Source organism: Vombatus ursinus, unplaced genomic scaffold (assembly GCF_900497805.2).
Source record: "Vombatus ursinus unplaced genomic scaffold, bare-nosed wombat genome assembly UNPS02009173.1, whole genome shotgun sequence".
NCBI classification, from domain to species: domain Eukaryota; kingdom Metazoa; phylum Chordata; class Mammalia; order Diprotodontia; family Vombatidae; genus Vombatus; species Vombatus ursinus.
The window spans coordinates 5,089,026-5,148,261 of NW_020948951.1; the positions used below are offsets into that span (position 1 = coordinate 5,089,026).

At 42.3% G+C, this 59,236-nt stretch overlaps 1 protein-coding gene across 2 annotated transcripts; it reads right to left on the reverse strand.

Moving 5' to 3' along the window:
* Window positions 1-482: 482 nt before the first annotated feature.
* On the reverse strand, window positions 483-55,586 carry LOC114034981 (disintegrin and metalloproteinase domain-containing protein 10-like). 2 transcript variants are annotated; one of them, XM_027850855.1, is made up of 16 exons: window positions 55,342-55,586; window positions 52,618-52,768; window positions 50,168-50,286; window positions 44,481-44,639; window positions 42,602-42,693; window positions 30,731-30,856; window positions 28,679-28,771; window positions 22,187-22,355; window positions 21,144-21,304; window positions 19,600-19,771; window positions 18,570-18,714; window positions 12,076-12,259; window positions 6,341-6,440; window positions 4,004-4,224; window positions 1,058-1,154; window positions 483-913 (listed from the first exon to the last, which is right to left on the reverse strand). In XM_027850855.1, the coding sequence occupies exons 1-16, from the start codon at window positions 55,526-55,528 to the stop codon at window positions 777-779; spliced, it is 2,313 nt and encodes a 770-aa protein (XP_027706656.1). In that variant the 5' UTR covers window positions 55,529-55,586; the 3' UTR covers window positions 483-776. The 2 variants fall into 2 exon arrangements, with proteins under 2 accessions (XP_027706656.1, XP_027706655.1); XM_027850854.1 differs by having other exon boundaries at window positions 483-919.
* Between the last annotated feature and the right edge of the window lie 3,650 nt (window positions 55,587-59,236).

Genomic DNA, 59,236 nt, shown 5'->3' on the forward strand with positions numbered 1-59,236 from the left:
GCTCTGACATTCTGTGTTCTAAGGGCCCTCCCGGCTCTGACATTCTGAGTTCTAAGGGCCCTCCTGGCTCTGACATTCTGTGTTCTAAGGACCTTCTGAGCCCTGACATTGTGTGTTCTGATGTCCCTCCCAGTTCTGATATCCCGTGTCTCTTCTAGTTCTGACATTCTCTGTTCTAAGGTCTCTCTCAGCTTTAAATTTAGATTTCTCTTAAGATTGTGAACTTTTCGAGGGCAAGGACTGTCTTTTGCCTCTTTTTGTATCCCTGCCCCTTAGCTCAATCCCAGGAACATAGTAAATGTTTATTTATTGTCTAAATCCTATGAAAGTTGCATGATCAGTGAAGGCTTCAAGGAAGGGTGACTCCAAGGGGCTGGGTGCTGACATACCACCATCCTTGCGTCCTGCTAGCCCAGGTTTATTGCCCTGATGGAATGAAAGGGCAGTTTGGGGACGGCGAAAGGGAAAGAACAGACCTCAGACATACATGGAGAGTTTTATAAAATCCTGGAACTGAACACATCTTTAGAAACCAATGAGTCCAAACCCCTTCGTTTTACAATGAGGAAACTGAGGCTTAGGGAATTTAAGTGATTCACCTAGGAACTCAGATCTCTTAAGTAGCAAAGAAGATACTCGAACCCAGGTAACCCCCCCCAACCCTCTTACTTTTTTCCACTGCACCATATTGCTTTGATTCTAATAGTTACAGATAAACCTTTGTTTCCTTCCTTGATGAGACAGTGCAAGGAGGCCCCATGGGGCGAGGCCCAGGCTCAGTGGCCCACTGTGACCTGCTCAATCCTTGTCTCCTCCAGACAAGTGGTTTCATGGTAGAACTCGGTCCATTCCCAATGGGTCACAGTCAGGTGGAGCTGTGGTTTGTCCAACTCCATGGCCCTGGTCGTCATTTCTGTTCCTTAGAGGACACAGGAAAGGAAAAAAGGATGGAATAATGGGTCAGAAGTTGGGGGTATAAGAGAGCAATTGCCACCCATCTTCATCCTCAAATTGGGTTTCTAAACCAGCCCCATGGGTTTTGGGTTTTTTTTTTCACCTCTCTCACTGTCTATAGTCCTTCCAAAGAAGAACACAGTGAAGGACATCATTGCTGCTACGGTCAGGATGGTCAGCAGAATGGCCCACCAGCGAGTCTGAAGGGAAAACATTCAGATTAAATTTTTTTAAAAAAATCAATACTAATTACTCTTTACATAGTACTTTCAGGTTTGCAAAAGACTTTCCTCACAACCACAACATGAGATGGATACTGCAAGTAATATTATCCCCATTTTGCAGATGAGAAAACTGAGGCCCAAGACATTAGGTGATGTGCCCTTGATCATACATCTAGCAAGTGCCTGAGGTAGGGATTTGAATCCAGGTCTCCTGAGTCCAGGTTCAGCATTAGAGACCTCTGTACTGTGCTTTCTTCCATGTATTGCCTTTGATGTGCAGGACCCTGTACTCCATGCAGGAGATACGAAAAAATGGAAGATGCATTGGCTAATAGGATTTAAGGCAGCAACAATAATAATAGCTAACATTTATATAGCACCTACTATGTGCCAGGCACTATACTAAGTGCTTTACAATTATTATCTCATTGCAACCTCACAAACACCCTGGGAGAGAGGTGCTATTATTATCTCCATTTTACAGGTGAAGAAACTGAGGCAAACAGAGGTTGTGACTTGCCCAGGGTAACATAGCTAGTAAGTAAGTGTCTGAGGCTGGATTTGAACTCAGGTGTTCCTGACTCCAGGCTCAGCACTCTTATCTACTACACCATCTAGTTCCTCTCATCTGGAGACAACAGCCCCTCTTCAGGGTTGAGGCACAAGAGGAGAAGATGACTCCCAGAGTTGGCTAGCAGAAGAAACCATGCTGTTGTGTGCACACCAAGGAGTCCTAGGGTCACGCTGCAGGAGATGCGGGAAGGGTGGCACAGACCAAGTGAAAGTCTAGATCGACAGTGGATGAAGGAGCAACTAGGTAGGCACTGGACCTAAGGAGTGTGCAGACCTCAGAGGAAAGGAGCAGAGTGGTTGAACCTCAGCTGGGGCCCAGACCTCACTAACTGGCAGCTTTGTGGAGAATGTTTTGTGCAACTACCTCTAGGGAGAAAGGAAATGGTGTTCATTCCTCTAATAGAAAGGGGTCTATGACTATAGCTCTTTTAAAAGTGCTCAGTGAGGGGGCAGCTAGGTGGTGCAGTGGATAGAGCGCTGGCCCTGAACTCAGGAGGACCCGAGTTCAAATCCGGCCTCAGACCAAACACTTGACACTTACTAGCTGTGTGACCCTGGGCAAGTCACTTAACCCCAATTGCTTTAAAAAAAAAAAAAAGAAAAAGAAAAAAGTGCTCAGTAGGTCTGTTATGGGTTGACGATCTTAAAAAAAAGATGGAAAGAAAGAAGAAGAGGAACACGTTAAGGGGGAAGGGAAAGTAAGGTTGGGGAAAATCATCTCACATAATTGGGACGCCCAAGTAGATATCTCTACAAACAAAGAATTCTACACTGCTTTATAATGATGGTAGGGAGGGGAGTAGCTGACACTTGAACCAGACTCTCATCTGAACTGGTCAAAAGAGGAAGAATACAGAGAAAGAGAGAGAGGGAAGCAAGAGAGAAAGAGACAGAGACAGAGAGAGATCCATTTCACTCAACAGGGAAATGGGGAGAACAGCAAGAAGGGGAAGAAGGAATTAGAGAGAGGGTAGATAAAATGGGAGAGGTGTCCTCAGCAAAACAGAAAGGAGGATAGTAATAGTGATGCAAAAACAAACGGAAAAAAGGAAAGAAGAGTGTTAAATTTATTTTTTTTAATATTCAGAAGAGAGTATAAGGACATTCAAAAGGGGACACAGAGAACAGAAGCAGGACAACGTTGTACACAATAACAGCAATACTGTTCAGGGAAGAATTGTGAATGACTTAGCTATTCTCAGCAATACAGCAATCTATGACAGTCCCAGAGGACTAATGATAAAGCATACTATCTGCCTCCAGAGAAAGAACTGATATTGATTGAATGCAGACTGAAGCATGCTATTTTTCACTTTCTTTCTTTCTTTCTTTTTTTTTTATTCAAGTCTTCTTGTACACAATGACTAACATGGAAATGTATCTGAGGAAAGGGTAAGGGGAGCGGGGGAGGGAGGGATAGAATTTGGAACTCAAAACTTTAAATACAAATGTTAAAAAATTGGGGGGGGGGGGAGGACACAGACAAGAAGGGCATTGTTGATACTACCATGCTAAATTTGATGTATGCTTGGAAGAGCGAGAGAATGATGACAAGGAAGTTATGATCAGAGAGAAGAATCCCAGAGTTCTGAATCAGGGAGGCAGAACATTTTGAGTGATGGTCAGATCAAGGGTGTGAGTCTGTGTGTGGCTATAGGCACTTAATAAATGCTTATTGACTGACTATCTATAATGAAAATGCAAGGCATGCAAGTTGAAGAGGCAGGTGATCTAGAAGCCTGGGAGTTTGAGGAGATATGCATTGAAGGAAGGCACCATAGGTAAGGGCAGATGTTGGTTGGAAGACAGTGACCCATGAACCTTTTAAGAAAGGAGGGGAAAGGCCTGAGACTTGGTAGATAACTACAGTATGGATATGTGTGGGATGATTTAAAAAAATCCACTTTGTACAAATATGTCGTGATCTTGTTTCTTTTTCTTTAAGAAGGAAAGGAACATTATATAGATATTGTATAGATAATTGTATAAATATCTATTTGTTAAACATCTGCTATGTGCCAGGCCTTGTGTTAAGCATTTTATAAATACTATCTCAAAACAGAAGAAAGAGATTCAAATGGAAAAAGGATTCCCTGAAGATAGCCCTCATCCACAAGCTAGCCCTTCAGATACGTGAAGATGACTACTGTATTTCCCCCAAGTCTTCTCTTCAAATATTGTTATGCTAGAGCAGGGAAGAGATCCTAGGAATGAGGCCAGAAGCAGGTTAGCTGTCTCCTGGGAGCCCTCACCTTCATCCAGGCAGAGGTGTCCTCCAACTCAATGAAGCCCATGATGGTATTCTTCACTCTGGCCATTGGCCCGTCATCATCCACCAGGCGGCAGATGTGAAACTTGTCACAATAGCCCAGGCGGCCCTTGCATGGTGTGCCTGGGGTCAGTGGGACCCGGGTGCCGTTGAACTCGGACTTCAGCAGGGAGGATGTGGTGCTGGCACAGGTGCTGGGCTGGCCTATTGAGGTGGATAAGGAGCAAGGTTGGTTGAAGTTTCGGCTCCCCCTACCCTTTTCCCTCATCGCCACATGTGGGAGCTCTCCATGGTATTGTGGAAAAGGCCCTGGTCCCTGGAATCTGGAGACCTGGGTCTAGTTCTGTCTGGCTCTGATACTGTCTAATTGCTATAACAGCTTAACATATAGCACCTACTATGTGCCAGACACTGTGCTAAGCACTTTACAATTATTATCTCATTTGATTCTCACAACCACTCTGGGAGGGAGATACTATTATTATCTCCATTTTACAGATGAGGAAACTGAGGCAAACAAAGGTTCAGTGACTTGCCTAGGGTTACATAGCTAGTCAGTGTCTGAGGCTAGATTTGAACTCAGGTCTTCCTGTCTCCAAGCCCAGTGTTCTATCCATTATGCCACCTAGCCACCCCTTGTTATATGATCTTGGAAAAATCATTTTCCTTTTTTGGGCTTCAGCATCATTATTATTAGCAACAGCTAGGGGGACCACTGGATAGTGTGCTGAGTCTAGAATCGGGAAGACTTGGGTTCAAATCCAGCCTCAGACACTTACTAGCTGTTTGACCCTGGGCAAGCCACTGAACCTCTGTTTTTCTCAGTTTCCTCATCTGTAAAATAGCAGCTTCCCACCCCTACCCCACCCTGGTGGTTGTGAAGACCAAATACGATAATATCTGTAAAATGCTTAGCACAGTGCCTGGCACATAGTCAGCACTATATAAACGTTAGCTATTATTATTATTATTATTAACAGTAGACCTAAGTGCAGATACCAGCTCATCTGTGTCCTTTCACCCTGTATAATTCCTCATCTTCATAAATTATAGAAGACCTATTCAATGCACTGTAGGCTTACTTTATTTGTTTGTTTGTTTGTTTTAATAAAAACCTTTTGTGAATGCCAGCTCAACATTGAGCCTGTCCAGCCATTATCCCACCCCCTTGTTACATGCCTAGGCCTTTACAGTTATCTCTCTCCTTGGTAGTATCTTTTGCAGCACTTTGCTAATGCATCTTCCTCATATCCTCTATCCCAAGGCTCCCTGAGGCTTACAAAACACCTTTCCCATGACAATTCTGTGAGGTGGATTTTTAAAATGTCATGATTCCCATTTTAAGTTGGGGAAAACAAGGTCCAGAGGACACAAGGAGCCACAGCCATGCAGCTAGTATTGGGGTGCAGTGGGGTAGAATTCAAAATCAGGACTCCTCATTCCAATACCCAGAGCCCTTTCCTCCCTCCCCTCCTACCTTTCTAGGACTTCTGTGATAATGAAGTGCTCCTAAATCTATTCTTATTGGACAAGGCCCTTTCTTTGTATTCATCCTCTGCTACTGGTCCATATTTCCACCTTCTGCACATATGCTTCTAAAATTCAAGCTGGTCTGATGAGTTCTTAGAGAGTGAAATGAAGTGAAATGCATTCCAGAGAAAAGAAGTGACTTGCTCAGGGTAGTAAAAGGCAGAACTGAGATCTGAGACCAGGGCTTCCACTTCTGAATCTTGCACTAAATTTCCTCAAAGGTCTCTTCCAGGTCTAAGTTTCTACCTGGTACGACTCTATCCATCCTCTCTCACAGCCTGATCTCATATCCCTCCCTTTCATGCATCCACTCGGCTTCCGCTTCAGTTCCCAACGGGCTGCAATGGCAAGAGGTCAGTAGGTGACCACGGGGTAGAAGTCCCAAGGTCAGTACACATCTCCCCTCCTCCACTGGCTTCCAGTATTGGCCTCACCCCTAGCTTTCAACCAGTATGGGAAGGAATGGGATCACACATAGAAGGAAGGATGTCTCCTTTGGCCAGTCACGCTACCCAGGGTTCTCTTACCTCTCATAGCTTTCACCTCCATGTCTCTTACAAAGTTTAAAAATAATGATTTTATGAGGAAATCTTTGCTGGTGTTATTGTATGAAGGAGGAGAGAAGATGTGACTGTCATACAACTAGCTAGTAAGTGGTAGAGCCAAGGTTTGGACTCAAGTCCCCATTCTCCAAATCCAATGATCTTCCCTCCCACCCCCAGTGCTCTAGTGGATAGAGCCTATGCCATTTTGCCCAAGATGGGCCTGGGAATTACTGCCCAGCAGGTACCTGGCTTCTGGCAGCAAAGGTGGCACTGCTCCCGTGGGGAGCTGCTGATACATTCACATGGCTCCAAGCCATGGCTGAGGCACAGGGAGCCTCTGCAGCTCTGTGGAGACAGAAGATAATAGGATTGAGAGTCAGTCGAGAACTCAGAGATCTAGTTCATTCTACAGGTGGGGAAAAGGATCCTGGGAGAAAGGAACTGACTTGGCTAAAGTCATACAGCAGCAGAGAAAGGATTCAGACCCACTTTCAAACTCCAGATTATATATCCAGTTCTTTATTTGCCACAATTGAGGTGTTAAACCAAGGGACTTCTTAATTAATGCCAAACCATCAATGCTATAAATGCCAAACTCCTCAGTCTAGCAGAGAACGCCCTTCATTTCTCGAATCTGACCCTCTCTTCTAGCCTACATGAGCCTTGCCTTGCCTACCATATTTGATGATGTTTCCCAAGATCAGAGGTCCTGGTCTTCTCCTGTATCCCCTACCCAGCATTGTCTGCCCATGTTGCACCTTGAGAAGGGATTCAGAAAAGCCTGGTTGAATTGAATTGGACTTGGAGGAGGGGAGCATAGCACAGAGAAGGAACAACAGCCATTGGGACACTATTTCTGACCAGAGCACAAAATCAAAGTCTCAGAGTTGGAAGGGACTTCAGAGGTCAATTGGACATGATTGACCTCTTCACTATACCCGTGGTCACCTCACCCTTGCTTAAATACACCCAATAAGGAAGACCCATCACTTTCTAGACTACCCATTTCACCTCTGGAACCATCTCATTGGGAGGAATGACATCAAGCCTAAATCTTCCTCTTTGTACTTTCCACCCCTAGTCCTGCCTTAATCCCTTTGCGAGTGTGATGATCCTTCATCAGATGCTTAAAGATGACTGTCGTCTGCTTGCCTCCAAGGTAAACCCCTCTAGTTTTTTAGCCTATCTCATAGAACATGAACTTTGAGGACTCCTACCATTCTGGTCATCTTCTTCAGGATGACTGAAAGGTCAAGTGATTTGTCCAGAGTCACACAACCAGTATGTGTCAGATGTTGAACTTAAACCTAGGTTTTCCCGGTTTCCTTCTGTTCAGCATTTAAAGCCCTTCACCACCTGGCCCCAACTTACGTTTCTAAACATATTATATATTATTTCCCTTCATATGCTCTGTAGTCAGCCAAACTGGTCTTCTCATGCACAATATTCCATCTCCTATCTCCCTTCCTTTGAACTGGCTGTCCCCCATGCCTAGAACGCATTCTCTTCTTACACCTGCTTTTAAGAATATCTTCTTCCTTTCAAGAATCACCCTGAGTACCCCCTTCTGCATGAAGACTTTCATCAGCTCCCAACGTCCTTCCTCCCAAAACAATCTTGGATTTGTATATATATAATATGTATATATGTGTGTGTGTATGTTCTGTATATGTTCATTTTTGTCTTTACATACCCAACACTTAGCACAGTAGATGGAATGTTGTATATGAAGAATAGCACTAGATCCCAGAGTACTTATGGAAGAACAAGGTAGGAAGGGGCCAGCTTATAAAGGGATTTAAATGCCAAGCAGGATTTTAGATTTGATCCCAGATATGAGACAGCCTTAAATACTTGTTGACTGACTGTTGGATTGAAGAGAAGGATTCTGAAAAACAGGGAGGAGAAAGGAGTTCGTTCCCGCTACAGGTGACTGTCTGTGTAAAGTGTCATTTGTTGTTCAGTCATATCTGATTCTTCATGATCCCATGGACCACAGCACACTAAGTCCTTCTATCCTATACTATCTCCTGAAGCTTATCCAAGTTCATGTTACTTCCATGACATTATTTTTCCATCTCATCCTCTGCTATCCCCTTTTCCTTTTGCCTTCAATCTTTCCTAACATCAGGGTCTTTTCCAATGAGTCCTGCATTCTCATTTTGTGGCCAAAGTATTTAAGCCTTACTTTAAGTATTTGACCTTCCAGTGAATAGCCTGAATTAATTTCTTTAAGTATTGACTGATTTGATCTTCTTGCTGTCTAAGGACTCTCAGAAGTCTTCTCCAGCACCATAATTTGAAAGCATTAACTTCACAGTACGCAGATTTTCTTATAGTCCATCTCTCATAGCTATACATTGCTACTGGAAAAATCATAATTTTGACTATATGGACCTTTGTCAGCAAGGTGATGTCTCTGCTTTTTAGTATACTGTCCAAATTTGCCATAGCTTTCCTTCCAATGAGTAAGTTATTTTAATTTTATGACTGCAGCTGCTGTCTGCAGTGATCTTTGAGCCCAAGAATATAAAATCTGACACTTCTTCTCCCTCTGTTTTCCATAAAGTGATGAGAGCGACTGCCAAGATCTTAGATTTTTTTTGTGTGTTAAGCTTCAAGCCAGCTCTTACACACTCGTCTTTTACCCTCATCAGGAAGCTTCTTAATCCCTCTTCACTTTCTGCCATCAAAGTGGTATCATCTGCATATCTAAGATTGTTGATATTTTTCCTGGTACCTTAATTCTGGCTTTTGATTTGTCCAGCCTGGCATTCATATGATGTATCTGAGTAAAGTTAAATAACTAAAGTGACAATGTGCAGCCTAGTTATACTCCTTTTCCAATCCTTTTCCTTAAACCAATCAGTTGTTACATGTTAGGTTCTAATTGTTACTTCTTGGCCCCTCAAGAGACAAGTGAGATGATCTGGTATTCCCATCTCTTTGAGAACTTGTCACATTTTGTTGTGATCTACAGTCAAAGGCCAGCAGATGACACAGAGCCTATTATCAAATACTTAACCCAAAATTTACAATAAGGTACTCCATAAAAGAAAAAGAAAAAATTCAGACTTCTTCTCTGGTACAAAGGGAGGGCCAAAAATTTTTACAAGGATTTCCCGATCACGGGATACTATACCCCTAAACCCCATGATGTGTAAGGGATGAGTGTAGATGTTTTTTTTTCCTGGAATTCTCCTGCTTTCTCCATAATCCAGCAAATGTTGGCAATTTGGTCTTCAGTCCCTCTGCCTCTTTGAAAACCAGCCTGTTCTTCTGGTAATTTTTAGTTCCACTTGCCAAAGCCTAGCTTGCAGAATCTTAAGTATAACCTTGGTGGAATGTGAAATAAGTGAAATTTCTTGGTAATTTGAACATTCCTTGGCATTGTCCTTCTTTAGGATTGGGATGTAAACTGATCTTTTCCAATCCAGTGGCTACTGTTGAGTTTTCCAAATTTGGTGGCATATTGAGTGCAGCACTTTAACAGAATCATCTTTTAGGGTTTTAAATAGCTCAGCTGGAATTCCATCACCTCCATTAGTCCTACTGTTAGCAATACTGCCTAAGGCCCACTTGACTTCATTCTCCAGGATGTCTGGTTCTAGATCAGTAACCATACCATAGTGGTTATCAATGATGTTAAGATCTTTCTTGTATAGTTCTTCTATATATTCTTGCCACCTCTTCTTAATCTCTTGTACTTCTGTTAAGTCCCTACCATTTTGTCATTTGTCATGCCCATTTTTGCATAAAAGTTCCCTTGATATCTCTTATTTTCTTGAAGGGAACTTTTGTCTTTCCCATTCTATTGTTTTCTTCTATTTCTTTGCATTGCTCTTTTATGAAAACCTTCTTAGGGGCAGCTAGATGGTGCAGTGGATAGAGCTCTGGCCTTGGAGTCAGAGGGACCTGAGTTCAAATCTGGTCTCAGACACTTGACACTTACTAGCTGTGTGATGCTGGGCAAGTCACTTAACCCTGATTGCCTCACCAAGAAAACAAACAAAAAAAGAAAACCTTCTTATCTTGCCTTGTTATTCTCTGGAATTCTGCATTCAGTTGGGTGTATCTTTCCCTTTCTCCTTTCCCTTTCACTTTCCTTCTTTCTTCAGCTATTTGTAAACTCTCATCAGACAGCCATTTTGCTTTCTTGCTCTTCTTTTTCTTTGGAATGTTTTTTGTCGCTTTCTCCTGTACAATATTTTGAACCTCTATCTATAGTTCTTCAGGCACTCTGTCTACCAGACCTAATCCATTAAATCTATTCATCCCTCAGGTCCCTCTGACTCCAAGGCCAGAGCTCTATCCACTGCACCATCTAGCTGCCCCTAAGAAGGTTTTCATAAAAGAGCAATGCAAAGAAATAGAAGAAAACAATAGAATGGATGAATCCCACTTCACATTCATAAGGGATATTATTTAGGTCATACCTATATGGTCTGATATGGGGCAACTAAGTGGCGTAGTAAATAGAGCACTGGGCTTGGCATTAGGAAGACTCATCTCCCTGAGTTCAAATCCAGCCTTAGACATTTACGAGCTGTGTGACCCAGGGCAAGTCACTTAACCCTGTTTGCCTCAGTTTCCTCATCTGTAAAATGAGATGGAGAAAGAAATGACAAACCATTCCAGTATCTTTGCCAAGAAAACCCTAAATGGAGTCACAGAGAGTGAGAAACGACTGAAATGACAAAACAACAATATAGTTTGATGGTTTCCCCTACTTTCTTCAATTTAAGTCTGAATTTTGTATTAAGAAGCTCATGATCTGAGCCACGGTCAGCTCCAGGTCTTGTTTCAATGGACCGTAAAGAGCTTATTCACCTTTGGCTACAAAGTATATAACCAATCTGATTTCAATATTGACCATCTGGTGATGTCCACATGTAGAGTCACCTTTTGGATTGTTGAAAAAGAGCGTGTGCTATGACCAGCAAGTTATCTTGACAAAACTCTTAGGCTCTGCCCAGCTTTATCTTGCACTCCAAGGCCAAAACTTGCCTGTTACACCAATTTTCTTGATTTCCTACTTTAGCATTCTAATCTCCTCTGATGAATGTAACATCTTTTCTTAATGTCATTTCTAGACTTTGTAAGACTTTATATAATTTCCTTTTCCAGTGGATCACCTTTTGTCAGAACTCTCCGCTATGACCTGTCCATCTTGGATTACTCTGCACAGCATAGCTCATAGTTCATTGGGCTATGCAAGCCCCTCTGCCATGACAAGGTAGTAATGGGATGGCAGAGGTGGGGTGGAGCAGAGAGAAGTAGAGGGCAGGGTCTGTGTAAAGCAGGAGACAAGAAGACAAGACCTAGAAGTAATAGGGTAGCTGCAATGCAGGAGAAGGAAGAAAGTGGAACAAGGGTAGAAAAGTAAGATGGCAGCCAATTGCGGAGGGTCTTAAACCCAGGCAGCTAGGTGACACAGCAGCTAGACAGCTGGGTCTGTGTGATTCTGGGAAAGTCATTTCACCTCTGTTTGTCTTAGTTTCCTCAACTGTGAAATGAGAATACAAGTAGCCCCTCTACCTCCCAGAGATGTTGTGATAATCAGATGAGATATTATCTGTAGAGTGATTAGCACAGTGCCTGGCATGTAGTAGGTGCTTCATAAATGCTTGTTTCCTTCCTTCCAAGTAGAGAAGTTTGTATTTTGTCATTCAGATAACAAGAAGCTACTTAAGGTTTTTGAGCAAAGTAGCGATATGGTGCATTAAGATTATTTTGGCAGGGGCAGCTAGGTGGCGCTGTGGATAGAGCACCAGACCTGAGTTCAAATCTGTTCTCACACCAGACATTTGACATTTACTGACTGTGTGACCCTGAGTAAGTCACTTAACCCCAATTGCCTCGCCAAAAAAAAAAGGTTATTTTGGCAGATATGGTAAGGATAGATCAGAAGAGGGAGAAAATAAAGACAGGAAGACCAGTTAGAAGGCACTCTCTACTACAAAGTTAAGACCAGACTCACCCCATCAAGGCAGATCTGAGCTCCCATGAGACATGGAGTAAAGTTGGCCTTGGCTACAGGGGCAGGACAGTAGGCAGTGTTTCCCAGGCAGGAGCTCTCCAACAGGCACTCGGTCTCTGTTTGGCACAGCTTCCCCGTTGAGAAATATTTGCAATCTGGGCTACAGCAAGGGCCTTGGCTGGGACTAAAAGATGAAATATATGACTTTGTTACCCAGGGCTCAGGTCCAAGCCCTGCTAAAGCCAGCCCTAGAACTGGAGGCCCTGAACAGCGGGGCACCCAATAATACTCCATTACTTCATGTACCACAATTTATTTAGCCAATCCCCAGTGGGTGGGCACCTACTTTGTTTCCAATTCTTTGCTATCTTTTTTTGTTGTTACATTTTAAAGTTCCAAACTGTCTCCCCACCCTGCACTAGAGAAGGCCACCCTTTGATATATACATACATGTATGTGTGTATGTATATATACATATAGACACACATATATACAGATGTATATATATACACATATACGCACATATGTGTATATATGTACGTAAAACCATGCTATGCATATTTTTATTTATCAGTTCTTTCTTTGGAGGTAGATAGCATCTTCCTTCATTGATCCTTTGTAGTTGATTTGAATATAATACTCAGAATAACTTTGTCATTCTTCAAACAATGTTACTGTTACAATAGGTAGTATTCTCTTGGTTCTGCTTATTTCACTTCATTATTTCATGCAAGCCTTTCCATGTTTTTCTAAAATTTCAATCTGCTCATCATTTCTAATAGCACAGTAGTATTCTGTCACAATCATATATCACAACTTATTTAGCCGTTCCCCAATTGATGGGCATCCCCTCAATGTCCAGTTCTTTGCCACCACAAAGAGAGCTGCTCTAAATATTTTAGAACACATAGGCTCTTTTCTGTTTTCCCTAATCACCTTGGGGAAAAGACGTAATAGTAGTATGGCTGGGTCAAAGGTGCACACAGTTTTATAACTCTTTGGGCGTAATTCCATGGAATTCCATAATTCCAGGTTGTTCTTCAAAATGGTTAGATCAGTTCCACCAACAGTGCATTAGCGTCCCAATTTTTCCGTATCCCCTCCAACATTTGTCATTTACTCTTTCTATCATTTTAGCCAATCTGGTAAGTGGGAGATATCTCAAAGTTGTTTTAACTTGCATTTCTCTAATCAATCATGATTTAGAGCGTTTTTTATATGACTATATATAGCTTCATTGAAAAACTGCTTGTTCATATCCTTTGACCATTTATCAATTGAGGAATGACTCATTCTTATGAATTTGACAAAGTTCTCTATATATTTGAGACATAAGATCTTTATCCAAGAAACTGTCCATAAAAATTTCCCCCCAATTTTCTGCTTTCCTTCTAATCTTGGTTACATTGGTTTCATTTGTACAAAATCTTTTTTAATTTAATGTAATCAAAATTATCCATTTACATCTCATGATGCTCTCTATCTCTTATTTACTCACAAATCCTTCTGTTCATAAGTCTGATAGGTAATATGTTTCATGTTCTTCTAACTTACTTATGATATCTCCCTTTATATCTATCTATTTTGATCTTATCTTGAAAAATGATGTAAAATATTGGTCTATACCCCATTTCTGCCAGACTGCTTGCTAGTATTCCCAGCAATTTTTCCCAAATAGTGAATTCTTATTCCACAGACTTGAATCTTTACATTTGTCAAACACAAGGTTACTATAATAATTTACTACTATGCATTGAATGTCTACTCTGTTCCAATGATCTGTCTTTTTATTTCTTAGCCAGTACCAGATAGTTTTGATAATTACAGCCTTATAAGAGTTTAAGATCTGGTACTGCTAACCTCCTTCTTTAACATGTTTCTTTTTCATAAATTCCCTTGATATTCTTGACTTTTTTTTCTTCCAAATGAATTTTGTTCTTATTTTTTCTAGCTCAATAAAATAATTTTTTGGCAATTAATTGGGATGGCATTGAATAAATAGATTAGGTAGAATTGTCATTTTTATTATATTGGCCTTGCCCATCCATGAACAATTAGTATTTCTCTAATTATTTAACTCTGATTTTACTTATATAAAAAGTGTTTTATAATTATATTCATGTAGTTCCTGGATTTGTCTTGGCAGGTATACTCCCAGGTATTTTATGCTGCCTACCATCAATTTAAATGGGGTATCTCTTACTATCTCTTCTTGCAGGGTTTTGTTGGTGATATATAGAAATTCTGATGATTTCTGTGGGTTTATTTTATATCCTGCTACTTTGCTAAAATTATTAAATTTTCAACTAGCTTTTTAGTTATAATTCTTTGCTATCACAAAAAAAGTGCTGCTATGTATATTTTGGTGAATATGGGGAACATCTTCTTTTCAATGGTCTCTTTGAAGTATAAAGCTAGTAATGGAATCTCTGGGTCAAATGGTATAGACATTTTAGTCACTTTATTTCCATAATTCCAAATTGCTTTCCCAAAATAGCTATACAGATTCACAGTTCCACCAACAATACACTAATCTGCCTATCTTCCCACAAATGCTTTAGTACTGATAGTCCAATGATTTTTTAAAATTACCTCTCCTTGATCAGTCTTCCAGGTCAGTTCTCTTTACTATGGCACCCTCCAGCTGCCTTGGTGAGGGTTGTGGTCAGGGCAGGATCAAGAAGCATTTCCTCTACTTGCCAGCTGTTGACCCTTCATCCAGACACTACGGTTTATTGCACTTGCCCACAATGGGCTCCTAGTTGCTGCTCTTTGTCACTCAATCCTATCCCTCCTTCAGGGTCCAGCTCAAATCCCACTCCCCTTTTATACATGAGGAAACTAAGGCTCGGAGAATGTGTCATCCAGGGAGTGAGGATCAGGGCTTTCTCATATTGAGTTCTGGTACTCTGGTCACTTCCCTTTTATGAGCTCCAGGTCCGGGGGCTGGAGCGAGGCTGGGATTAGGCTTCCCCTGAGAAGACCTGAGGGGTCTTCAACCTTGTATTACCCAACAGGGCAATAGGCCCCTGCTCACGGGCCACAGCCCCAGAGGATTCTGGGAGTCAGTGCAAGGGGGCCAGGAAGCACGAAACATTGTCATTTTGAGTTTTATTTTCTAAATACAGCTTTGATAGACGATAAACTGTATGTCTCACAATTTTTCCCCAGTAGCATGTAAACTCCTTGAAGGCGGGGACTCTGCTCTTTGTATTTTCAGCACTAGGACAGCTAGGTACGGGTACACCGCCCATAGCAGACAATTAATTAGACTGGATAATTAGATTAGTAAATTATTCAGAGCCCTGAGAGTTTAAGTGATTTGCCTAGGATCACACAGTACGTGCCACAGGCCAGTTATTGCTGTTCAGTAGTGTCCAACTCTTCATGACCCCATTTGGAGTTTTCTTGGCCAAGACACTGGAGCGGTTTGCCATTTCCTTCTCCAGTTCATTTGACAGATAAGGAAACTGAGGCAAACAGGGTGAAGTGACTTGCCCAGGGTCCCATGGCTACTAAGTGTCTGAGGCCAGATTTGAACTCAGGAAGATGAGTTTTCCTAACCCTAGGTCCAGAGCTCTGTCCATTGCACCACCTAGCTGTCAGAGGCCAGATTTGAACCCACATCTTTTAGTCTTTACCTGATTTAGCATCTGAAGCTCTATATCCATTACTGTTTCTCAAATATATGTAGATATTGTTGTGATTAAGAAAATACAAATTCATTTAAAAGTGTTAATGAGTTCATAGTAGTTTTTTATGTTATCATGTATTTTCTCCACCAACTGATACTAAAAGTACAGCTGTCAGAGAGGCGGTCCATGACATTGTTTGATGTTAAAAAGGGGTGAGAACATTGTACATAGTGATAGCCACACTGTGCGATGACGGACATCAATAGACTTGGCTCTTCTCAGCAATGCAAAGATCTAAGACAACTCCAAAAGACTCACAATGGAAAATGCTATCCACACCCATAGAAAGAACCATGGGGGCAGCTAGGTGGCGCAGTGGATAGAGCACCAGCCCTGAAGTCAGGAGGACCTGAGTTCAAATCCGGCCTCAGACCAAACCCTTGGCACGTACTAGCTGTGTGACCTTGGGCAAGTCACTTAACCCCGATTGCCTCACCAAAAAAAAAAAAAAGAAGGAACTATGGAGTCTGAATGCAGACGGAAGCATACTATTTGCTCTCCTTTTCTTTTGTTGTTTTATTTTATTGCTTCATTCTCATGGTTCCTCCCATTAGTTCCAACTGTTTTTACATCATGACTAATGGGAAAATATGCTTAACATGAATGTATGTGTAGAGCCTATATCAGATTGTACACTGTCTGGGGAAGGGATAAGTGGGAGCGGAGGGGAAATTTAAAACTCAACATCTTGTGGAAGTGAATGTTGAGAACTAAAAATAAATAAATTAACTATTAAAAAAAAAAGGGTCAGGAAAAAGTTGGTAATGGCCAGGTAGGTGGTACATTGGATAGAGTGCTAGTCCTAGAGTCAGGAGGACCTGAGTTCAAATCTAGCCTCAGACTCTTACTAACTGTGTGACTCTGGCCAAGTCACTTTACCTTGATTGCCTCAAAAAAAAAAAAAAAAGATTGGTAACTATGGGTATAATGGCGGGAAAAGCATAGGATTTGGGGTTGAAGGGCTGAATCCTAACTCTGTGACTTCCTAGCTGAGTGAGTTGGAGCAGGTCTCTGGACTTCAGATTTCTCTTCTGGAACATCAAAGTTGTTGGGTTAGATGACCTTTAAATTCACTTGCATGTTGGAATCCTCCTTCATGTGACAAAGGAAAGGAGAGCCCAGAGTCAAAGAGACTCTCAGAATCGTCTGATATGTCAAACCTAAGAGGGAGCTCTGGGCTGAAACTGAGGACAGGGTTCTCTACTCCTCCTTATATATGGGACTTTGGGCAAGTCACTTAACTATGGGGCCTCAGTTTACTCATCTGTAAAACAAGAATGAAGATGATTATTTTTATTCATTTTTCTATAGCATGTTGAGGTTTACAAAGCATTTTCTTCACCAAAACCCCATGAAGGAAATAGCACAAGGATGACTATTTTAAAAGTGAGGAAACTGAGGCTCAGAAAGATTAGATATCAGAGATAGGTTTGCATCTCAGGTCTCTTGACTCTTAATTCCAGCATTTGACTATAAGTTGAGGAGGTAAGACTAAATTAATCCCAAGATCTCTTCCACCTCAGACAGCTCCTATCATTTTGTGAGATCATATAATCTGGGGAAACATATTTAAAATCTCCTTAGTAAAACTGAAAATATTAAGATCATCTTTTCTCTGGTCCAAAAGCCCTTTCTGAACTTGCTCTCCTTGGAAAACTGGGTGCTAGGTAGAAGACAGAAAGGTCTTTCCTAAGGAAACGTGTTAAGGGTGGATACTGCATTTGAGCCACGAGGACCACTGGTCTTCTGGTCCTTGCCTTCCCCATCCCTGGAATGGGTGGCCAATGACTGATGCAAGGGAAGTGCCTTCTATTCCATTCAAAGGGAAGTACCCTCTTCTATTATTTGGGGGAGATTCACCATCTTGCGCTGAAGGAGGACTACCTTTAAATCTTTGAGGGGAATGGTTGGGGAAGGAACTGCATAGGGACTATTATGGGATATTAACCTCAAACTCTATTTTCACATACTATGATCTTTTCCTTGTTCAAGATTCCTATACAAGTTAACTTAAATTAGTTGGGGTTAGAATCATGTCCAAGGCATGGGAGGACTAGCTCAGTTTGGACATTCTTCTCTCTAGGCTAGAAATGCTTGGATATTAGAAAATGTTAATATTTGTCAAGTTCTTAGCACAGTGCTCGGCATATAGTAAGTACTTATATAAATGTTAGCTATTGTTATTATTAGCAACTAGGTGGCACAGCGAATGAATGCCAGGCCTGGAGTTAAGAAGACTCATTTTCCTGAGTTCAAATCTGGCCTCAGACACTTACTAGCCGTGTGAACCTGGGCAAGTCACTTAGCCCTGTTTACCTCAGTTCCTCATCTGTAAAATGGGTTGGAGAAGGAAATGGTAGACTATTCTATTTTCTCTGCCAAAAAAAAACCAAAAACAAAACCCAAAGGGGGTCACAGAGAGTCAGACATGACTGAACAATAATTATTATAATTAGTATTAAATAAAATTGTTTCTGGCAGATTTATGCCTAAAATGCAGAGCACAGTATTAAAGGCTTTTATCTTTAACAAATACAACTCCTGCATATGACAAAAAGTAAAAGTGAAGCCCAGGACTGGGAATGGGGTTGCCCAAGGTCCCCCAGTAATGGTAGAACAGAGATCAGAACGCAGTTCTCTATTCCTCATCTAGGGTTCTTTCCCCTCTGTTTCATTGCCTCCTGGGATGGATGGATGGGTGGATGGGGGTAGAGGGTGAGGCAGGCACATCAGTGTTACTACTCAGCTGTAGAACTGGCAGCTGAGGGGCAGCCATACCCAGGGTGGCCAGGCTCCTACCTGCACTGCACTCCTGCCTTCAGCCGGCAACGGAGCCCCTCTGTCTCACTGGCACTGTGGCAGCAGGGGTCTGTGGCGTTGCCCCCCACATCACACTCCTCTCCAGTGTCCAGCACGTGGTTTCCACAGATGGGCCGGTCAGTTTCTGGGAAACAAAGCAGATGCAGAGTGGGAGGGGTAGAGAATGGTAAGAAAGCAGAGAGTTTGCTCTTTTGGCCTTACCTGCCATACCATTAGGACAAGTAGGTGATACAGTGGGTAGAGTGCTGGGCCTGGAGCCAGGAGGACTTGAGTTCAAATCTAGCCTCAGACACATATTAGCTAAGTGATCCTAGGCAAGTCACTGAACTTCTGCTTGCCTCAGTTTCTTCATGTGTAAAATGGGAATAATAGTAACACAGACCTCCCAGGGTGGTTGTGAGGATCAAATGAGATAATAATTGTAGTCTTTAGCACAGTGCCCGGTAAGTGCTACATAAATGTTAGCTGTAGCTATTATTATACCTCTATTAATTAAGTTCATTTCACAAGATTTAGACCTGACTTTTTTTTTTTTTTTTTTGCTTTTTGGTGAGGCATTTGGGGTTAAGTGACTTGCCCAGGCTCACACAGCTAGTAAATGTTAAGTGTCTGAGGCTGGATTTGAACTCAGGCCCTCCTGACTCTAAGGCCAGAGCTCTATTCACTGCTCCACCTAGCTACCCCTAGACCTGACCTTTGACCACGCCCCACTCAGGGTCTTAGAGACCCCCTAGTATGGGTGCATAAGCAATGAGGACTAACAGAGGAATGCTGGGGAGGAGAGACACGGGCTCAGACAATGTTTTTAGATGGGGCTTTCACCGACCTTGGAATCTTTCCTGACTTCTTTCCTATTAATATGCTCAGTAATAATATAAAGGCCTATTTAAAGACCACCAATCCAGAGGACATCTATAAGTGGCCTCAGACTGAGAGACTGGTGCCCCGATGGGAGCTGGCATCAGCCTCCACTGCCTTCTTGACTCTGCTGAATCCCTGACCTGCTCACCCACAAAGCACTGGTCTTTCTTGGCTCGGAGGGTCTTCCCAATGAAGGCTCTGCTGCAGGGAGAGAACCTGTCGTTGTTGGGCTGGTCACCGTCGGTGGCATGGGCAAACATCAGGAAGTTCCCGTGGGTGGTATCCATGCTGAAGCGGGCACACTGCTGGCTCTCATCATGCTGAAATGGTGGCACACATTTCCACATTTAGTTCAAAAGAACAATTTCACTCATCCTCCTAATCCTCACCATGGCCCCTGCCAATGGGGGTCATCCACCGAGGGCTCCCCTTTCATCTCTTACCACAGATAAGACACACTTCCCAAGCCTATTTTGGGGACAATCCTTGCCCACTTCACCTCAGAGGATTGTTCCCGAGAGAGAAAGGTACTTTGTATAAAAAATGGGCGCCATGATAACGGATTTGATTAGTCATTGCCTGCAATGCCCTCCCCACTCATCTCTGTAATCTAAAAATACTCCAGTATATTTTACCCCAGGGAGGAGAGTCTTATGCAAATGCCCATCCTGGAGCCCCGGGCTACCTACACTAACTTGCTCCTACCTCCTCCATGGAATTTTCCCCAACTTCCCCATTCTACACTGAAATGAGTAAACGCTTGATGCTGATCTCTCCCTTCTCTCAGTTCATCATTGAATTCTAACACTCCCAAACTAGAAAGGGCCTCAGAAAACATTCCAGTTTGTTGTTCAGTCTCACTCTTTGTGACCCCATTTGGGGTTTTCTTGGCAAAGAGACTAGAATGGGCCATGTTCTTTTCCAGTTCATTTTACAGATGAGTAAACTGAAGCAAAGAGGGTTAAGTCACTTGCCCAGGGTCACGCAGCTAGTAAGTGTCCAAGGCCAGATTTGAAACCAGCTCTCCTGGGACCAGATGTCTCTTGAACTGAGGCAGCTAGATGATTCAGTGGACACAGTGCCAGGTGTGAGTTCAAATCTAACCTCAGACAGTTATGAGCTGTATGACCCTAGGAAGGCACTGAACCTCTGTTTGCCTTAGTTTCTCCATCTGTAAAATGAGGATAATAATAGCATCTGCTTCCCTGGATTGTTGAGAAAATATTCATAAAGTGTTTAGTACAGTGTCTGGCACGTAGTAAGCTCTATATGAATATTGACTATTATTATTATTAAGCTGGCATCAACACTGTGAGAGGAGAGAAGGGGAGGGATGATGGTTAGAGCTAACTCTAGCGTACCACTGACTGTACCTCTTCATAGTAAGAGTTACGCTGGGAAAATCCAAGAATCCTAGAATTTTAGAGCTTGAAGTGAGCTTAGGAATAATCAACTGAGTTTGGCCCTTTCATTTTACAGGTGGGAAAACTGAAATCCAGTCAGTGTCTGAGATGGAACTAGACCCTAGCCCTTTTCACTCCTAGTCCAGAAACTGGTTCCTGATGCTAAAGGAAGTTTTTTTTGTTGTTGTTGTTTTATTTTCTCATTTTTCTACTTAGAACCTCTTAAAGAAAAGGAGGGTGGAGGCTTCCCTAGGACCAATCTTTGAGACTGGGATGAAAGTCTCCTCACCTGGGCCCCTAAGCTGTGGCCCAGCTCATGGGCCAGTGTGATGTGGATGAGGCGGGGCGGGAGGTAATGGCCATACTTCTGAATTGTGATCAGCCCTGTGTTCAAAGACCTCAGTGTCCCTTGAAACATCCTGTGCTTCGAGCAAATGCCACCCAGGTCCCCTAGAACAAAGCAGAAAGAAGGTCAGATTCTTCCTTTGTGGTGCCCAGGAAAAATCTGCGGGGAATATGGAAACTCAATATAATCCCAGCCACCCAGGCTTGAAGATTCAGAGCCCTCTCCATCTCCTCCCTTTTCCTCCTACATCCAGGTCAGCATCTCACACTACTGATCCCACCTTCCAAGTGACTTTTCGCCATCATAAGCCTTTATCACCTCTCATCTGAACTATTACAATAACCTAAAAATTGCTGAGCATTAGAATAAGAAGGTCCTTCTATATTATCTATTCCACCCAATTTATAGATGGGGAAACTAAGGTTCACAGAGATGAACTGATTTGCCTACAACCCCACAGCTAGGAAGTGGTAAAACTGGGACTGAACCCAGCTCTTCTGATTATACCACCATTCTTAGAACTGCCTCCCAGCCAATCCCTCTGCCTTTAGTTTTCTCTGCTTTGATCCACACTATGTAGGCAGCCAAATTCATCTTTCTAAAGCCCAACTCTGATCTTTTTATTCCACTGCTCAGAAATGTTCAGTGGCTTTGTGTTATTTGTCTCATCAAGGGCTAACCATTCAAGTTTCATAGGATTGAATGTAAGAAACCCACTTGTTTTATAGATGGAAGAATGAGGTCCATAAATGAGAAATGACCTACCCAAAGCCACCTAGGCAGTAAGTAGCAGTATTGGCTTCAAATCCACATCTTCTAACTCCAAATCCAGTGCTCTTTCCATGAAATTACCCAAATCCCACTACAACCTGCTCCCCGCCCGTGCATTTAACTTCACCTACCACTTCCCCTTTATGTAACACTCTGTTCTATCCAGGCAGTCTCCTTACCATCCCCACTTCCCAGAGTCCCACTGTTCAGCTCACCAGCTTGGCCATTAAAGGCAATTCCAAGGACTCCACTGTAGTCTCTGTCTGTTAAGAGGTAAGATAGGCAGTAACCATCCCAGTTGGACTGAGCATGCAGCATCAGGAGCTTCTCTGGACCAATGAAGGGTGAGTACATGGAGCTGGTGGGGTCATCTTCCTGTACAACCTAGGAACAAAGAAGGCTATTGATGATTCCCTCCTCTAGGGTGTGAACGAAGGTGGTTCTAATCATCAGCATGCCATCCCCAATAGATGAGACGGTTGGACTCAGCCATCTGCACCGGTGATTGTTATCTACTGGCTCTGAGTTCAGTGCTCTGCAGATAGTCTTTCTACCTCATAATAGGGAACTTCAACTTATTTACTGATACTTCCTCAAACCTTCTAACCTTCCAGTTCCTCAACTTACTCATTTCTCATGATCTATTGCTCTGCTCCATCAAAGCCACTTTTATGTCCCACTTTTATGTTAATGAACACTGAAATTCCTTTATTGGGTTATAATCTTTTATCATTCTTTTTTCAATGTTAAATTTTATTTTTTCAATCGATGAAAATCTGCTTTCTCTCTCTTCTACCTCTCCACCCTTCACATTGAGAAAGAAAGAAAAACAAACATGTGTAGTCAAGCAAAATGAATTTCTGCATCGTCCATGTTAAAAAAAGTTTCCCAAAAAAAATATTTCCCTCTGAGCCCATCATCTATTAGGAGGTGGGCAACATGTTTCATCATGATTCCTCTGGCACTGTAGTTGATCACTGTATTTATCAGAGTTCCTAAGTCTTTCCAAGTTGTTTGTCTTTACAATATTGTTGTTTTTATGTAAATTGTTCTACTGGTTCTGCTCACCTCATTCTGTATCAGTTCATAGAAGCTTCCCAGGTTTCTTTGAAACCATTCTCTTTATCATATCTTTTAGCACAAAAGGATTCCATCACATTCCTATACCATAACTTGTTCAACCCTTCTCTAATTGATGAGCACTCCCATTCTTTGCCACCACAAAAACAGCTGTTACCAATATTTCTGTTTGTTTTGTTTAGGGCTAAACCCTTAATAAATGAACGAACGAAACATTTATAAAGCCTTACTATGTGCAAAGCACTGTGCTAAGCCCTGGGAGCACAAAAAAGAAAATTAAGACATCCCCTGTGCTCAAGTTGTTCACATTCTATTAGGAGAGTCAACGAATATGAAAGGTTTTAGCTACAAGTCAGATGGACAGGTCCCATGGTCCTTAGGGTGTGGAAGTAAAGCAGATGCCTCTTCCTCAATGTCATTTCCACTGACAAAATCCTATCAGTGTCTGATACTGAATCACTTGACAGTGCCAAAGTACTTTGATGACAAGAACTTTCTTTTCTGGGTCTTCAGTGCCTGTGGTTATAGTATCTGCAGACAGTTGCTCTATTCATTTTCACAGGGGTTGCTCCTGGGATGATAACTGAGGGTATTGTGCTGGAAGCATTGCTATTCTCGAGGCTCTTGGGTTCAGGGTCCTGGGCTGTCTCCATCAGAGTTGAGAGGTGATGATCAAGGTGGTGCATGGTTTGACTTGTTGCTTCCTGTGCCTTCCTCAGATTGCCTATTTCTCTAGCTGGTCTGGCTTGTCTGCACATTCCCCCTTCTCCCTTCTCTCCCTTCCATCCCATTTCCTTGTTGAGTGAAATGTATTTCTGTACTCAACTCTTGTGTGTGTGTGTGTGTGTGTGTGTGTGTGTGTATTCTTCCTTCCTTTGACCATTTCAAATAAAAGTGAGATTCAAGTCTCACACACTTCCACCACTCATCCCTCCTTATTTTTAGATCAATTCTTGTATACCCTGATTACGTGAGAAAATTTTCCCAATCCTTTTCCTCCCTCCCCCTCAAGTGTATTCCTTTTCTCCTCCCTTTCCATTCTTCTTTTAGGATCATTAAAATATAACAGAGCCACTCCAAGACCTTCTGACCAATTAGACTTTTTTCACGACCCAAGGTTTCGAGGAAACACATGTATCATCTCTGTATATTAGAATGTAAGCGATTTATCTTGCTTAGTCCTGTGAGCGTTTGTTCATGTTTACCTTTTCATGTTTCTCTTGATTCCAGAGTTTGCACTACAAGGTTTTTATGCAGTTCTGGTCTTTTCATCAGGAATGCTTGAAAGTCTTCTAAAGGGCAGCACTTTCCCTTTGCTAAGTGGGGTAGTGGATAGAGTACTGGCCAGGAGTCAGGAAGACCTGAGTTCAAATCCAGCCTCAGACTCTTACTATCTGTGTGATGCTGGGCAAGTCAACCTCTCTCTGTCTCGGTTTCCTCAAGTGAAAATGGAGATAATAGCACCTACCTCTCAAGGGTTGTTGTGAGGATCAAGTGAGATAATATTTGTAAAGTGCTTAGCACAGTACCTGACACATAGGAGCTTGAGAAATGCTTATTCCCTTCCTCTTTTCTTGTAGGATTATATTCCTTTTTCCTAGATAAATTATGCTTGGTTATAAGTCTATATCCTTTGCCTTCTAGAGTATTATATTCCAAGCCCTCAGCTTCTTTATCTTGGTGGCTGTTAAATCATGTGTGTATCTAACTGTGGCTTCTCAGTACTTGAATTCTTTCTTTCTGACCACTTGCAATATTTTTTTTTCCCTTTGACCTGGAAGCACTGGATTTTGGATATAATGTTATCAGTAGTTTTCACTTTGGGATTTCTTTGTTTTTGTTTTGTTTTATGAGGCAATTGGGGTTAAGTGATTTGCCCAGAGTCACACAGCTAGTGAGTGTTATGAGTCTGAGGCTGGATTTGAACTCAGGTCGTCCTGACTCCAGGGCCGGCACTCTATCCACTGCGCCACCTAGCTGCCCCCTGGGATTTCTTTTAGGAGGTGACCAGTGGAGTCATTCTGTTTCTGCTGCCCCTGGCTAACCTCTGCCCCAAGTGTCCATGGACCTCTCTATGCAATTCTGGGCTGTTTTTTTTTTTCTTGGATTTTTTTTTTCTTAGATTTCCAGACCAGACAGGATCTGCTGCATTTTCTAGACCTGTGCAGAGGAGTGTGGGGTAGAAATTGGCTGTACTTCTTTCTTCTCTCTCTCTCTCTCTCTCTCTCTCTCTCTCTCTCTCTCTCTCTCTCATCTCTCTCTCTCTCTCTCCTTTAGAAACACTAGCTCTGTTCTTCATTTTCACCATGACCTTCAATCCTTCTGCCCATCATCTCTTTCCCAGGCTATCGCCCCTACACTCTCTTCCCTTCCCTATCTTGACCTCTAAAGATTGGCTTTTTATCTCATTATTCAACTGAAACTGCTCTCTCCACTGTTACCAATGATCTCTCAATTGCCAAAGCTAAAGCCTTTCCCAATCCTGATCCTCCTTGAACCCTCCGCTGCCTTTGACCCTTGTTAATCGCCTTCTCCTTCTGGCTTCCTTTAAGACTCATCTCAAATCCTACCTTCTGTAGGAAGCCCTTCTTACTCCTGCCCACTGCTAGTACCTTCCCTCTAAGAATATCGTGTGTGTGTGTGTGTGTGTGTGTGTGTTATGTACAAAGTTGTTTGCATTTTGCCTCCCCCATTGTAATGGGAGCTACCTGAGGGCAAGAACCATGTTTTTGCTTTTCTTTGTATATCTAGCACATAGTACAGTGCTTCACACATAGTGGGCACTCAATAAATGCTTGTTGATTGGCTGACAGTTCTTCAAATCTTGTTTGCAATCAATAGTACAATTTTATGATATGGCTGGCTAAGAAAAGAGCATAGTCTGGGGCCATAATTGCAGCTCTGCCTTGGCCCACAGTCTGGGCAGTTCAGGGTGTGGAATTGGGTGCTGAAGTGACGTCAACATGAATATTGAAGTCACCAAGGATGAGGACAGGGGATGCCATGAAGATTGCTAAATAGGTAATGGATGGCAGCAGGAAAGACAGTGACCTGGAAGATGGTAGATGAAAGGAGTAGCAGTTAGACCACTCCCTCTCAACAGATATCCTCACTCCTTACTTTTCTCAGAAAATCAAGGATATCTATCAGGAGCTCCCTCATCTTCCTTATTCTAAACCTCAAAACTCCTCAATATCTTCCTCCTTTGATCTCACCTTTAAGGGGGAAATGGCTTTTTTTTTTTTTTTTTTTTTTTGCCAAGACCAACCCTGTTCCTTGTACTCTTGATTTCATCTATTCACATCTCCTCTGGGAGTTTGACCCATCTCATCTTCAGCATCTCCACGTCTACTAGGTCCTTCCCCACTGCCTACAAACATGCACCGATCTCCCAATCCTTTAAAAAAGCTTCATTTGATCCATTCCTTCATTCCTCTCTGTGCCCTGCTCCTGACTCTTTGGACTTCTTTTCCTATCAGATCCCATTAGACTTCTCACCCTGTGAGCTAACTTCACCACAATACTCCTGCAGCCTTCCTTGAAATTCCCTCCACTCATGCAGCCCCTACTTATATTTCACTTTATCTTTGACAAACTAAAACTGAAGCTAGAACTCAGGTTTCTTTATTTCCAGTCCAGGGCTATTTTCCTTACTTCACGTTACTTCTTCAACATAGCATTCCCAGAGCAGGAAGTCTAGGCTACTACTGGTCCACTACTTCCCTAGACTGCCTGTCTAGGGGGATCAAAGGAAAGCAGATTTAGAGCAAGAAGGAACCTTTTATAAAGACTTTGAAGGGCAGCAAGTGATTATAAGAGTGAGGATAATGGCCTGGGAGAATAGGGAAAGATAGATAGATCAGAAGATGTGTTGAATATGGCGACTGAGTTTAGGAGTGGGGTCATTATAGAGGTAAAAAGACTAAAGAGTATGGTCAGAAAGAGGAATTTTAGAGGTTAGGACAAAAAAGTGAAGCAGTTTGGGGTGGTGCTTTGCCCGGAGGTGTTTCTGTCCTTGCAGGTGGCTGAGGTTGTCATAGGAGTTGAGGAGGCTGATAAACTCTGAAGCCAGGGTGTCTAAAGGGACATCCTTATGAATACTGAAGTCACCAAGGATGCAACTGGAGGGTGAGATGGGGGAGAAGACTCTCTTGAGCTGGGTACTGAACCCATTAAGAAAGGATGGCCTGACACGGTAGGAACTTAATAAATGTCTGCTTTAAAAAAAAAATCTAAAAATCATAGCTCTTTAGACTTAAAGGATGTTCCATCCTGTTAAGAGGACAACAAAATATGTCCAAAATCTGAACTGTATCTTGAGAAATGTTAAGAATAGAAACTTTTCTTGGCATATCTATGGGAAGTGAAGATGAGAATGATTTTTCTTTCCCTGGGTTTATAATTTGGGATATAAGATATCACTGTTTATTTGTAAATGGGACATCAGAGAGAAAAAAACATAAACAAAACCAAAATTACTTGCTTAAAAAAAGAAAGGACTGATTCCAGAAAAGAAAAATTTGGCAACTAACCACTGGTTAGTCTTGAAAAGGTTTTCTTACCACCGTTTCCCATTAAACTGTGCTTAATGAAAAAAATATCATGGTGATATTGGAATTGACAATTTTCTTTATCTGAAAAATATATTTGCAAAAATCAATAAAGTTAGAATGAAAGAAGGAATATATGCAACCCCTCAAATAAGGAGAATGAAGAAAAATAGCATTTTAATAAGTAGCTAAATAAAGTTGAAAGATATTCATGCAATTGATTTTTTTAAGTGACCAAAATTTGGAGAGGAAAATACAAGGCAGAAATTTATCAAAAAATTGTCAAGTATCTTCTCAAGGTTTATAGGTTGTCAACAAGAACTAATTAAGTACATATTATATTCTAAGCATTATACTAAGAACTGGGAATCCCAATGCAAGCAACAAGAAAGCTAGTGTCCCGTCCCCCCCCCGCCAAGGTGAGGGAATATAACACATAAAGTAGAGCTGACAGGGAGGGGAACAGAAAAAAGATACCTGTGCAGAAACATGATGGAGAAGTTTAGAAAGGAGGAGTAGATACAGGGGAGTAATGAAGGAATGAATGAACACATCTGGCCTGGGTACTTTCTCTAAGTTCCTAGAGGAACTTATCAATCCAAGGAAAAGGGTGAAGGCCCAATCCTTCAGGATAAAAAGGTCAAAGATAAGGAAAAATATTTATGGTGAAAAAGCTTCTAGGAAATGGTGAAATAGTCTACAGTCAAGATTAGATTCAATTTTATTTCTTCTCTTCTTCCTTTCTTAAATTGTACTTTTTCTAAGTCGTATTCTCCTACATATTGAAATTTACCTATCTCTGGCTGTCTGTCAAATGGATATCACCTTCATGTAACAATATTGTCTAAATATTAAAAACCTAATAGGCAAAAAAGAAAGAAAGAAAGGATGGCCTGTAGCCAGGAGATGCAGCAAGAGTCCGAATAGAAACAACCAGATGGATGGAGAGTATTTCAAAGGAAGAAAAGTTGATGAGTCGTGGTGGTGGAGAGAAGATCTAGAAGCCAGGAACAGGGTCGGGATGGGGGTGGGGAGGAAAGTTTGTCTCCTCCATGGAAACAAGCCTGTGCTACTTACATGCAGGGTTTTCACTTTGAAGTCTATATATTTGATGTGTCCAAAATCAGCTTTTTCATAAATGGTATTCACCGCTTTAACATAGCTGGCAATCTGCCAAGGGCAAAAAAAAAATTAGCTCCACCAAACCATCTCCACAGGAAACATGTGGAGAAACTCAAGAAGTAGCTCATCCTTCTGGCTGTGTTTTAAGGAAATTCAATCAGACCTTCTGCTTTCTGGCACATTTATTATACCATTAAAGGATCTGGTGAAATAAGTTCATAAAACATCAGAGTTGAAAGGCCCTCAGACTATAGAATGACAGAGCTGGGAGGGACCTTGGAACGCAGCGTGTTGGGACTGGAAGGGACCTTAGGGAGCATAGAACGTATGACTATCAGGACTGAAAGAACCTGGGAAACTAGAGAGATGTTAGATCTGCAAATGGCCTTAGGCGTCAGAGACTCCAACTCTTTAATACTACAGAGGAGGAAAATGAGGCTCAGAAAAATCTAATGACTTGCCCACGGTCACACAGAAAGCCAGTGTCAGAACTAGAACTAGAACTCAGGGAGTCTCTTTATTCCCCGTTTGGGTTATTTTCTTTACTTCACGTTACTTCTCCAACTTTGCATTCCCAGAGGAGCAAATCCGGGCTGCTACTTCCCTAGGCCGCCTGTCCAGGTGAGATCATAGGAAGCAGAATTAGAGCTAGAGATCATCTAGTCCAATTCCCTAATTTTACAGATAAGGAAGATGAGGCCCAGAGGAGATAAGTGACTCACCCAAGGTCACATAGCTAATAAATAGCACCACTGGGATTTGAACCCTTATCCTCTGACTCCACTAGAGCTTAATAAATGGTTCTCGACTGATTGATTGATTGAACGAAACCTACAAACCTCCTTCCTAGCCCCTTGAGGTCACAGCTTACTGTGAGGGTCAGATAAAATAATATAAGTCAAAATGCTTTTCAAGTTGTAAACACCTACGTGAACTTGAGGAATTCTTGTTAAATATTGATCCTTTCCCTTTTCCACAGTGCTGTAATACGTCTGCCTATGCAATCTAGATAGACCTCAGAGCTCAGCAGGGTTGGCTATGGATCTAAAGATATATTTGCATTCCCAAGAGCAATGATGCCAGCTGTGTGGGAACTGGAGGATAGGGAAAGTGAGTGGATCAATGAAGTCAGTGATACTGGGAACTCCTGGATGAGGATAAGTCCCTCTGCCATTGGTGCAGGCAGGCGCCTTCTCAGCAACTTACAACATTAAAAGGTTGCCTAGATCGCTGAGAGATAGTAGGATTTGCCCAGGGCGGCGCAGCCCAGTATATGTCAGAGGGGAGACTTGAGCCCAGGTCTTCCTGGCTCTGAGGCTAGCTCTCTAGCCGCTACATCCCATTGCCTTACAAAAAGGGAGTAAAAGCCCTCTTATCAGTATGGGTACTCTCTGATGTAGATCCACACTTTTGTAGACGGCCTTCGTATGTTGTTGTAGCCAAAAAACAAACAGGAAAACCCAACCCCACTCACTGGTGACCAGCCTTTCAGTACCAACCCTCCCCAAATGTGGCCAGGTTTGTCCTTGGGCAACAGATGCAGTCTGGCCAATAAACTGAAAGCTCATGTTCCTGCAGTGCTAAGGTCCACAAAGCGCTGCCCTTACAATAACCCTGTGAGGTCAGTGCTGCAAATAGTAATATAGCTTTTCTCCAAATGGAGAAACTGGACCTCAGAGAGATGAAGCAGTTTGCTTAGGGATACAAAGCTATTAAGGACCAGACGTGGGGCTTGAAAGCACTGAAGGTCACATAGATGTGTCAGCTCTATGATTCAGATCCAGGTCTCTAGGTCTCCTAGTTCTCAGTCCAGTGTTTCTCCTACTACATGATGCTGATGTGGACCTGAGGTGGGGGGTGGGGTGGGATCCATCCCACTGCCCTCTGCTCTTTTCTCCCTGGGACCAGCTCCCTGCATCTTCCGTTGGGATGGATCTCCCAATTGTCAGATCCTGAAAGGCGTCAGAGGGGTAGATGAGCCTCTATTAGAGCCTTCCCAGAGCTCACCTGAGCAACCACAGATTCCAGGCTCCCAAATCTCCTATAAAACAAGAAGTCGGCTTTGAAGTGCATGAGACACGATGTCCTGGAGTAATCGAGGCTCCTTCTTTGTCTTGGTAATGCTTTCTCCTCCTAGGGAGATGAGAATTAGTTAGTCAACAAGAACTTTTGGTGCACTCTTGGTACCTCACAATTGGCCTTGAACCTTCATCCATCTATTCATCCAATGGATCAAATGAAATATTTGTAAAATACTTAGCACAGTGCCTGGCACATAAGGAGGCACTACTGAAATGCTTGTTCTCATTTCTTCCTTTCCCCATCCATCCTTAACCATTTATTCAGCACTTGCTCTGTGTTAGACACTGTACTGGGTCCTGGAGAGACAAAGACAAAATACAACCATTCCTGCTTGACATGAGCTTACATTCTATTGTGGGAGACAATAATAAGTAACTACAGAATACAGACCCAATAACTACAAGGTGATTTTGGAGGCAAGAGTACTGGGATCTGGGGAAATCAGGAAAGACTCCATACAAGGGCGGCGGTTGAGTTGAGTTTTGAAGGAAACAGGGATCCTAAGGGCCTGATATTGTTGGTGAAATTGGCCATAAGTGATTCAGGGATTGATACTGTGTGATGACCAAGTCCTCTAATTGGCTGCAGGACCAGAGGAACTGATAACTCAGGAGCTGTTAGGCTATAACTGGTTATGGATACAAAAGAAACAATCTGCCCATCTTTCTATCCACGAATTAGTCAATCAGCAAGGGCCCATGAAGGCCTGCTGTGTGCCAAGCCCTAGGGATACAAGTACAAGGAAGGAAACAATCCCTACTCACAAGCAAGTTTTGTTTTGTTTTGTTTTGTTTTGTTTTCAGCAAGAAGGCAAGACTTCTTTGAGCTGGTCCACAGAAGGGGCTGGGAGAGAGGTGTCAGCCTTGTCTCTCACCTGGTCAGGTTGTCTTTGAGCATATGGTTACCTCTGTCCTTTTACATTTATTCTTTCCTGATAGAAAAATAGAGCAATAGTGGATGACGGAGGCTGTCTTGACTTGTGAGTGAACTGGATTAAAGTGAGGCAGAATTGCACAAAGTCATCAGCCTCACTCTTCCAGTCATCAAAGCCAGGATGACTAATGATGGTCTGGGATGCAGTGGATGACCTTGACATCTTCAATGTCTGACCAAGTTGTGAGAGCTCCACAGCATCTGCTTCTGCCTCCTTCGTACCCCTTGGCACAAAGTGTTCTCATCTTTCCATTCTGCCAGGGGAAGTCTTCCCATGCTTGGGGCAGACACCCCCCTAACTCACTGACAGGTTTGCAGACTGTCAGTTACCTTCAATCTGGTTTAGTCCATCTGCCAAAATGGTTTTCAGATGTTTCATCTAAAGTTCCACTGGCAACTGGGAGTCAATGGCAGAGTTCATTAAGGGGGTAGCAGTGGGCACTGGATTTGGAGGATGACTGAGCAGCAACCTTGAAATGGACATGCTCAAGAAGTGACTTTGTGAGCACTGCAAGGTCTGGAGAGCTGCTAAGCAAATTAGCTCAGTAGCAGCTGAACCCAGGGAGGTGCCAGGACAACAACCAAGCGTCCTGCTTGACCTAGTGCAGCAGTCAAGATTGACCTGCCCAGTCAAGATACCACCACCTATAAGGAGCAAGCCCAACCGAACAACATAGCAATTTGTCCATCACCAAAGCCATGAGCAGCTGAGAGCTTCAGGAGGGCATCATATAATTTAAAAAAAAAAAAAAAAAGGACTTCCAGGGCTAGGTATTCTCCACATGTATACGTAATTACTGATGTATTTTGTATTTGAGTCCTTTCTCCCCAGGGACCTTGTGTAAGAAGAGAGTGTGCTCTTGGTTTGAAGCAAATGTACAGTATCAATTATTCTAGCTACTTAAGTCATTTTTTAGCTACGTCTGAGTCTTCAAGACCCCATTTGGGGTTTTCTTGGGAGAGATACTGGAGTGGTTTGCCATTTCCTTCTCTAGCTCATTTTGCAGATGAGGAAACTGAGGCAAAGAGGGTTAAGTGAATTTACCAGGGTGATATAACTAGTAAGTGTCTGAGGTTGGATTTGAACTCATGAAGACAAATCTTCCTGATTCCAAGCCCAGTGATGTATCTACTGTGCCACCTAGCTGCTCTGCTTAGTAATTCTGTTATGCTAACTATAGCTGCTTATTAAATATCTTTTGGAAAAAAGTTAATTCATTCTGGGGTGGCATGGTTGTTCATGGGAAACACACTAGTTGGGGCTCGTGAGCAACATGATTAATCCCTCAGGATTACTTCTAGAACCCTGAAAGAGTAGTAGCAGTAGTAACTGCCTTTTAGAGAACTGGACTACCAGTGAGAACTAAGTGGGAGAGTGGCCCCATAGGGACTGCTGTGTAAGGAACATTTTCCTAACAATCAGAGTAGTCCCAAAGTGGAATGGGCCTCTCAGGGGGAATAAGTTCCCTCTTACTGGAGATCTTCAAATGCCAATTAGATGATACTCGGTTTGGAATGTTGTACAGATGACCCTTATTCAGGTAGGAGTAAGATAAAAATGAAATCCGAGGTCTCTTCCAAGTCTAAACTTCTATGGTTCCGTGACTCGTAAATCATACACACAAGTCTTTCGTTTTTTAAAAAATATCTCTTTGAGGCATATACCTTATAATGGTATCACTGGGTCAAAGGGTATACACATTTCACTGATTTGGGAGGGGTATAGTTCCAAATTGATTTTCAGAATAGCTATATCAATCCCCAACTTCACTAATAATGTATTAGTTTGCCTATCCTCCCAAATCCCCTCCAACCATTGTTATTTTCTTTTTTGTTATTTTTGCCAATCTGATGAATTTGAGGTAGAACTTCAGGTTTGTTTTAATTTGCATTTCTCTTACTATTTGATTTAGAACATTCCCCCATATGTTTATTGATAGCTTGCTCTTCTTTTCTGTTGTTTCTTTGTTGTTGTTGTTGTTCATCCTTCATTCTTGAAGAGGACCAATGACATCAGGAGGGTGATGTCTTGACTTGCAAGTGAATTGGATTTTAGTGAGGCAGGACTGTGCAGTCATCTGCCTCACTCTCTCTTCCAGAGTCATTGGAATCCAGTGGCAAGACATAGGTCTGGACAACTGGCGATGGCCCCCTCTTTTTTGAGAAGTGATTCTTCCTATCTCTTCTTTGACCGTCTATCTATTAGGTAATGGCTTCTCTTATATATTTAAATCAGTTCCTTATAGTTCTCAGACATCAGACCTTTATTAGAAAAACTTGCAAAGATTTTTTTCCTTTTAGTTATTAACCATTTCCTTTTATTAACCATTTAAGTGCCTTGTTAGTGCAAAAGCTTTTTAATTTTATATACAAAAATGTCCATTTTTTTTCTCCTATTATCCTTTTTGTCATTTGTTTGGTCAGGAAGTCCTCCTCTATCCATAGTTGTGTATCACCTTCCCTGCCCCTCTAATTTGTTTAGGATGGAGGCTTTTATGTTTAGGTCATCTATCCATTTGGAGCTTATTGTGGTATATTCCCCTAAGAGAGAATCATTTTGGGGATGGAGGGAGGGAAGGAAGGAGAGTCTCTCCTCCCCTCCCACATCAGAAAATGACCCTGTGACCTTTTTTTTTTGAGGCAATTGGGATTTAGTGACTTGCCCAGGGTCATACAGGTAGTAATTATCTGAGGTCAAATTTGAACTCAGGTCCTCCTGACTCCAGGACCAGTGCTCTATGCACTGTGCCACCTAGCTGCCCCCTTTGCCACCTAGCTGCCTCCTCTGTGAACTTTTAAAGGTTTGGACATCCCACAGAAGATGGTAGCGGTATTCCAGGAGCAGCAGTGGCTGTTGGAGAAATTAGAAATATGGAGGAAAGGCAGGTTGAGAACTCTACAAAGACACAAACCTTCAAAACCCAGCAGAAAGCTCCATACCTAAGGAAAGCTTCATAAAGACTCCGTGAAGGGAGAAAAGTGTTTCCATCCAACCAGGAGCTGTTATTCCTCTGCCACATATTCTCTAAGCTTGATCTCAATTTCCTCCACATTCTTCATGTACTTAGTGAAGAGTATGTCCCATATTTTTAGGGATGTTTTATGCATCTGTTTTTATTAGTAGTAAATCCCCCCAACTAAAGGCTAAGTAACTCTAACTAACTGGTCAATAATGGGGAGCACACTGGTAGGGTCTCATGAGGGGCTACACTAGAAAAACGCTCCCAACACCTTAAGGTTACTCCTAGAACGTGGGGACCCAATCTGTCAGTACAAATTGGAGTTGAGAGACCTTGGGCGGGGGGGCGGTCAGGGTAGGGGAGGCTACACAGATAATTATGGTTCACATATAATTTTACAGTGACAAAATGCTTTCCATGCATTTATCTCATTTTACCTTCTCCAAAGCCCTTGTGAGAAAGTATGTAATTAACTCCACTTACCATATGAGGAAGCTGAGGTTCAGAGGTTAAATGACTCACTTCCAGTAACATGGCTAGTAATGGAGTTTCACCCAGACCTTATGATGACAAGTGTAATTAGTCCTCCCTCAAATATGGGTGTTCAGGGAGCACTACCACCTCCAGTGTGAGGGCTTGCTGAGCCCTTTTCAGGGCTGTTCATCCACCTTTGGTATCCACCTGGCACCCAACTCTCACCTGTGGCTCCAAGAAGCTGTAGCATGCACAGTGGCCACACCCCAGTAAAACCATCTTGGCAGATGGACTAAACCAGGTTGAGGATAACTGACAGGCTGCAAACCTGTTAGGGGGGTGTCTACCCAAAGCATGTGAAGACTTCCCCTGGCAAAATGGGCAGATGAGAACAATTTGTGCTGATGGCTAAATCTAGTGCTTAGAGCTTGGTCAGACATCAAAGATGCCATGGTCATCCACTGCATCCCAGGCCATCACCAGTCATCCTGACTTTTGTCTTGCCACTAGACATTGATGACTCTGGAAGAAAGAATGAGGCTGATGATTTTGTGCAATTCTGCCTCACTTTAATCCAGTTCACTCACAAGCCAAGATATCACTCCATGATGTCATTGGTCCTCTTCAAAAACAAAGGACAAACAATGATTGTGGTATATGGTGTGAGGTGGTGGTCTACTTTAAATGCTGACCTACTTTCTGGCAGACTGATTTCCTTTTTTCCCAGAAGTTTTTGTCAAATGCTTAATCTTCAGCCCATTAGTTGGGGAGGAGATGGGGGAAGGAAAGTGTCTTTGTGTTTAAAGAAAACTATGCTATTGTGTTTGTCTTCTTCTGGATTTCATGTAACCAGATCTGGTCAACTTTTTTATTTTTTTGACAAGTACCAAATAGTTTTGATGATTACTGCTATGTAGTATAGTTCGATATCTGATACTTCTAGGTTGCTTCCTCCCCACTTTTTTTTCATTATTTCCCTTGAGAATCTTGACCTTTTTTTCCTGAACATCAACTTGTTATTTTTCAGGTGTATAAAAATAACCTTTTAGTGTTTTTGATTGGTATGGCACTTAATAAATTAATTTAGATAGCACTGTAATTTTTATTATGTTGCCATGGCCCAACCATGACCAATCAATACCTCTACAATTATTCAGGTTTTGCTTTATTTCTATAAAGAGTATTTTTTTAGTGGTATTCACATAATTCTGGGGCATGTCTTGGTAGATCAACTCCTAACAGATTCCACAGATGGAATTTTTCTTTCTTTCCTTCCTTACTGTTTTTTTTTTTTTTTTTTTGTCTAGACAACAGGGTTAAGTGACCTGCCCAGGGTCACACAGCTAGTAAGTGTTATATGTCTGAGGCCAGATTTGAACTCAGGTCCTCCTGAATCCAGGGCCGGTGCTCTATCCACTATGCCACCTAGCTGCGCCCCCTTACTATTGATAGTACATAGAAAAACAGATGATTTGTGGGTAGTTTCTGTTAATTTTTAGTCAAATCTCTAGGATTTTCTAAGTAGAGTATCATCTCATCTGCAAAAAGCAATAATTTGGTTTCCTCTTTGCCTATGCTTAGTCCTTCTCTTATCTTATTGCTATGGTTAGCATTTCTACAATTATTTCAAATAATAGTGGTGATAAAGAACAGCCTTACTTTATCCTTGATATTACTGGAAAGGTCTTTAATATTTCTCCATTATAGATAATGATCATTCTTAGTTTTAGACAAATACAATTTACCAAACTAAGAAAAAGTGCATTTTTCTAGGCTTTTTATGTTTTTAACAGAAATAGATGTTGTATTTTGTAAAAAGTTGTGGGGTTTTTTCCCTGTATTTATTAATATAATTTTGTGATTATCATTCTTTGTTTATATTCCATTTTTAAGTTATTCTTGGTTGTGAGACTTTGTCTTTTGCATTTTGGAATGTGGTAAGCCAATTCTCTCTCCTTTATTGTAATTGTTGTCAAGTCTTGCCAGTGATCCCAGGTATGATTCCTTGGTACTTCAATTCTTTCTTTCTGGATGCCTGCAATATTTTTTCTTTGACCTGATGCTTTGGATTTTGGCTATGATATTTTGAGGAGTTTTCATAATATTTTTTATAGTGTTTGGCATCTTCTTCCATCTACTTATTATATCTCTAGTCTTAGTTTCTGTTTGGGGACTTTGTGCCAGGACCAAGTTCAAGCCCCTCCTTCACTTTCTGATGATTGTTCAGGCCTGTTTGGCCCTGACTTTGATTTCCTGGGCTGTTTACACTCACTCCACTTTCCCTGACGTATTTGTGTTCAGAACATTAAAAGATTTCAGTCCCTCCCATACCCCGACCTGGGAGTGTCTGGATTCATAGTGCCGTGGTCTTCAGGTCCCACTTGGATGGCTTGAGCTCTAGGCCAGAGCTCTATAGCCTTCAGATTCCCTGGTGCATCTTGGTCAGGGCACTACTGGCTCTCAGCTGGGCATCCAGGGTCATAGCAGTATAAGCTTCCAACATTCCTGGAGCTTTTCCATAAAGGCTCTTGCTGTCTGTTTAAAGCAGAAAAATCTGGAGGCTCCAACGTTGCAAGTTTCAAAAGGTCAGGAAAGCAAAACTCTAGGCATCCAGACTTTCCAGCTCAGCATGAATGTCCTGAGGAGCAAGGAGTGACCTTCAGAATTCAGCCCAGGGGTAACTGAGACAAAGACTCATCCACTAGTAATCCCGCATCTGGGGGTGAATTTGGTAGGGGAAGCCATATAGTAACAGTGCTGTGTTTCCTGCCATCTCCCTATAGATGGAGATGGTATAGAAGAAGGGGTGTGGTAGAGAAATGTTGGTACTTTTGTTCTTATATCTTCAAAGATTTATAATAACCCCAATAGCCTTCCTACCACAGTAAACAAAGAAGCCTAGGGAAGTTAAAAACTCCTGAGTCACTCTCAGGTAAGAGCAGCAGAAACCACCCAATGCCCTTTTCCCACTGGTGGGGAATTTGAATATCAATTAGTCATCAATTCTCTTGGAGTCTTTCTTCCTCTCACTGGCATGAGTTAAGACCAATCTCCAGGTTCAGCCTCCTCCCTGGCTTTCCCCAATACCTAGTCCTGCTCAATCAAGATAAAAATCCTATAAAAACCCACCAGACTTTATTGGTTTGGGAAAGGATGCCTCTTTCCCTCTAGGGCCCCAACAAGGCACCTAACTCCATCCAGGACCCTTGCAGACTGTCTTGCGTCCATTCTCCCTGACCACACTTTTTTTTTGTGAGTATTTCCCCTTCACAAAACTAGCTTGCTGTTCTTCCCTATCTTTTCACTGGCTACCCCCCAGCCTGGAACATTCTCTCTCTTCATCTCAACTCACTGATTTCACTGTCTTCCTTCACGACTGAGCATAAATCTCACCTTCTGCAAGTCTTTTCTGGAACCCAACCAGTGCTTCCTTCTGCGATTACCATCCACCTACTCCACATATATATAGATAGAATATTCTATCTATATATATATACCTACTCCACATACATATAGATAGAATACTCTATCTATATATATATATACCTACTCCACATACATATAGATAGAATACTCTATCTATATATACACCTACTCAACATATATAGAATATTCTATCTCTATATATATATACCTACTCCACATACATATAGATAGAATATTCTATCTATATATACACCTACTCCACATATATATATATAGATAGAATGTTCTATCTATATATATACACCTACTCCACATACATATATATAGATAGATAGAATATTCCATCTATATATATGTGGAGTAGGTGGATGGTTTTTTATATATATAAAAACATACTTGTTTGCATTTTGTCTCGGCAAGGACCAGGTCTTTGCTTTTATTTCAATCCTCAGTACTTAGCACAATGCCTGGCAAATATAAGTGCCTAATAAATGCTTTTGGACTGCCTGACTGAGAATCACATAACATTAGAATCTGATCACTCCTAGATCTACATATCCAGCCCTAGTCCCTAGAGTTCTCTCCCCCAACCACAAAATGCCAGTTAGAGAAGCCACCAGGTGAGATGCCTCTCCAAACTGCTCAGTGAATTCCTGGCCTTTCCATATGCAAATATTTGCCACAATATGTCTGAAAAGAGCAAAGGCTACAAAAGGTCTTAATCTCAGGATGGCTTTGCCCCACACACTTCTGAAATTTCAAACTGGATGATGTCCTGTAAGCATCTCAAACTCAGCATGTCCAAAACAGAACTCATGATCTCTTCCCCATCCCCCAAGGTATCACTTCCTGTTGCTATAGAAGGTACCTTCATTATTGTTATTATTAATATTAGCTTTGAAAGTATTATTGACTCAGTTTCCACGCAATCCATTTCATAGATGAGGAAGTTATTTTTGGGAACAAAACATCTATAGAAATGGAAAGATCGTCAGTTGAGGAAAGTGCCCCAATCATAGCAGTGTGTCACTTTTTACACATTGGTTTCCAAGTCTAAAAATAAGTGCTGATTCACCAGTCAGGCTAAAAATCTTAACAGTCTCTTCAGCCTAGATGAATGCTAAGTCTTTTGAGCCTACCACTTAAATGGCAAAGAAAAGAATCATTTTAATGATCCAAATATGTAAAATTGTTCCAGTGACTCCAACTCTATTCCAAGAAAATGGATGTCTGTAGATAAAAAGGGTACCACCATTCTTCCAAACAGCCAGGTCTAGGGGCAGTTAAGTGGCACAGTAGATAGAGCACTGGTGGTGGAGTCAGGAGGACCTGAGTTCAAATCTGGCTTCAGACACTTGATATTTACTAGCTGTGTGACACTGGGCAAGTCACTTAACCCCACTGCCCACAAAACAAAACAAAACAAAACAAAACAGAACAAAAAAACAAACAGCGAGGTCTACAACCCTGGGGACTTCCTTGTCACTCTCTCTCACCCACAATATCCAATCAGTGGCCAGATCTAGTCAAGTCTATCTCCACATGTCTCACTTCAATCCCCTTCTCTCCATTCATGGACATCACCCTTGGCCCTCCCTCTTTTGTCTTGCACCAGAACAATGGCAGCAGTCTCCTAATGGGTCTCTCTGCCTCTGGTGTCTCCTGTCTCTCTCCAATCCATCCCTCCACCCAACTGTCAAAGTGAGGAATTCCTCTGGCATGGGGCTGACCATGGCATTCTCCTGCTCAATAAACTCCGCTGGGCTTCCTCTTACCTTTAGGATCAAATATAAACCCCTCTGTTGAGTTAAAATCCTTCATATTCTGGTTCTAATCTACCTCTCCAGGCTTTTTGTACATTGCCTCTGTGGGAATATATTAAAAACCTCCTTTTTAATCCAACTAAAAATCTGAGAAATAACTATTTCTCTAACTTAAAGATCCTTTCTAGACTTTTCCCTTTATAAAAATGTAGAGGTTGAGAACAAAAAAAGAGAGGCATCTAGGTGGAGCAGTAGATAGATTGCCCGGCCTGGAGTCAGGAAGACTCATCTTTGTGAGTTCTGGCTTCAGACACTTACTTGTATGACCCTAGGCAAGCAACTTAACCCTGTTTGCCTCAGTTCCTTCATCTGTAAGATGAGTTGGGGAAGGAAATGGCAAACCACTCTAGTATCTTTGCCAAGAGAACCCCAAATGGGGTCATGGAGAGTCTAATCTGACTGAAAAACAACTTACCACCACCACCAAGAACAAAAGCCAAGGTTCTAGGGGCAGCTAGGTGGCGCAGTGGATAGAGCACTGGCCCTGAAGTCAGGAGGACCTGAGTTGAAATCTGGCCTCAGACACTTTTCACTTACTAGCTGTGTGACCCGGGCCAAGTCACTTAACCCCATTGCCTAGCAAAAAACAAAAACAAAATATTGTCTTTCAGTCAGTCAATAAATATTTATTAAGTACCTACTATGTGCCAGGTACTGTGCTAAGCAGGAGAGTGGAGAGTGAATACAAAAGACAGTTCCTACTGTCTAGGGCTGGTGCTCACACTCTGATGGGAGAGACCACTATGTACAAACGAGATACCTACAGGATAAATTAGATGAGAGAGGGCACTAGAATTAAAGAGAACTGGGAAAGGTTTTTCTTTAGAAAGTGTGGCCTTTTCTTTATTCAAGATTCCCATAGATGTTATTTATCTCAAATTGTTTTGGGGTAAAGAGAGATATGGGGGGTAGGGATGGAGGATGAGATAGGACTGTGTCAGACAGACATTTCTCTGTCTAAGCTAGAAATACTTGGGTTTAGAATAATGGTAATAAGGTTTCTGGCAGACTTGTGCCTAAAACGCAAAGCACGGCAGTCATGTTTATTTTACTTTTCCTTTGACACTTAACCTTCATGCACTGTGCAGTCTGGCCAGCTTGTGTGTTTTGTGCTATCCCTCACACACAATATTCCCATCTCCCACTTCTGTGTCTTTGCCTGGGCTGTTCCCCATGCCTGGAATACAACCCCCCTCCCATATGCCTCTTAGAATCCCTAGCCATCTTTGAAATCTTTGAAATTCAGCTGAAATAAGTGGTAAATTCTGGAGCCAGAGATTGTAGTGTGAACATTTATGCCTTGGAAAGCACCAAATGCTCTAAAAATTGATTATTTTGTTGGTTAGAGACTTAAGAAAGTGATTGAGAAAATGTTAATAATGCAGATAAATTTAAAAGGGTATTCTTTGGAAAGTCTATTGTTAAACATTTACCAGAATAGCCCTGAGCTGGGAAGGAGGGAAGGGAGGGAGGGGGAGAAATTTTAAAACTCAGAATCTTATGGAAGTGAATGTTGAAAACTAAAAATAAATTAATTTAAAGAAAAAGAACAGCCATGAGCTTAAATGCTACTTCCTGATTCTTAATTGATATACCCCTTCCCCACTTACATGGGGAGGCAGTCTCCTGTATGATAATAATTGCATCTCACTGTATTTCTGAATCCCCTTTACTGAGGATCTCAATGTGTATTGATTGATTGACTTTAGAAGATGGAAGGAATGTCAGGACTGGGGGTGGGGTGTGGGAGACCTTAGAGCTCATGTAGTCCAACTACCTCATTTGACAGATAGGGAAGTTAAAACCTAAAGAGGTGATGATTTACCTTTTTAAACTTTATTTTAATTAGGCTTTTTTTTTTTGGTCTGTGTTTTCTTTCACAATGTGACTAATATGGAAATATTTTTGCATGACTGCACGTATATAACCTGTATCAAACTGCTTGCCTTCTGAACAAGGGGGAAGGGGAGGGAGACAGGGAGAGAATTTGGAATTCAAAAATTTTAAAAACAAATATTAAAATGGTTTTTATATGTAATTGGGGAAAAATAAAATATTAAATTTTTTTAAAAGAGGTGATGATTTGCAAGATGAGCAGCAAAATCCAGACTCCAAATCCTTGTGCTCTGCCCCCCAGGTCAGCGATATTTCTATTGCACCGAGACACTGATTAAACTCACCTTTAAATTAAGCTCGGGAGGCCGAGGCTGCCAAAACAGATGCATCTTTAAGGCCAAACAAGGGCAGTCTGAGTTGTTTAAAAGGGAATAATCTAAAGTTGAGAAAATACAAAGGTAAAATGAAGAATGGTTACAACAGAACTCCAACGGGATGTGAAGTGTTAAGTGTAATCACATGCTCTCCCTCTGCCTCTGTGAAGCAGCTAGGTGGCGCCATAGTGCACAGAATACTGGGCCTGGAGTTGGGAAGGTCTGAGTTCAAATGTTGCCTCAGACACTTCTCAGCTGTGTGACCCTAGGCAAGTTTCTTAACTGTTCTCAGCCTCAAGTTTTCCCAACTGTAAAATGGGGATAGCAGCCAGGGTTGTTGTGAGGATCAAATGAGACATTTTTGTAAAGCGCTTAGCACAGTGTATGTACTTAATAAATACTGTCATCTTCCTCCCTTCTCTTCCTCTTCTCATTGGTTTGCTGGTTTACCTGAAAACCTACAGCTAAGACAAAACATTCATCCTGAAGAAACAGGCCTGAAACCAACTGAGCCTCGGATTAGGATTTTATTGGCTTTCCAGCTGGAAGAGTCCGTAAACATCATTCATTAGGTCCAACCTCTTTTATTTCACAGAAGAAGAAATAGCTGGGATTGCATTTGGGAAAATGAACAGATGCAAACTGCTTCTAGATGTCTCACCTCTGACGTGTCCTGGCTGTGTGACCTTGGGCAAGTCACTTAGCTCTAAACAGATCCCTACAGTTTCAGAACAGGTGCTGATTTACATTGATAGAAGGAGTTTGCTCATCCAGGAATTCCCTAGACTGACAAAATAGCAGGTCTAGTCCCGATCCCTTATCCCTATTCTCCTGTTGAAAATGTAGGGATGGGCTTGGATAGACTTAGCTCCTCTCAGCAATGCAAGGATCTAAGACAACTCCAAAAGACTCATGATGGAAATTGCTATCCACATCCAGAGAAAGAACTATGGAGTCTGAATTCAAATAGAAGCATTCTATTTGCTCTCCTTTTATTGTTTTGTTTTGTTTCGTCTTTCTCGTGGTTCCTCCCATTAGTTCTAATTCTTCTTTTCATCAAGACTAATGGGAAAATATGCTTAATATGAATGTGTAAGTAGAGCCTATATCAGATTGCATGCCATTTTGGAGAGGTGGGAGGAGAGAGAGGGGAAGAAAATTTAAAACTCAAAATCTTATGGAAGTGAATGTTGAAAACTAAAAATAAATTAATTCAAAAAAAGAAGCTGAAAACAAACAAACAAAAAAAAGGCCAACCTTCCTTTGAACACTTACAGTCATGGGGAACTCACTGCCTTCCAAGGCAGCCCATTCCACTTTGGGAGAGCTGTAAGACATGTCTATAAATAATTATAAAACATATCAGAATGCAGTAAGTGCATAAGAGGAATACTTCCTTCCATGTAACCAGATGAGGGAAAGGTCACTTTGAGCCAAGGGCAGCTGTGCGGTTAGTACCATCATTCCCACTCTCCCTCCCCTCAATTGCCAGGGCTGTACCTGATCCTTTACAGCTGAAGTGAAGGACCTTGGAAATAGGAGTAGGTGGAAAAATGGTACCAAGAGCAGACCCCCTATTCTGTCCTTTCCCAACAACTTTTGAGGGCCAAGGGATATAGAGGTGAACTATACTTCTGTCCTCTGACAGGATACCCCGGGAGCTCCAATTGTATATACAGTCAATGCTTAACAAATGTTTATTAAATTACATTGAATTTAATTGTAGATAGTGGGTTAAGGGAGTATCGAGGGCAAGTTAAAATGGAGTGCATGATTAAGCAGCCCAGAGGGCCTCTGAACATTTCTGAAGGGTTGATGTTGACACTGACCTGAGGGAACCATGACTCACCTATCTCCCGCTGGTGGTAAATGATTGAAAGTCTTGGCCCTGTTGCATTACCAGAAGATGCTCTTTCCAGTTCCACATAGAAGGTGCCATCTTTAGTGTGAATGATGCCTTCAAACAGACCATAAATGATGGAACCGTGGCAGGAAGAGCCTGGTTCATCTGTTAAGGGACATTGGAGAAATTCAGATGTTGTTGCCATGCTATTTTATGGAGAACTTGTGAAAGACACACTGAACCCATGAGAATTGGCACATCTGGCTACCGGATCTGTCCCAGGTGGATTTCTTGGAACAGTGGGAAGGACTGGTAGGACTTCTTTGAAGACCTCACTGTTTTCCTCCCTAAAAAATGACACCTCCTGGGGGCAGCTAGGTGGTGCAGTGGGTAGAGCACCGGCCCTAGAGTCAGGAGGACCTGACTTCAAATCCAGCCTCAGACACTTGACACACTAGCCATGTGACCTTGGGCAAGTCACTTAACCCCATTGCCTAAAAAAAAAAAAAAAAAAAAAGACACCTCTTCTGTGGCTGAGCACACACCTGACTATTGTACCCTTTGAACAGCGTGTAGGCATATTACATGAACTGACAATTCTGGGATCAAACTCTACTCAGTATCAAGACAGGATTAAGAGAAACTAGGCCCTCTTCCCAAACAACAACTACCACCAACAGTTACAACAGAGGTCAGTTTGTAACTCCCAGTTCAGATTCATCTAGAACATGGTCCACAAAGAAAAGCCATAGGGTGCCCTCTTCTCCCTGCCATAGTATTTCTCCTGCTTCTTGAAGAATATACCTCTGCTCCTTTTATATTGTCTGCTAATTTACTTGATTCTACTTTAAGTGCTAAGGGGTTTATGCAGGAGTGTGCTGGAGTTAGCTCTAACCAGCACTTGAGGGTTTTCAGTATGAGCATTTACACTTTAGAAATTGGCACATTGCTACAAAATCAGGACTTGATTTATTGTTTGGTTGATTTCTAGACTTAAGAAAATGTTGATGATGGAGATTAAACTGAAAAATGTATTGTGTATGTTTTTCTCCTGGAAAGATGGTTGTTAAACATTTACCAACATACCCTTGGTTTTATGCAAGATGCTTTATTTCTTATTCTGCATGCTTATTTTATTGTTTGGCTTTATTGTTGATTAGTAAGTTTATTATTAAAATGTTAAATTAAAAGAATTATAATCTTTTATGCAGTGAGCTAATTAGGGTGGTAGGAAACAAACAAATTTTTTCAAGGCCAAATTAGAGACAAAAGAAATACAACAGAACAAAGAACATTTTCCGTATGTCCCTGATACAGGAAAGTGTCTGTGTGTGTGTGTGTGTGTGTGTGTGTGTGTGTGTGTGTGTGTGTGTTGGGGTGGGAGGTGAGGGGGATAATTATAACGATGTATTTGGTGGTTTGGAGAAAAATATGAAAACTGAAGAGTAGAGTTATGAACTCTAACCAACCATGATTCTAGAGGACTGATGATATAAAGTGCTGCCCATCTCAGGATAGAAAGGTGATAGACTAATATTCAGAAGTCTCCCATTAGACTGAGAGCTCCTTGAAACATGGGCTGTTTTGTTTTGTCTTGTTTTACTTTTCTTTGTGTTCCCATGCTTATTACAGTGCCTGACACACAGTAGGTGCTTGTTGAGGACCTATATGTGCAAAAAAGTTTAGCAGCTTTCTTTAGTGGTAGCAAATGTCAACCTTCAGAGTTTGGTCTAAAAAGACAAAAAAATTAGGACAAACCCCAGAGTTTGGTCTAAGAAGAGACAAACAAGATTAAGTCAACCTCCAGAGTTTTCTGTAAAAAGACTCAAATAGGGGCAGCTAGTTGGCACAGCACATAGAGCACCGGCCCTGGATTTGGGAGGACCTGAGTTCAAATCCGGCCTCAGACACATAACACTCACTAGCTGTGTGACTCTGGGCAAGTCACTTCACCCCATTGCCTCACCAAAAAAAAAAAAAGACTCAAATGAAATTAATTAATATGTACTGTTTATTCCCTTTAAGCCAGTGAAAACACACATGTGGGAATCAGAATAGTTTGACTCAAAGAAAGGTCAGTTGAAGGAGTCTTTCATCCACAGAGTAAGGAGGTACCCCCTCCTTCCTCCCCACCCCCAACTCAGGATGCCTGTGTCAGCCAAAATTATAGCTTCCATATCTGTCACCCATAAACATGGAAGTATTATAAAACATGGACATCAAAATAGGATAGTGTCCATAAAATATCAAGATAAGGAAAGTCCCATTATTCAAGAGAGTCAGTCATCATCAGTCATAACAGAAGAATGCTCCTGATCAGCTTCATCCAGCCTTGTTGCTGACACAGAAAAGAGTATTTTGGGTTCACTCAGAGAGCATGCAAAGCATTATACTAGGTTAATTCAGAGTGGGCAAAAATATCTTTCTCCTGATTGGCCAGTCCAGGTTTTTTGTCTTTTTTTCAGGCGATGGGGGTGCTTAATCTGGCTTAGGGGGTTTACACAAAGAACTGGAAACTGAGAGTATGCTCATTGATTGGGGAATGGCTGAACAAATTGTGGTATATGATTGTGATGGAATATTATTGTGCTATCAGAAATGACATGCAGAATGCTTTTAGAAAAACCTGAAAAGACATATATGAACTGATGCAAAGTGAAGTGAACAGAACCAGAAGAACATTGTACACAGGAACAGCAATACTGTAATAATGATCAACTGTGAAAGACTTAGCTACTCTGATCAATATAATGATCTAAGACAATTCTGAAGGACTTATGATGAAAAGTGCGATCTACTTCCAGAGAAAAAACTGATGGAGTCTGTAGCAACCCATCACCAAGAGGATAAAATAGAAGCTCCTCTACCTGGCCTAACCCTTCACAATATGGCTCCAGTCTCTTTTTCTAGATTAATTTCCCATCAACCCTCTTTTTGCACTTGCTGGTCCAGACAAACTGTCGCAGGCACTGGCCAGCTTCCTCCCTGCTTCTGCACACCACTTCTGGAACGTTCTCCCTCCTCACGACTGCTGCCTTTCAGAATTCCTTACTTCCTTCCAGGCTTCAAAAGCAAAGGTGACTCAGGGTCCGCTCCCTACATGAGGCCTATCCTGGTCTCCCCAGCTCTCGGCAATTGCTCCCCGACTTCAAATTACTTTGTATTCCTTAAAATATACTTTGTATTCACTCATCCATGAACACACTGTACCCTCCCCCGGTAGAATATAGGCTCCCAGGGGCAGCTAATTAGGGTGGTAGGAAACAAACAAATTTTTTCAAGGCCAAATTAGAGACAAAAGAAATACAACAGAACAAAGAACATTTTCCCTCCCAGATGCAGGGGATAGAGCTCTGGCCTTGGAGTCAGCAGGACCTGAGTTCAAATCCAGTCTCAGACACATGACACTTACTAGCTGTGTGACCCTGGGCAAGTCACTTAACCCCAATTGCCTTACCAAAAAAAAGGCAAAAAAAAAAAAAAAAGAATATAGTTTCCTATAAGGCAGATACTGTTTCATTTCTGTCTTCATATAATTCTGGTGCCCAGCACAGTACCTGACATATAATGGACATTTAATAAATGCTTGTTGAATTGAACTGAACGTGTACCAAAGAGTTACATTATCAAGGGAGGGATAGAGTTTATCTAACATTTCTGTTAGATGTACTGTCAATCAATCAGCATGTATATATTAAGCACTTATTAGGACTGGGAAGGCAGTGACACCTGGTGGGAGGTGGGGGGTGGGACCAAGGTGGTGATGAGGACCAGAAAAGGCTTCTTATAGAGGGAAGTGCTTAAGCCTGAGTTTTAAAGCTAAGCAGGGACTCCAAGCACAGTGAGGAGGGAGCGTACTCCAGGTATGAGAGAACTGCAAAGGTAAAGAGGCAGGAGATGGAGAATTGTGGGTAAGGAACAGCAAGTAGGCCAGTATGTTTAGACCTCAAAGGAGGGTTAGAGGAGTAATGTCTAAGAACACTAGAGTTATAGGAAGCCTTATCCAGAGAGGAGTTTATATTATACATATTACAAATTATAATCATATATAAAATATGTGTAATTTTAAATATATAATTATAAATTATTATAATATAAATATATTATAAATAAATATATAAATATCAAACAAAAGATTTCCTATTTGATCCCAGTGGTAATAGGGCATTATTGAAGTTTATTGCATGACAAGTTAGAGGAGCATCAGGGAGGGAAGGAGAGGTGAAGGGGTCGTCATGGTCCTATTTGTAATTTAAAAGAAGTGGAGAGAGACAGGAGGTGAGGGGACCAATTAGAAGAATATTATAAATGTACAGTCAAGAGGCAATGATGACCTGAACTCGGGTGCTTATTGTCTAAGCAGAGGGAAGGGGACATACACAAGAGATGTTTTAGAGATAGAAAGAATCGTTGGCAGATGATTGGCTATAAGAGATGAGGATGAGGAGGCAGGGATGTGGTGCCTTTGACAGTAATAGGGAAGTTCAGAAAAGGGGTAGATTTAGGGGAAAGATAGAGTTCTGTTTTAGACATACTGAGTTTGAGATGTCTCCTGGACGTCCAGGTTGAAATGTCCAATAGGTAACTGGTGACGAAGAACTTAAGCTTAGGAAGAAGAGTAGGGCTGGATATAGAGATCTGGGAGTCATCTGCATGGAGATCATGAATTGATTGATGAGGTCACCAAGTGAGAGAGTATTGAGAAAGAAGGGAAGAAAGCTCAGGATAGAGCCCTGGGGGACACACACAGTAAGTGGGCATGACGGAGCCCTGGGGGACACACACAGTTAGTGGGCATGACGGAGCCCTGGGGGACACACACAGTAAGTGGGCATGACGGAGCCCTGGGGGACACACACAGTAAGTGGGCATGACGGAGCCCTGGGGGGATAACACAGTTAGTGAGCTTGACATGCATGATAAGCCAGCAAAGAAGATTGAGAAGTAGTAGGCAGAAAGGAGAACCAGAAGCAATAAATCAATAAACATTTTCTAAGTGCCTACTATGCACCAACATGGTGCTAAGTCCTGATACAAAAAGAGACAAGAGAATCCTTGCCCTCAAGGAGCTTACAATCTACTGTGGGAGACAACATGCAAACAAATACATACAAAGCAAGTTATGTGCAGGATAAAAAAGAAATAATTAACAGAGGGAAGGCATGAAAATTAAGAGGGATTAGGGAAGACTTTCAGTAAAAGATAGAATTTTAGTTGGTACTTAAAGGAAGCCAGGGAGGTTAGGAGGCAGAGTGTAGGAGGGAGAGCATTCCAGGCTTAGGGGACAGTCAGAGACAATGAACAGAGCAGCGTCAGAAAAACCCAGAAAAGGGGAACTATCCAGGAGGAAAAGCTAGTTGACAGTATCAAATGCTGTGGAAAGGTCAGGTAGGACAAGGACTACGAAAAAGCCATTAGATTTGTCAGTTAGGAGAGCCCAGTTTCAGTTGAGTGATGAGGTCAGAAGCCAGCGAAAGCACTGAGGAGAGATGGCTTTTTCTAGGAGTATGGAATTTAAAGAGCAGTGTCTTCTAAGGAACAAGGGAAGGCAGGGTCTTCATTTCTGCTCCCACTTCCAAGGGCTTTGCTCCTCTGCTCTCCCTTCTTAGGCACTGATGATGGTAGTTCCCAAGGTGGACTGACATCTGTGCTGGAGCCCAGGAGCTGGGCTTTGAATGAAAGGAAACTCTTACCTCTCAGCTCTCCAGAATAAAGGAAAGACACATTGAAAGAGTTGGGGCGTCTCATCCCGGTGAGCTCAAAGTCTTTGGAGAAGATGCTGTCGTCATGTTTCAGGCTGAGTTTGAAAGTCCTGGAAGGCCCAAAGAAAGGACCCCACAATGTCAGTGCCTTTACCTTAGTCCCCCTAGTTCTTGGCAGAGACTGGGGGGGTGGGGTGGAATCCTAGGGATCATAAGACTTAAGAGCTGGAAGGGACCCACTCAGTTTACAGATGAAGAAATGGAGACCAACAGAGGCTGAATGGTTTGCCCAAGGTTACACAGCTAGAAAGTGTCTGGGGGAGCAGCTAGGTGGCGCAATGGATAGAGCACCGGCCCTGAAGTCAGGAGGACCTGAGTTCAAATCCCGCCTCAGACCAAACACTTGACACTTACTAGCTGTGTGACCCTGGGCATGTCACTTAACCCCAATTGCCTTAAAAAATAAAATAAAAACTCTGGTCTAAAAAAAAAATGTGTCTGAGGCCAAATCTGGACACGGATCTTCCTGACTCCAAGCTCAATCCTCTATCCACTGTGCCTTATAGCTAGCTCTCTGCTCCTGGGCCTTGCCATCAGCCTGTTACTGCACCCTTAAGACCTCTGGGCTTTTCTAGATAGAACTGAACTCTTAGATGTGTTCTCTCTCTCCAGTTTGAATGTGAGTGAGCCCCTTGAGAGCTTAATCATTTTGATCTTTTTATTTATATCATTTTATTTATATTCCCCACACTTAGTACATAGTAACATTTAATTAATGCTTTTTCATTTATTCATTCAAAGAATACTGAGCCAGGTCTCCTGGGTCCTAGGCCTGGGTCAGTTCAGTTCAATTCAGTTCAACTTAATTCAACAAGCATTAAATGTCTAACATGTGTAAGGCACTATACTCGACATTAGGGCTACAGAGATGAAAACTGAAACAGGCCTCAATCTCAAGGGGCTCACATTCTACTGGGAGGACACTTCATGCACAAAGATGAAAATATAAGGTGATTTAAGAAGGGAGAGACTATAAACTGGGGGATCAGGGCAGGCTTTAAGGAGCAGGGGCCATCTCCGCTGAACCTTGAAAGGAGATGAGGATTTTTGCAGGCTGAGATGAAAACAGGGTCTATATCTATGTATGACCTCAGACAAGTCACTTCTCTTCCCTACACCTCATTTTCCTTCTCTGTAAAATGAGAGGATTTGGCTAATTTGTCTCAAAAGTTCCTTTTAACAATGGCAAGTCACATCTGAAATTGCATAGCTTCAGTCACACTTTAGCTTGGCAAGAGCGTGGATGGCTCAGGGCAGCCTGTCCCCACTGCTAGTGAAAAGAGCTCAAGATACTCTCCCTTCTGATGGTGGATCAGGAATGCTATTCTTATGTACAAAGGGGTAGCTCAAGTGAGTAAACAAATTGAATCTCATTGCACCTTGAGACAAGGAAAAGCCTCACTGAGCTCATGATGAAGCGGAATTGTAAACACAGGACCTATTTGATCACAAGGGTAATAGGGAATTAAGGAAGTTTCTTTTATGGGGGGGGGCAAGAAGGGAAGGAGAGGTGAAGAGGTTGTCATGGTCCTATTTGCAATTTGAAAGAATTGCTCGGGGCAGCTAGGTGTCACAGTGGATAGAGCACCAGCTCTGGATTCAGGAGGACCTTAGTTCAAATCTGACCTCAGACACATAACACTTACTAGCTGTGTGACCATGGGCAAGTCACTTAACCCCATTGCCTAGTCAAAAAAAAAAAAAAGAATTGCTCCAGCAGCTGAGTGTAGGATGGCTTGAAATGGAGAGACAGGAGGCAAGGGGACCCATTAGAAGCATATTACAATTGTACAGCAAGGGGCAATGATGACCTAAAGTAGGGTGGTGGTCGTATGAGTTGAGGGAAAGGGACCTACGTGAGAGATGTTTTGGAGATAGAAACAACAATGTCTGGCAAATGACTGGTAATATGGGATGAGGATGAGGAGTCAGGGATGATGTTTATTTCCAGCCTGAGGGACTGGAAGGATGTGCCCTGCTTTGAGCCTGGACTTCCTCATCTATAAAATGAGAGTTTGGGACTAAAATTTAAGGATTCTTAACTTGGTTTGTGTCTAGGACCTCTGTGGAAGGCTGGAGCCCATGGACCCCTTCTCAGAATAACATTTTTAAATGCACAAAATAAAATTAGTAGGATTACAAAGAAACCAATTTCTTTGACAACCATGTCTCAATTTTATTGTCAAAATATGAAAAACAAGTAATGGGCCCCAGAACTGGATAAGCTTTAAAGTCTCTGCTAGCTCTGATGTCCTAATATTCCATGATTCCACTCCTGGTGGAAGGAAGGGGCTGCTGGTGCCTATAATGGGGACCACATAGGGTCACCCAGGTAGAAGAACTACTCAAATATCGGGGGTTGTTTCTGAAGCACCACCGACCTTTGATACGCTTGGAAATCAAGCTGGACTGGCTGTTCCACTTTGTTGGCAGCTCTCTGGGTCCTCCAGAGCTCTCCCTCCAAGGCAGCCCTGTTGTATGAGACTTGCTCGTGGTATCGGATAAATGGTCTGGAGCATCCTCTCTGGTCTCCTAATGAGGATGGAAACGTAAATATCTTTAAAGTGTTTATAGACTTAGAGATTGATAAAATTTCAGGGCCAGAAGGGACCATGGATACTACATCAAAGAATGTTGGACCTGGGCAAAACTACAGAATGTCAGAGCTGAAAGTAACCTTAGAATTTTTTGATGTTGGACCTTTATTTTCAAGGAGGACCAATAACATTATGGGGTCATGTCTTGATATGTGTGTGAATGTATGTATGTGTGTGTGTTTGTGTGGGTGTGAATGTGTGTGTGTGAGTGTATGTGTTTGTATGTGAGTGTATGTGTATGTGTGTGTGTTTGTGTGTGAGTGTGTGTGTTTGTGTGTGTATGTTTGTATGTGTGTGAATGTGTGTGTGAGTGTATGTGTATGTAAGTGTGTGTGTTTGTGTGGGTGTGAATGTGTGTGTGAGTGTATGTGTGTGTGTATGTGTAAGTGTGTGTGTGAGTGCATGTGTGTGACTGTGTGTGTTTGTGTGTGTGTGTGTGTGTTTGTGTGTGTAAGAATTGGATTCAGGTGAGGCAGAGTTGTACAAAGTCATCAGCCTAACTCTGTCTTTCAGAGTCCTCAAAATCCAGTGGCAGGACAAAAGTCAGGATGACTGCTGATGGCCCGGGATGCAGTGGATAACCTTGGTGCCTTTGACATCCTACCAAACTCTAAGCACTCCACAGTGCCCGCTTCAGCCACCTTCATGGCCCATTGGCACAAATTGTTCTCAGCTGCCCATTTTGCCGAGGGAAGTTTTTGCATGCTTGGGGGGGGGGGGGGTAGGCATCACCCTAACTCACTGAGTGCTTGGCTGATTTAGCCCAGCTGCCAGGACAGTTTTACCAGAGTGTGGCCATTGCACATGCTACAGCTTCTGGGAGCCCCAGGTGAGAGTTAGGCACCAGGTGCACACCAAAGCACATGAGCAGTCCTGAAAAGGCTTCGGCAGCCCTCACACCAGAGGTGCTAGTCCTCCCTAAACACCCCACAATTCCTTACAAGCCAGCTTCTAGCCTCACTCCACCAAAACTGCTCTCTCCAAAGTTCTTAATGACTTCTTACTTGCCAAATCCAATGACCTTTTCTCTGTCCTTATTCTCCTTGACCTCTCTGCAGCCTTTGACCCTGTTGATCACCCACTTCTCTTTGATCCTCTCTTTTCACGAGGTTTTTGAGATGCTAAGTGGGAGGGACAATTAGAACATAGAATATCAGAGCTGAGAGACCTCTTGGGACATAGAATGTCACAGCTAGAAGGGTCTTTGGAACACAGAATGCCAGAGCTGGGAGAACCCTTAGAACATAGACTGTCCAGGGTTGAAGGGGCCTTTCCAATACTCCAGACTTAGAAGGGGCCTCAGAGACCATCTAGCCCAATCCTTACCTGATCAGGACCTCACTATGTCTCAACACACTCCGTTTCACTTTTAGAGAGCTATACTTAAGTTTGCCTTTCCATTGAACCCAAAATCTTTTTTGTTTGCCTGTCAGTGTATCCTATTGGCCAGGCTAGGGCTGAGTCTTCCTGAAAGTTTTACTTTGAACCTACCTGCTGGGAAAAAAAGAAAAAAAAAAGGCTATTGAGCCCCAAGGTTCCAGAAAAGGAAGTCTCATCTTACTGGCTTTACAGCCTGGAGGGACTTTTAAGTCACTGAGTCATAGGGTCATAAAATTAGAGCTGGAAGGGAACTGATACATCATTTAGTCCAAGCCCACTATTTTAGAGATGGGGCATCCAAGATCCAGAGAGGAAAGTGATTTTTCTCAAGGCCACTGAAGAAGTTAGAAGCCAAGTCAGGATTTACATTCAGGTCCCCTTACTTCAAACTCAGTGCCTCTACCATGCAGGTCTCCCTCTCCTCTGGAGGAGGAAATGGGTCCTGAATAGGGAAGCCACTTGCCAACAAGTAGGAGAGGGAGGATTAGAATCCCAGTCCTTCTGGGCCCAAATTCCATATCATTTCCACTATGCCACATGAAAATCCTGTTTCCTGCTCCTGCACATAGACATCACTTCTTTGAATAAATCAGTCATAACTGGACTGGCTGCCCCAGCTCCCACATTCTTAGAGAAACTCTACTCTTTCAGGTAGTGGGCATCTAGGTGGAGCAGTAGATAGATTGCAGGGCCTGGAGTCAGGAAGACTTATCTTTGTGAGTTCAAATCTGGCCTCAGACACTTACTAGGTGTGTGACCTTGGGCAAGTCATTTAGCCCTGTTTGCCTCAGTTTCCTCCTCTATCAAATGAGCTGGAGGAGGAAATGGCAAATCACTCTAATACCTTTGCCAATAAAACCCCAGAATCGGTCATGAAAGATGGAAAAAGGACTGAACAACAACTCTCCCAGGAACCCAAAAGATGCCCTGAGGCACCTCACTCCCCAAGTCAGCAAAAGCAATTCCTGTCTGACTCACTTCTCTAGCAGACAGATCATAGCTCCCTCTAGTAGGGCAGGTTCCCTCTACTAGGTTTCTGGAAAAGACTACAGAAGAGTTCTAATGGCCTCCTCAGACCCTTTGTCATGTCCAGCCACCAAAAAGAAGTGAAGAAGCCAGGAGTCTCACCTGAACTAGAAGCTTGTGATGCAGAGATGTGTAATACCAAGAGGAAAGAGGCAGATTTGAGCACAGCCATGGGCGATCTCACTGGGACTGTCTTCCTTGGAAGAAATAGATTCTTTATTGCCACATCATAATTAAGACAGAACATGGATGCTCCTACCCTGCAAATTGTGCTGTGAATGGTGATCATTCAGCAGCCTTCTTGTCTCTGGCCCTCCATGTCTATCTGGATCCACCTCTGTCTCTGTTAAGGCAACAGCAATCCTTTGCCTCCGCCCTGATGATTAGTTTCTTGCCCTTACTTGCGCACCTCCTCCCCTTCCTGGCATTCTTTACCTGCCTTTCTTAACTCTTAGAATCCTAGAGTCACCATGTCTCAGAATGGGAAGAGGCCATGAAGGGCACCTAGTTCTCCCAGTGCTTGAGCAGCAATTCTTTGGACAATGCCACTGACAGATGGGCTTCCAGTCTTTGAAGCCCACCAGTGACAGGGAACTCACTGTCTCCAGAAGTAACCTATCCCACTTTAGGAAGGCTTGCCCTGATCGTTAAGAAGTTTGTCCTTACACAGAGCCAAAATTTGCCATTCTTCAATTTTGCTCTGATGTTCTTAGTTCTGTCCTTTGGAGTCAAGTTTTTTTTTTAATGTAATTAACCAATTTAGATTTGAAAAAGAAATGTACAGAAGACATAAGATAGAGCAGCTTAAAAATAATGATTATACAGGTGTGGTATGGTCAGGAGTGCTAAAGCTCAGAATGAGCTTAGAGGTTGAGAGGGAGACTAAAGGATAACCAAAAAGGTGAGTTTCCTTTTAAGCTATATTGGGAGAAAAAGAAGAGTCAAAGAAGAGGTAGGACCTTTCTTTGATTGGGGTAGATGGGAGTAAGATAACTGATAACAGAGAGGAGGCAGAACTATTCAGGAAGATGGTTTGCAAACATCTAAGATGGAAATTGGTGATTACACAGAGCCAACAAGGCTTCATCAAAAATAGATCATTCCAAACTAACCTCATTTCCTTTATTGACCGGAAGGAAGTAAACTCCTACTATGTGCCAGGTGCTTTACAAATAGTATCCCTGGAGTCTGTTAGCTTGGAGTCAGGAAGACCCAAGTTCAAATCCAGCCTCAGTCATTCAAACTCTATGCCTCAGTTTCATCATCTATAAAATGGGGATCATAATACACATATACACACAAAGAGATATATCTATACATATACACCTACATACATTGGTTCTCTTCTAGAATGAAGGACAAGTAACAACAACAACAATAACAATAACAATGGGGGAGGAGGGCTAGTAGTTCTGGAATCTTACTCTCATTGGGAATGGGTTACACTTACATACACTTACACTTACATATACATAGATATACTTAGATATCTATAATCATATTCATATATAGACATATACATTCATATGCATCTATGTAAGACTATACTATACTTATCTGTCCTCTGTATCTCTGAGGGTGGATAAACTCTTCCTTCATAAGTCCCAGTCTTTCCGTGTTTTTCCAACTCCGCCAATTTATCATTTCCTATGATGGGATTGGGATCTGGGCCCCAGAAAGGAAAAACCCTGGACTTTCCCACAGGGCCAAATCTCTGGCGGTTCGCCTGAGGCTGTAATCCCATCAACTGGCCTTTCATTGTGGCTACACCCAATCTCCCCTCCATTGTCTTACCTTCCTATGGCCCCTGGTCATTTCCCACCTTTAATCCTAGCTAGGCTATCCTTGACCTAGCTCGTCCCTCCATTGTCTTGCCTTCCTATGGCCCCAGGCCACTTCCTACCCTTGGTCCCACCTAGGCTCCATTTCCCTGGAATTCTATTACCTCATAGACTACTTGGCCACTCGTGGATCCCTCCCACAGTCTTTCTGAATATAAGGTCCATCTTGTCTCCATTAAAATGCTTAGATTCTTAAAATCTAGCTGATTGGGGTATCATTCAGTTTCAGAAGCTGAGACCTTTGCCCCTTTTCGCCAAAAGGAATTTGTGTACAGACCCCAGAAGACCCTTAAACTTTTAGATTCCTTACAGACTTCCCTCTTCTCCCTTTGAAAGCCTTAGCCTTGCCTTTTGATCTTATTCAGATGCACCTTTGCCCCTAGCCCTAAAAAGAATCTGGCTCCCATTTAGGGTCCAAGAAAACCCTTAAACTTTTAGGTTCCTTATCTACTCCCCTTATCTCTCTTTGAAAGCCCTAGCCCCACCTTCTGATCCTTTCAAACTTCTACCTTCCAGTTCTCTTCATTATCTATTCCTATTGTTTATTCAATCTCTAAGACCTTCCAATCGGAATTCTCACCTAGACCCTTTTCCCAACCACCCCTTCCCCCCTCCTTTGGCCACCCAAAGTTACTTTAGTGTATAGAAGATCCACCTTGGCCCCCATTCAGATCCTGAGACTTTCTCATGCCCAAAAGGCTGAGACTGTCTCATGCCCACTCATCCCTACGGGCATTACTAATGTTCGGGTTCCTTGGGAGTCTGGCCTATATGATTTATCTCTAATAAATTTTTCTCTGACTGGAAGAAGATTTGAGTTGAATTCTTTCAGGCAGGGTCCAGCGCTGCGATCTTGGGGTCCGTTCAAGCACCCCCAAACCCCTAGACCTCTTCATAGCCACTGCTTAGATTCTTATAATCTAGAAACTGCTTACTCATGTTCAGACTCCTTAAGAGTCAGCCTAATATGATGGATGTTCTAATAAACCTTGTCTTTGGGTGAAAGAAGGCTTGGGTCGAATTCTTTTGGGCAGGACCCATGTGTTGTGATTTTGGGGTCCCAGGACCCCTGAACCCCTAAACCGCATCACCTGCACCACAGCAATATCCCAACCTTACACTGTCTAGTTGTTTTAAATAGTCCAAAACAACATTGATGAATATGACTGACACTTGGTGTAATTTCCCTATTTTTCTCTTTTGATTAAATCCATTTTAGCCTTAACTTTGTCTGAGATCATGATTACCACCCCTACTCTTTTTTCCCTAACAAATTCTACTCCTGGTCTTTATTTTATGTTTTGTGCATATCTCTTATTTCCTATCCTTCCTGGCTCCTCTCCTTTACTTCTACTCACTATCTTGCCCTCCTATTGCTTAACCTATCCCCACTCCAAGGATCCCTCTCTTGTCCTCCCATTCCCATTAAACACCCTTCTATAGTGCCCTTTATCCTGTTTTTTCACCCTCCCGTCTAAAAATCCCTCCCTAATCCTCTCTATCCCCTTAGCCTTTTATTTCTTCTGAATTTAGAAGACTTTTATACCCATACATATATATATGTGTATGTATATATATATCTATATGTGTGTGTGTGTGTATATATATATATATATATATATAGTTCCCTCTTTAACCCATTCCCAATGAGAGTAAGGTTCCAGAACTACTAGCCCTCCTCTCCCATTGTCCTTGTTATTGTTGTTGTTGTTACTTGTCCTTCATTCTAGAAGAGAACCAATGATATCAGGAAGGTGATGTCTGGATTCGCAAGTGTGAGAGATGATCTCTGAGAATCTCTCAGGAATGAAGCCTCCTCAGGGAGTTAATAGGTTCTTGTTCCATTGAAACACTTGCAGCTGGTTGACCTTGTAAAGAAACATGCTTTTCAACACATCTTGTACTTTATCGGACCTCCTCCTCCCTTTCTAAAACTATTTACTCTAAAAAGAAAAAGAAAACCTCCTGCTTTTCCCTATCTCCAGGCAAGTGGTAAAAGTGTCTTTGTTCTTTGTTGCTGGGGTAGATTGCCTCGAATAGATTGTACCCTCAGAGCTTGCATTAATAAGCCCTGAGGAACGGCCTGGGAAAGGGGATTGCACTAGGACCTATATAACCTGTTGATCTGAACACACCTCCACTCTCTTAGGTCAGTG

Bases quoted from the DNA above. Each gene is read 5' to 3' on its own strand.
- LOC114034981 (XM_027850854.1), bottom strand. From the start codon at position 55,528: ATGATCACCATTCACAGCACAATTTGCAGGGTAGGAGCATCCATGTTC. The intron at 19,772-21,143 runs GTGAGGAGACTT...CCACCATTTCAG, and splicing joins GCCACAGCTTAGGGGCCCAG to CATGATGAGAGCCAGCAGTG. The intron at 18,715-19,599 runs GTGAGCAGGTCA...TTTGTTTCCCAG, and splicing joins GAAAGACCAGTGCTTTGTGG to AAACTGACCGGCCCATCTGT.